The 72,089-nt window shown below is 43.7% G+C and overlaps 1 protein-coding gene and 1 long non-coding RNA gene across 5 annotated transcripts; one reads left to right on the top strand and one right to left on the bottom strand.

Annotated features, from left to right (window-relative positions):
- Positions 1-34,353: 34,353 nt before the first annotated feature.
- On the bottom strand, positions 34,354-67,022 carry FKTN (fukutin). 4 transcript variants are annotated; one of them, XM_068234438.1, is made up of 10 exons: positions 66,957-67,022; positions 59,072-59,258; positions 54,776-54,835; positions 52,445-52,648; positions 51,438-51,715; positions 47,113-47,245; positions 45,194-45,323; positions 42,289-42,422; positions 40,234-40,361; positions 34,354-36,885 (listed from the first exon to the last, which is right to left on the bottom strand). In XM_068234438.1, exons 2-10 carry the CDS (start codon positions 59,198-59,200, stop codon positions 36,672-36,674), a joined length of 1,410 nt encoding a protein of 469 aa, XP_068090539.1. In that variant the 5' UTR covers positions 59,201-59,258; positions 66,957-67,022; the 3' UTR covers positions 34,354-36,671. The 4 variants fall into 4 exon arrangements, with proteins under 4 accessions (XP_068090539.1, XP_068090538.1, XP_068090537.1 ...); XM_068234437.1 differs by having other exon boundaries at positions 66,911-67,010; XM_068234436.1 differs by having other exon boundaries at positions 66,869-67,008.
- LOC137517414 (uncharacterized) lies at positions 44,709-52,636 on the top strand. Its single transcript, XR_011020544.1, has 3 exons — positions 44,709-44,831; positions 44,986-45,096; positions 52,469-52,636. It is a non-coding gene; the product is annotated as an uncharacterized lncRNA (long non-coding RNA).
- Positions 67,023-72,089: the final 5,067 nt, after the last annotated feature.

Genomic DNA, 72,089 nt, shown 5'->3' with positions numbered 1-72,089 from the left:
CTGAGTGAGCCAATTTCATCGGCTCCTGACTTTGTCATCACTGTGAGCCAATCCCATTGATGGACAGGGTCAGGAGCCAATGAAAAAAGCTCCTGACTGACTCAAACAGCTCTGGCGTCATATCGACAGCACAGAGAGGAGACTGCAGCGATGGGAGAGTGGCGGGTATGTGCGGCAATTCGTCAGGAGGCACCGTTCTTTGATACCAGCAGTCTCTGGTCCTTAAGGGGCCAGAGACTGCTGCTACAGAAGTGGATAAACAAGGATATTTTTATTTACTTGATACTTGAAAGAACCTTCCAAGAAAAAAAAAAGTCTGAATATGGCATAGTTAGTCTCACAGATGACTGCAGCAGGAGGAAGAGTAAATTACAGCATTGTACTAATCTCCCTCATCCATTGATTGTTACTATTGTTCCAATAAGGACAGGAAATGAAAAATGTTCTTTATGGCCAATAAATCTGTTTAAAAAGAGCATTTGTGTTGCCTATGACCATATAGTAAAAATAACTATTGTGCAGAACCAGCACTTTTAAATCACCAGCAAGCCAGAAGATACTTAAAATAATTTTGACTGTACTCTTTAACCTACTTTTTGGTACTTTTTCAATTGCAGAGTGCAAAGTGCTCAAGTCTTATTTAAAAAAAAAAAAGTTAAAACATTGCCTCCTAGGAAAAAAACTCAGTAGAAACCGTTAATTGCATGTGGGCCCTAGTGTCCTTTCCTAGCTTAACAGTTATTGAAGTCATAGAAAGATCTTACAAATTCTAAGATTCTACAGACAAAGATATCGTATTTAAATAATGGATGTAACACAATGCATGACATCAAATTCACAATAAAAGTACTAAACTGTCAGGAACCGGCCCGCGGCACGCCTGCGTATACGGTTCCCGACTGCGGGTTTGACCAGATCAAGCGGGGAGCAGCCTTATTCAAGCTAAAAACAAGGCTGGGACCCCTCAAACACCTCTCACTGCCACCACTAGCTGTTGCTAGACACGTCCACTCTGCGGTCGGGTGCTCAGCACGCAACTCGGGTCAGCTTTGCGCTTTAGGCCGAATACAAGAACGCCACGCACACACACGCACAATTGCAATCTTACACTGTAGTGAAGTAAAACTGCTAACAGTCGTTCCCCTTAGCATCCTCAGGAGGGTTCCCCACCTGTCAGTTAGCTCCAAGCTACACGACCGGAAAGCTAGGTCAGGTTGCTGCAATGTGTCGTTGCCCCTGGCAACCTGACGTAACCACCCAGGGGAATGAGGGTCAGGGACGACCGTGAGTTCGCGACCATAGAGACAGTGCTGCAGCTGGGGAAGGGTTCCAACCGTCGCTGTACGCACTCTCTCTATAGTGACAGGGGCCATTTCTCGGTCCCTTTGGGGAACAATTATCTGCCGGTCTGCCTCCTCTACTCCGGACAGCTCTGAGGGAATAACTTCCCAGAACCCTCTCAGCCTGCCCCCCCCAGCCGGTGACCTGCTGGCCAGACCCCTGAGCTCTTCCAGGCTGCTGTCAAATCGAACAGCCCCAGAGAGCTCAGTGCTGCCTGTCACACATTCCAGGAAGGCTGCAGACGGAGAGGCTCCTGGGCCCTCAGGGCCAGGTTCCGAAGTGGATGTTACTGACCCAACAACATTTGCCACTTCAGAAGACAGTCCCTCTGCTGTAGACCCGCTCGCGCTGCTGGTTACCACTGCAGTGGAGGGAGTGTCCGCATCACACATATCATTGCTCATACATTTGATCTCAATAACATCTGAAGGGGAAAGATCTGGCCTGGTGCAGTCTGCTCCTTCAGTGGGCAGTCCACCTGCTGCAGCCCAGCGACCACTGCCGGTTACTCCTGCAGCCGACGGAGTGTCCACATGACAAGCATCATTATGTAGCACAACACATATGATATCAACATTATCCGCCTTACACATATTGACATTTAGAACATCACAATCAACATCAACATTATCTGCAGCATTATACACAGTGCTACTCAGCACTTTACAAGTAGCATCAACAGTTCCTGCATCGATTACCTCGATAGTCCATGCGTCACAAATGACATCATCAGTTTCTGCATTCGCTGTATTAACATGTCTCACTCCAGGCCTAGGCACGGGAGACTCACTAGGGCTGGCTCCTAGTATACAGTCTGTAGCCCCTGGAGGCTCACCCGCACCCCCACTTGCACAGAGTACAAGAGTCCTGAACTTCTGCTGGGGAGGCAGGCTCCATGGGGGTTGGATTAGGCTCATACCGGGCCACTAACCGTCCCAGGTCCATATCCAACAAAACATTTGTGGGGATGGCATCAGTTACCCCCACTTTTCTCATTCCACTGCCAGCACCCCAGTCCATGTGAACCCATGCAGTGGGTATGGCTGGGCTGACACCCCCAACTCCTCTGACAGCAATCATTTTCCCAGGTATGTACTGCTCCGGGTTCACAAGCTGGGGATGTATGAGAGTCACTTCTGCTCCAGAGTCTCTCAGCCCAGTGGCAACTGTACCCCAACCGTGACAAGCTGCAGATTCTTTGCATAGCCAGTGGCCTTTCTGGTAGTACACAAAGCAGTTGGGACTTCACTGGGGTTTGAGCCCTCACTGGATTTTGGGGCCTCCCTCTTCATCTCTGGGCAAGTCATGCTGATATGACCCACCCTGTCTCATACAAAGCATTTCCGGGTGTTAGTGGTTTGTTGCTTGAATCCAGGAGACAGCGGTGCTTGCCTCCTCTGGGTGATGGGTGAAACAGGTTTAGCGATCTGTTCTCCCTTCCAGCTGGGAGTAGTAGTCCTCCGGGACTCGGGTGCTCTATGGGCTGTGTAGGAATCGGCAATCTCCGCAGCCTCATCCACTGTCTCTGGTTCTCGATCCAGCACAAACAGCCGGACCTTAACAGTACAAGTGTGTAGGAACTGGTCCTTTATCATCAGTTCCTGCAGGGCATCCAAGGTTTTGACTGACAGTCCTTTTAGCCACTGCTGGAAGGCAGTGCGCAGGTTGCAAGCATGATCCAGGTAACTGTCATTAGGACCCCGCTACACTGTCCTGAAGCGTTTGCTATACACCTCTGGCGTGAGGTGGTATCGCGTAATGATGGCTTTCTTAATTGCCTCAAAGTCTGTTTCTTCCTCCTGGGGGAGACTCACAAACGCCTCCAGGGCCTTGCCTCTCAGCCCTGGTGTGAGGTATCTTGCCCACTGCTCACGGGGCACCCCATACTGACAAGTCCTTTTAAACCCCTGTAATAAAATGCCTATGTCAGAGTCCTTGTCCATAGCGGGGAACTTATCCAGGAGGATTCTGTGGACTCGCTCACCTTCGCGTTCTGCGGGTCCAGCATGTCGGTTCTGCTGCTGAAGTTTAGCCAGCTCTAGCTGGTGTTGCCGTTCAGCACTTCCCTCCTCTGCCTGGAGTCTCTGTGCAGCTTGTTCCTTCTCTGCCTGTCAGTGCAGTAGGATCAGCTTTAGGCACAGTTCAGGATCAGCCGAGTTCAGTAGCTGTAGATCAGCTTCCAGAGATGTCATCTCCGTGTTCGGTGGATCATCCAGGACATCGTCTACACTCGCATCCTGCGGCGGGAGCGATTCCTCCTCTGGCGTGTCGTGAGCTGCATCTGCTGGCGTTGGAGCACCGGCTTTCTCTGCCTCATCATACTCCTCGAGGGCACGAACTAACTGCTCCTTAGTCTGGCCGCTTGCCGTCTCGATGCCTTTGTGCTCACACAGGTTGAGTAGTAATTCTTTGCTTTGCCTTGCATAGCTGGTTGCTTTCTGAGCCATCGTTTTGCAAAATAAAAAGAAAAAAGGGGGAGGGAAAGCAAAATACCAAGTGTGTATCCTTGAAAAAAAGTATATCGATTCTGCACTGAGAAGACTTCTGTAGGCTAGTCGCTTCTAACAGCTTCCAGCCTTTAGTACTCAGAACAGCAAGCTAAACTGCGTACTAATGTACTAAACGTTCCCACCACTGCCAGCCAATTATGTCAGGAACCGGCCCGCGGCACGCCTGCGTATACGGTTCCCGACTGCGGGTTTGACCAGTTCAAGGGGGGAGCAGCCTTATTCAAGCTAAAAACAAGGCTGGGACCCCTCAAACACTTCTCACTGCCACCACTACCTGTTGCTAGACACGTCCACTCTGCTGTCGAGTGCTCAGCACGCAATCCGCCTTTTCGTACTCGGGTCAGCTTTGCGCTTTAGGCCGAATACGAGAACGCCACGCACACACACGCACAATTGCAATCTTACACTGTAGTGAAGCAAAACTACTAACAGTCGTTCCAAACGATACTGTTAGACTTCCCGCTCTGCTGTCGAGTGCAGAAGTGCCCCATACACACAATGCAATTACAATCTTATACGGTAGTGTTGCTCAGTCATACAATCAGGCATGGACTTATACACTGTTACACTTTAGTCTCTTCTAGGGTATGAGTGTTAGTTTAGTACAGCAGAAGTCAAACTTATTAAATAACTATTTAATATTCCAGGAAAAAAGTGGAACAATGCAGAAAATAATATATACAAAATATTTACAAAAAAACAAAGTAACAGTTACAAGATAAAAGTTACAAGGATACAAGTTACAAAGATACACACAAGGCTATTTGCTTACCAAAATAAACAGGGATCAAGATAGAAGAACCTTGGACTTGGTTTTTGTGGACGGACACAGTTCTGGTTGGACCAGGAGCCACTTAGCTTGGACCGGGAGTCCACCCAGCTTCAGCTACCATCAGGAGTGGACTGATTTTAGGTATTTGCCCCTGCTTTTTTATGCTGGGAGATTTGGCTTGAGGCTGCAAGCCCGTTTGGAAGGGGGGTGGGGGACTAGTTTTAATTAAATCTCCAGGCATAATTTAATTCCCAGAGATCTAACTTCCACATGTAAAAGTGTATTATAGCACACACACAACAAAATACTTCCCTACTACAGGTTACAGGTGACAACACATTGGTGACAGTATTTCCTAGCATATCAAAGGTAAGGATCTGACTGGCTATTGACTAATTAGCCATCTCCTTGCCAGAGGCTAGCAAATCCATTTAGCATTCCTTGCTCTTAAGTGTTTCCTAATTAGAAGCAGACAATGATAGAGTTAATTTACATGTACATACAGGAACTCCATTAAGCCAACTGCCAGCCTGGCATATCTACACTTTTGACCTAATACACAGCACATAGAAAAATGAAAATATACTCCTGTATTATCCCAACATCATAAATAGCTGCTATATTCCTGACATAAACCACGATCCTTTGCTCTCAAACTCCCCCTTTCTTTAAAGCAACTTTTTATTATTATATTGAACTGGGGTCTATGAGGTATAACAAGACAAAGACGCTTTAAAGGACAACTGTAGTAAAAGGTATGTGGAGGCTGCCATATTTATTTTCTTTTAAGCAATAACATGTATCTGGCTGTCCTGCTGATCCTCTGCCTCTAATACTTTTAGCCATAGACCTTGAACAAACATGCAGCAGATCAGGTGTTTCTGACATTATTGTAAGATCTGACAAGACTAGCTGCATGTTTGTTTCTGGTCTGATTCAGAGACTACTGCCGCCAAATAGATCAGCAGGGCTGCCAAGCAACTGGTACTGCTTAAGCTGAGAAAATATGGCAGCCTCCATATCCTTCTCACTACAGTTGTCCTCTAGGGCTGATTGACACTACACGAGCTTTTTAAACGCTAGTGATTTGAAAAGCTCTTGCTAATGCAATGCTATGGGGGATTTATACAAAATCACATAGCTCCAGCGAGATCACACATAGGATAACATTAGCAAGAGCTTTTAAAATCACAAAGCGCTTAGAAAAACTCTTGTAGTGTGAATTAGCTCTTGACTCCACTCTTAGTTACATGTGGAGGGGCGTGTTAGGCTGAGCAACACATTCTAAGGTGAGTTACCAATACCCTTTAGAGTGATAGGTCAGCAAAAAGAAGAGAGAGTTCTGACAGAGCACCCTGGTGGTTACCAAGACAAGATAAATAACATTTATATTGCACTTTAGCTGCAGCCACTAGGATGCGCTCAATAGGCAGCTGCAGTGTTAGGGAGTCTAGTCCAAGAACTCCTTACTGAATAGGTGCTGACTTACTGAACAGAAAGAGCTGAGATCCAAACCCAGGTCACCTATGTCAGAGGCAGAGCTCTTAAAGGATACCTTAGCCCATAAAAGAAATTAAAAATGGGAGCGCAGGCATGTGTGGTGGGCTCTCCTCATGCCCAGCAGCGCCTGCACAGTCTTCATTGACCCTCACGACCAGGAAGTAGCTTTTGAGGGCGACCGAGAATGGGGGGGGGGAGCAGTGGGCGTGAGGTGAGACCACACCACATGCCTGCACTCCCGATTTTAATTTATTTTATAGGCTAAGGTATCCTTAACCATCACACTATCCAGCCACTAGGACTACACTTGTAGGATAGTCTACGATGTTAGTAAAATGTGCATCAAGTTTGGTGGTGGAAGAGATATTACCATATGGTAGCACACAGAGGCAAAATGTCTTCTGGAACTGGATGTGGTCATAAGCCAAGGAGTAGACAACACTCTCGGGAATTACACAGATTAAAATTGTGGTTCCTGGTCTTTCAGGTTGGGAGTTGGTTGCAGAGCCATTAGGCCTTGCATCATAAAAAAATCATTTTGCTATGAAGACAAAGACAAAATCATGCAGATGTTATAGCACATACCAAGGGAAACTTAAAAGGCGTTATTATACTGGAAATGGTATAAACAGACTGCCAGACAGTAATTGCACCTTTGAAGGACGTGTGATGTAGAGGAAGGCCCCCATTCAATTCACTTTTTATCCTGACATTTCCTCTAGGTGATATTTTTTCAAGTTCTCTTTAAAATAATTTTTCAAAACTTTTAAATTGAAATAGTGACAAAAAGTAGGTGAAAAAGAACTATCAAAATTATTTTGAGTATTTTCTTGCTTACTGGTGGTTTAAAAATGCATTACATTGACAATCTGTGAAAATATCAACTTGGAAAAAAATTAGGAATAAAAATGTAATTGCATATGTGGCCGAAGAGGAGAAAAAAGGAACAAGAACAGGTCCATTCTGTGTCATAGATAGAGGTGGTCAATGGGATGCAAATAATTCCAACTTATATGCCAATGAAATGCAAATTTGAGACTGGGCCAATAAAATGCACTTCCTGACACATTTGATAGGCTGAACTTCTAGCTTCATACAACTTACATTAAATTTGCATGCAAAATAAAATTGTTAGCATTGCATTGATCATGTCTAACCACAGACGTGAACAGTATGGAACGAGGTATATAGTGTAAAACCAAACAAAGCCAGTTTGTATATACAGTAAGAATCCTGCGCTACAGTGCGATCAGACCAAATAGTTCAGGGTTGAACACCCTAAATACAATATTACACTTACTAGATATAAAAGAATAGGAAGCTTGTAAAAAAAACAAAACAAAAAAACAAGGATCTCCATTCTGTGGTACCTTAATCCCATTTTTCCTCTTCAAGTCATGGCCAGCAGGGTGGATGTAACAGTGGAGTACTCAGGTCAGGGGAGGACTGGGACCTTTTGGCCTGGGGGGACAACACAAACTAGAGGCCCGTTTCACGACATCCCCAGCCCAAAGCCATATCTTTCTTGTGTGCAAATCTTCAAATTGTGATGACTAACAGCCCCAGCCACACACACGCACACACACACACACACACACACACACACACACACACACACTATGTACCTGATGCCTAACCCCATTTCTCCGCACAATCTTTCTGTCTGTGTCTGATGCCTAACTTTAAAGGAGTTATCAGGCTTTTTTTTTTTTAGAAAATAAGTGCTACTTACCCCAGGGCTTGTCCAGCCCCAAGCTTCCAGCATGTCCCTTGCCGCAGCTCTGCAGTCAGCTGTTCGCTACCGCTGCCTCCCAGCCCCTGGCGATGACATCAGGCCGACTGCGCCTGTGCGAGCGGCGCTGTCAATCACCGCCACATGGACCAGAGCGTACTGTGCAGACGCAGAACTACTGCGCCTGCGCAGTACACTCCGGTCCACGTGGCGGTGATTGACAGTGCTGCTCGCAAAGGCGCAGTACAGGCCGACATCCAGGTCGGACTGGTGCCATCGCCGGGGACTGGGAGGCAGCGGCAGCGAATGGCTGACTGCAGAGCTGCGGCAAGGGACATGCTGGGAGCATGGGGCTGGAGGAAGCCCCGGGTAAGTAGCACTTATTTCATTAAACCTGATAACTCCTTTAAACAACCCTCCCCCCCCACACACACACACACAGTGCCTAACTGCCTGCCTCCCCCCTCCCCTGTCGCCAATCACACCACAAGAAGAAAAAACGTTCTCCCTCAGGCCAGGGTCAGAATAGGGATGATTATCACACAAAAAAAAACTCAGAGGGCACTGGCCTGGGCAGAGAATTGAATTTGACAGCAGTAGCAGGCAGGCAGCAAAGTGTGAGTAACTCAGTGACAAGAAGGGAGAAGAAGTACAGAAACAAAATTTATAAAAACCACCTTCTCCTCTGGCAACCTGGACCCGACCTCCTCTATCCTCCTGTTTCCTCAGTCCTACACCTCCTCCTCCACAGCAGCAAGCAGCTATAGGTGGCATCTCCGACTCCCAGCCCCCAGAGTGTCCGACTCCTCCAGCCAGGACAGCCAGCCAGTCACTCATAGCCGCAGCTCCAGGCCCCCAGCCCCCCTAGCACAGAAAGGTGAAGAATGAGAAGGCTCACTCCGACGACACCTCAGGCACAGCAGCACAGGGGAGGACTGTGTCCGACTCCTCCAGCCAGCCACTCATAGCCACAGCTCCAGGCCCCCAGCCCCCCCAGCACAGAAAGCTGAGGAGTGAGACAGCTCACTCCGATGAAACCTCAGGCACAGCAGCACAGGGGAGGACTGTGTCCGACTCCTCCAGCCAGCCACTCGTAGCCACAGCTCCAGGCCCCCAGCACAGAAAGCTGAAGAGTGAGACAGCTCACTCCGATGACACCGCAGGCACAGCAGCATGTTGCAGGCGGCAATGGCTCCAGGCGGGGGGCGGAGTCAAGCGGGGTCAACCCACCGGGCCGGAGAGGACCTAAGCTATTTGTGTCCTTGTGCCGCTCACATCCACCGCAGGCGCAGCCACGCACAAGGGCACACCACGGCCGGCCGCCTCAACCCCTGCTCTGATTGGATACTTCAACTTGCCGGGAAATATCGCGCGAGGTTGCGATCCCCACTGCGAACCTGTCACCTGTGGTATGTCTGCGGCCGCTGCGTATAGCAGCGGCTGGCCCTAATTACTTAAGATTTGGGCGGCCCGGGGGGCAATTGCCCCCCGTCCCCCTGGGCCAGTCCTCCCCTGACTCTGGTATGGGGGGAGGAGACCAGTTGGCTGGATGATCCTTTAATCAATGTGCTATTAGCGTCATGATGTGTTTCGGCAGAACTCCACCTTTCCCGGATTTGAGGAAGACAGAGTTCTGCTTGCCTCCACTAGGGGTGGAACCATGAGATGGCTCCGCCTGCCTAGGGGACAGGAAGCACAAGATACAATTAAATAGCCACATCCTACCTATCCTCAGTGCTTTCCTGTCCCCTGGACAGACAGGATACAATTGCTGGGCTCTCCAGGGAGTCCAAGGGTAAGGCCAGCCCTCTGGCCTGTCGGCCAGAGTATACTAATGCTGGGACTCTGAGCAGGCCGTTCGCCACGTGGGGCTGGTGAAGCAGGACCTGATAAGTGCTCTGCACCTCTGCGGCCCTGCTCGTATTCTCACGTCCGGCTTTCCACATAGGCGCTGAGCAGGGCCGGCCCGCTCATGAGGCGGGGTGAAACATTTGCCTCAGGCGGCAAACTTCAAAGGGCGGCACCCGCCTGGGGGGGCCGGCCGCCGAGCCGGAGGGGTAGCGGGCAGGTCGGGGGTATTGTGCCTAGCGGTGGGGAGGGGGGTCGGACCCCCCCCTGCCTCGCCTGGGTCCCCCGATCTGCGCTCCCCTCCAGCCTGTAATTAGTAAGCTGCTGCCAGAAGAGGCACAGGCGGGGAGGACTCACCTTTTCCGCGTTCCAGCGAGCGCTCCACTGACGTCACTTCCTGCATCGCCGCCCACTGTATTGTAAGTGGACGGCGATGCAGGAAGTGACGTCAATGGAGCGCACGATGGAACGCGGAAAAGGTGAGTCCTCCCCGCCCGTGCCTCTTACGATCTGGCAGCAGCTTACTAATTACAGGCTGGAGGGGAGCGCAGATCGGGGGACCCAGGCGAGGGAGGGGGGGGGTCCGTCCCCCCTCCCCACCGCTAGGCACAATACCCCCGACCTGCCCGCTACCCCTCCGGCTCGGCGGCCGGCCCCCCCCGGACGGGGGGGGGGGGGCGGCGGCAGCAGCTCTGCCAAATTTGCCTCAGGCGGCAAAAAGTGACGGGCCGGCCCTGGCGCTGAGTGAGGAGGCGGTGCTTTCCACTAGAGGAGGCAGAAGTTTGTTCGCGTGGCACTCGGAACTTCCGCCTGCAGGGAGCGGACTTTAAAACCTCATGGAAACGCTGCCGGCGTCTGTTGTTACACAGACGCTGCTGAGCATAGTGTGCTGTACACAGCTTTGCCTCTGCCATCCACCATGGAGGACTCCTCTAAGGGCAGGGACACTTGCTCAGCCTGATACTGACCAGGTAAGGTCTTTTTATAAGCATATGGGGGCAATATCCTTTCTTTTTGTACTTTAACACTCAGTCCTTTTCTTTCTGTTTATATCTTTCAGAACCCCTCGTCTTTTAAAGTTACCAAAGAGTGTGGTATTTGTCAGAAAAGGCTGGTCCCCTCTTATCCCAAGCCCCTGTGTAATGCCTGTATCTTACAGGTGGTAAAGCATGAAAATGATGACATGTTTAACAATATGTTATCTGAGTTTCAGGAGCGCTTAGCAGAAAAATGTTTAGCTGCAAAGGAAGCTCCCACTTTACCACCCACTACTGAGGTTGTCACTCCTATTTCGGATATGGACTTACCTGGTGTGTTTGGTGCACAGAGGGCTGCGGATTCCTCCTCGGAGGATATACAGCATGTGGGGGAATCTTCTGCCCAGGAAGAGGAATCATCCAGAAGCTCTAATAGAGGAACATTTTAACTGCTACCTGATCAGTCTAATGAATTGTTAGAGTACATTTGCACAGCTTTAAATATTCCTATTGAAAAGCCTAAACCTGCTTCTATTGAGGATATGTACTGTATTCAGAACAGATAGTTCAGAAACAGGTGTTTTTTCCAGTACACAAAACAATTATTGATTTAATTGTGGATGAGTGGAAAGAACCTGATAAGAGAATGCATATTGGTAGATCATTTAAAAGGAGTTATCCTTTTAATGAAGAGGACATAATCTAATGGTCTAAATGTCCTAGAATTGACGCTGCCATTTCAAGACTATCCAGAGATTCAACCATCCCTTTTGAGGATACGAGTTTGCTTAAAGTTTTGTTCAGATAGGAAAATGGAGACTCTACTCAAGAAAGCTTGGGAGGCTACTTCTGCCTCATTATCTCCTAATTTAGCAGCTACTTGTACTGCTCGTTGTTTAATCTGTTTGCTGCAGGAGATGCAGGCTCGCTTGAAAGGTGGTGCTCCCCTTGAGAGTATTTCCACCTTCAGTCACCACCTTAAAATTAGCCGCCAAATTTTTGGCGGATGCCTCGAGTGAGACTGTCAGAATTTCTGCTAGGAGTCTAGCTTTAATTAATACTGTGCGCTAAAAAATTGGGTAGGTGACATGGCAACCAAAGTGAAATTTTGTGGTCTTCCCTTTGAAGGAGACCTGTTGTTTGGTTCAGCCCTGGAGCATGTGTTTGAAAGGGCAGCCGAAAAGAAAAAAAATCTTTTCCTCCTCTAAAGAAGAAACAGGACCCTAGAAAAAGGTTTTGGGGCCCTAGAAAAGCTTATAGAGGTAAGGAACCGAATAAGAAATGGCAGACGAAAAAAGGCCTTAAAGCCAAAGGCTTCTTCTTTAATCCACAATCCTCAAACACCCCCAAACAATCCAATAAGGAACAATGACTATGTTCAGGTGGGGGGCAGGTTAAAAGCATTTTTCCCAGCCTGGCAAAAAAATTCAAAAAACAAATATATTTGCCAGACTATCAGGGAAGGGTACAGAATCCAATTTTCCAGGAAACCTCCAATTCACTTTCGTGTAACAAGTTGTTTGCAGTCCCCAGTGAAGCAGTCTGCAGTGGAAAAAGCTGTGACGGACCTTTTCCTGAAGGGAGTTGTGGAAGAGGTTCCAGTTCAGGAGAGAGGAAGGGGTTTTTACTCCACTCTCTTCCTGGTTCCAAAACTGAATGCCGATTTTCGCCTTATCATAAATCTTCGGTTTTTGAACCGCTTTGTAAAACAGAAAAAGTTTTGCTTGGAATCGATTCTTTTCCACAATTCAACTTCTGGGGAAGGATTACTTCATTGCGTCCATAGATCTTATGGACGCTTATTATCATGTACCCATTCTGCTAGCTCACTGGAAATACCTGAGAGCAGCAGTTCACATTCAATCCCAGGTCCTTCATCTCCGATTCAAAGCACTTCCCTTCGGGATCTCAAGTGCTCCCAGGATCTTTTTATAAAGATTATGATAGAAGTTGCAGCACATCTGAGAATGCGGAAGATCATTCTAGTACCATACCTAGACGATCTGCTGATAGCTGCAAAATTCAAAGATATTCTCTAAGCGCATATTCAGATGGTTCTGACAGTTCTGAAGGACCTGGGATGGATTCTGAATTTAAAGAAATCCGATCTTACACCAGATCAGAAGAAAGAATTTCCTGTAGTATCACTGGACACAATGAACCAGATCTCTTGTCTGCCACAAAAGAAAGTGGATCAAGTGATCTCTTGTACTGAGGAACTTCTGAGAGCAAAGTTTGTCACAGTAAGACAGGCTATGTCTCTCCTGGGCCAGTATTCAGTCTGTATTCCAGTCGTAGGTTGGGCTCAGGCAAATTACAGAATCTTTCAACTGACAATTCTATGTCAGTGGTCAGGCAGACAAGAGGATCGGTTAAAAAAAATCGATCTATCAGATCCAGTGATTCAGTCTCTGATCTGGTAGACTTCCAGTCAAAACCTGCAAAAAGGTGCAAGTTGGATCTTGCAAAATCCAGTAATTATTACAACAGACGCGAGCCTCTAGGGATAGGGAGCAAATCTGGGTCGAGAATACATCCAAAGCAGGTGGTCTCTAACAGAGAGGACCTTCTCATCCAATCACGAAGAGTTATCGGCGATCTGGAAGTCTCTACAGTGATGGGAAAGTCTGCTCATAAACAAAAACGTAGTTGTCCAATCAGACAATCAGACGGCAGTAACTCACATAAACAAGCAAGGAGGGACTCACAGTCCTCCACTAATATCTCTATCTCTGTGGATCTTCTGTTGGGCAGAGAAAAAGTTTCTTTCCTTAAAGTCAGTTCCTCTCAAAGGAAAGGACAATGTTCTAGCAGATTGGTTAAGCCGCCAGGAGCTAAATTAGAGCAACTAGTGTCTGAACAAAGATGTCTTTCTGATGATTTGCAGCAAGTGGGGTCTTCCATCCATAGACCTGTTTGCCGCATGGAACAATGCACTTCTGCCAAGATTTTGCTCACTCTATCCCAAAGGCTCTCCGATATGTCTGGACGCATTTCTGCTTCACTGGGGTCTGGAAAGACCATTTGTAAACCCTCCCTTGAAATTAATTGGCAGGGTACTTCAAAAAGTGATCAAAGACCAGGCCTCGATAATTCTCATTACCCCAGACTGGCCAAGAAGGCATTGGTATCCTCTGTTACTCTCCCTAGCAGTAGAGGAACCCATGGAGGATCTGCTGTATCAGGGACAAGTGTACCATCTCTCAGTGGCCAGTCTGAAACTGAAGGCGTGGCTTTTGAGTGCCGCCTATTAGTGAATCAAGGCCCATCTGAAAAAGTGGTGTCTACCCTGCTTTATGCAAGGATACCTGTCACTTCCACTATTTATCTCAGGATTTGAAAAGTATTTTGTGAATTCAACAAAGACAATCCAGAAAATCTAGAGCAATTCTCTATCCCCAACATTCTAGAGTTCCTGCAAAAAGGGCTAGATATGGGTCTAAAATTAAACACCCTTAAGGTGCAGTTAGCAGCCCTGGGTGCATACTTTGATTTTCCTTTCACTTCAAATTCTTTGATTAAAAGGTTTATCAAGGCGGTCAAAAGGAAAACAGTGGTGAAGAAACCGACTGTTCCGCCTTGGGACTTGAATTTAGTCCTACATTCTCTTATTGCATTCCCCTTTAAGCCAATGGACCAGATCTCCATTAGGGGACTTAACGCTTAAAACATGTTTGCTAGTAGCAGTGACTACAGCCAGGCGTATAGAGGAAATACAAGCCTTATGCACTAAGCCACGGTTCATGACTATAAAGCCGGATAGAATCATTTTTAAGTTACCTCCCAATTTTTCTCCAAAAGTTGTTACAGATTTCCAGAGTGAACAGGAAATCTTTATCCCTTCTTTTTGTCTGAATCCTTCTAACCGAAAAGAGGAAAAGGTCAGTTCCCTAGATCTCAGGAAAATGATTTTGCTTTATTTAAACAAAACCGCTGAGTGGAGAAAGGAGGATAATTTATTTGTTCAGTTTCAGGGTGCTCGTAAAGGTTTAAAGGACACGGTCCCCGGCGATGACGTCAGAGCGACCTGGAGGTCGCTCTGTACTGCGCCTGCGCGATCGGCGCTGTCAATCACTACCACGTGGGCCGGAGCGGACTGCGCAGGCTGCTAGAGGAAGCCCCGGTAAGTACCACTCAGTTTACTTTATATGCCCTGATAACTCCTTTAAGAGCATCCAAGAGTCCTTTAACCACTTGAGGACCTAGGGCTTTCTACCCCTTAAGGACAGGCCACTTTTTTTCCATTCAGACCACTGCAGCTTTCACGGTTTATTGCTCGCTCATACAACCTACCACCTAAATGAATTTTGGCTCCTTTTCTTGTCACTAATAAAGCTTTCTTTTGGTGCTATTTGATTGCTCCTGCGATTTTTACTTTTTATTATATTCATCAAAAAAGACATGAATTTTGGCAAAAAAATGATTTTTTTAACTTTCTGTGCTGACATTTTTCAAATAAAGTAAAATTTCTGTATACATGCAGCACGAAAAATGTGGACAAACATGTTTTTGATAAAAAAAAACCCATTCAGTGTATATTTATTGGTTTGGGTAAAAGTTATAGCGTTTACAAACTATGGTGCAAAAAGTGAATTTTCTCATTTTCAAGCATCTATGACTTTTCTGACCCCCTGTCATGTTTCATGAGGGGCTAGAATTCCAGGATAGTATAAATAACCCCCAAATTACCCCATTTTGGAAAGAAGACATCCCAAAGTATTCACTGAGAGGCATAGTGAGTTCATAGAAGATATTATTTTTTGTCACAAGTAAGCGGAAAATGACACTTTGTGAGAAAAAAAAAAAAAAAAAGTTTCCATTTCTTCTAACTTGTGACAAAAAAAAAATGAAATCTGCCATGGACTCACCATGCCCCTCTCTGAATACCTTGAAGAGTCTACTTTCCAAAATGGGGTCATTTGTGGGGTGTGTTTACTGTCCGGACATTTTGGGGGGTGCTAAATTGTAAGCACCCCTGTAAAGCCTAAAGGTGCTCATTGGACTTTGGCCCCTTAGCGCAGTTAGGCTGCAAAAAAGTGCCACACATGTGGTATTGCCGTACTCAGGAGAAGTAGTATAATGTGTTTTGGGGTGTATTTTTACACATACCCATGCTGGGTGGGAGAAATATCTCTGTAAATGACAATTTGTTAATTTTTTTTACACACAATTGTCCATTTACAGAGATCTTTCTCCCACTCAGCATGGGTATGTGTAAAAATACACCACAAAACACATTATACTACTTCTCCTGAGTACAGCGATACCACATGTGTGGCACTTTTTTGCACCCTAACTGCGCTAAAGGGCCCAAAGTCCAATGAGTACCTTTAGGATTTCACAGGTCATTTTGAGAAATTTCGTTTCAAGACTACTCCTCACGGTTTAGGGCCCCTAAAATGCCAGGGCAGTATAGGAACCCCACAAATGACCCCATTTTAGAAAGAAGACACCCCAAGGTATTCCGTTAGGAGTATGGTGAGTTCATAGAAGATTTTATTTTTTGTCAAAAGTTAGCGGAAAATGACACTTTGTGAAAAAACACAATTAAAATCAATTTCCGCTAACTTGTGACAAAAAATAAAATCTTCTATGAACTCGCCATACTACTAACGGAATACCTTGGGGTGTCTTCTTTCTAAAATGGGGTCATTTGTGGGGTTCCTATACTGCCCTGGCATTTTAGGGGCCCTAAACCGTGAGGAGTAGTCTTGAAACGAAATTTCTCAAAATGACCGGTGAAATCCTAAAGGTACTCATTGGACTTTGGGCCCTTTAGCGCAGTTAGGGTGCAAAAAAGTGCCACACATGTGGTATCGCCATACTCGGGAGAAGTAGTACAATGTGTTTTGGGGTGTATTTTTACACATACCCATGCTGGGGGGGAGAAATACCTCTGTAAATGGACAATTGTGTGTAAAAAAATCAAAAGATTGTCATTTACAGAAGTATTTCTCCCACCCAGCATGGGTATGTGTAAAAATACACCCCAAAACACATTATACTACTTCTCCCGAGTACGGCGATACCACATGTGTGGCACTTTTTTGCACCCTAACTGCACTAAGGGGCCCAAAGTCCAATGAGTACCTTTAGGATTTCACAGGTCATTTTTGTTTCAAGACTACTCCTCACGGTTTAGGGCCCCTAAAATGCCAGGGCAGTATAGGAACCCCACTAATGACCCCATTTTAGAAAGAAGACACCCCAAGGTATTCCGTTAGGAGTATGGTGAGTTCATAGAAGTTTTTATTTTTTTGTCACAAGTTAGCGGAAATTGATTTTAATGGTTTTTTTTTCACAAAGTGTCATTTTCCGCTAACTTGTGACAAAAAATAAAATCTTCTATGAACTCACCATACTCCGTACGGAATACCTTTGGGTGTCTTCTTTCTAGAATGGGGTCATTTGTGGGGTTCCTATACTGCCCTGGCATTTTAGGGGCCCTAAACCGTGAGGAGTAGTCTTGAAACCAAATGTCGCAAAATGACCTGCGAAATCCTAAAGGTACTCATTGGACTTTGGGCCCCTTAGCGTACTTAGGGTGTAAAAAAAAGTGCCACACATGTGGTACCGCCGTACTCAGGAGAAGTAGTATAATGCGTTTTGGGGTGTATTTTTACACATACCCATGCTAAGTGGGAGAAATATCTCTGTAAATGACAATTGTTTGATTTTTTTACACACAATTGTCCATTTACATAGAAATTTCTCCCACCCAGCATGGGTATGTGTAAAAATACACCCCAAAACACATTATACTACTTTTCCTGAGTACGGCGGTACCACATGTGTGACACTTTTTTGCAGCCTAGGTGCGCTAAGGGGCCCAACGTCCTATTCACAGGTCATTTTGAGGCATTTGTTTTCTAGACTACTCCTCGCGGTTTAGGGCCCCTAAAATGCAAGGGCAGTATAGGAACCCCACAAGTGACCCCATTTTAGAAAGAAGACACCCCAAGGTATTCCGTTAGGTGTATGGCGAGTTCATAGAAGATTTTATTTTTTGTCACAAGTTAGTGAAAAATGACACTTTGTGAAAAAAACCAATAAAAATCAATTTCCGCTAACTTTTGACAAAAATAAAATCTTTTATGAACTCGTCATACACCTAACAGAATACCTTGGGGTGTCTTTTTTTTCTAAAATGGGGTCACTTGTGGGGTTCCTATACCGCCCTGGCATTTTACAGGCCCAAAACCGTGAGTAGTCTGGAAACCAAATGTCTCAAAATGACTGTTCAGGGGTATAAGCATCTGCAAATTTTGATGACAGGTGGTCTATGAGGGGGCGAATTTTGTGGAACCGGTCATAAGCAGGGTGGCCTTTTAGATGACAGGTTGTATTGGGCCTGATCTGATGGATAGGAGTGTTAGGGGGGTGACAGGAGGTGATTGATGGGTGTCTCAGGGGGTGGTTAGAGGGGAAAATAGATGCAATCAATGCACTGGGGAGGTGATCGGAAGGAGGTCTGAGGGGGATCTGAGGGTTTGGCCGAGTGATCAGGAGCCCACACGGGGCAAATTGGGGCCTGATCTGATGGGTAGGTGTGCTAGGAGGTGACAGGAGGTGATTGATGGGTGTCTCAAGGTGTGATTAGAGGGGGGAATAGATGCAAGCAATGCACTGGCGAGGTGATCAGGGCTGGGGTCTGAGGGCATTCTGAGGGTGTGGGCGGGCGATTGAGTACCCTAGAGGCAGATAGGGGTCTAATCTGATAGGTAGCAGTGACAGGGGGTGATTGATGGGTAATTAGTGGGTGTTTAGGGTAGAGAACAGATGTAAACACTGCACTTGGGAGGTGATCGGACGTCGGATCTGCGGGCGATCTATTGGTGTGGGTGGGTGATCAGATTGCCCGCAAGGGGCAGGTTAGGGGCTGATTGATGGGTGGCAGTGACAGCGGGTGATTGATGGGCGGCAGTGACAGGGGGTGATTGATGGGTGGCAGTGACAGGGGGTGATTGATGGGTGGCAGTGACAGGGGGTGATTGATGGGTGATTGATAGGTGATTGACAGGTAATCAGTGGGTTATTACAGGGGAGAACAGATGTAAATATTGCACTGGCGAATTGATAAGGGGGGGGGGGGGGTCTGAGGGCAATCTGAGCGTGTAGGCGGGCGATTGGGTGCCCGCAAGGGGCAGATTAGGGTCTGATCTGATGGGTAACAGTGACAGGTGGTGATAGGGGGTGATTGATGGGTGATTGATGGGTAATTAGTGGGTGTTTAGAGGAGAGAATAGATGGAAACACTGCGCTTGGGTGGTGATCTGATGTCGGATCTGCGGGCGATCTATTGGTGTGGGTGGGTGATCAGTTTGCCCGCAAGGGGCAGGTTAGGGGCTGATTGTTTGGTGGCAGTGACAGGGGGTGATTGATGGGTGATAGGTGATTGGCAGGGGATTGACAGGTGATCAGTGGGTTATTACAGGGAAGGCCAGATGTAATTAATGCACTGGCGAATTTATAAGGGGGGGGGGGTCTGAGGGCAATCTGAGCGTGTGGGCGGGTGATTGGGTGCCCGCAAGGGGCAGATTAGGGTCTAATCTGATAGGTAACAGTGACGGTTGGTGATAGGGGGTGATTGATGGGTGATTGATGGGTAATTAGTGGGTGTTTAGAGAAGATAACAGATGTAAACAATACATTTGGGAGGTAATCTGACGGCGGGTTTGCGGGCGATCTAATGGTGTGGGTGGGTGATCAGATTGCCCGCAAGGGGCAGGTTAGGGGCTGATTGATGGGTGGCAGTGACAGGGGGTGACAGGGGGTGATTGATGGGTGATAGGTGATTGGCAGGTGATTGACAGGTGATCAGTGGGTTATTACAGGGAAGAACAGATGTAATTAATGCACTGGTGAATTGATAAGGGGGGGTCAGAGGGCAATCTGAGCGTGTGGGCGGGTGATTGGGTGCCCGCAAGGGGCAGATTAGGGTCTGATCTGATAGGTAAAAGTGACAGGTGGTGATAGGGGGTGATTGATGGGTAATTAGTGGGTGTTTAGAGGAGAGAATAGATGTAAACAATGGATTTGGGAGGTGATCTGATGTCGGATCTGCGGGCGATCTATTGGTGTGGGGGGGTGATCAGATTGCCCGCAAGGGCAGGTTAGGGGCTGATTGATGGGTGGCAGTGACAGGGGGTGATTGATGGGTGATTGACAGGTGATTGACAGGTGATCAGGGGGGATAGATGCATACAGTACATGGGGGGGGGGGGGGGTCTGGGGAGAATCTGAGGGGTGGGGGGGTGATCAGGAGGGAGCGGGGGGCAGGATACAAAAAAAAAAATAGCGTTGACAGATAGTGACAGGGAGTGATTGATGGGTGATTAGGGGGGTGATTGGGTGCAAACAGGGGTCTGGGGGGTGGGCAGGGGGGGGTCTGATGGGTGCTGTGGGCGATCTGGGGCAGGGGGGGGGGGGGGGAAAATCAGTGTGCTTGGTGCAGACTAGGGTGGCTGCAGCCTGCCCTGGTGGTCCCTCGGACATTGGGACCACCAGGGCAGGAGGCAGCCTGTATAATACACTTTGTAAACATTACAAAGGCGTGACCGCGGCGGCAGCCCCAAGACCGCCTAATGCCAATTGGCGTCAAGTCCTGGGGCCGGATACTGCAGGAGATCGCGCGGGTGCTCCGCCCCACCTTCAGTCTCTGAGCGGCGACTGTTAGACGGCGAAACCACCATCTATAAACCTTGTACAGCGCTGCGATCTGCAGTAGCGCTGTACTGGGGACAGCCGTGTGACACAGCTGTCCCCCTGTGGGGCACAGGAGCGATCGACAGTGATTGGCTGAAGCCTATATCAGCCAATCGCTGTGATAGGCTGGCCGGGGGAGGGAGGGTGGGAAATATTAAAGGATAAAATTACACCTTTTTATAAAAAAAAAAAGAAAATAAATATTTGTCAAAAAATAAACATCTGGGGGGAGATCAGACCCCACCAACAGAAAAGCTCTGTTGGTGGGGAGAAAAGGGGGGGAGGGGGGAAGGAATCACTTGTGTGCTGTGTTGTACGGCCCTGCAGCGAGCCCTTAAAGCTGCAGTGGCCGTTTTAGTAAAAAATGGCCGAATCTTTAGGGGGGTTTAGCATTTTGGTCCTCAAGTGGTTAAAGGAGAAAAGCTGGGATTAAGGCACCAAAGAAGGGAGAGCCCCCCCCCCCCCCCCTTTTTTTTTAATGACATGCCTCATATTCTTTTATATTTATTAAGTGCAATATTGTTTTTACGGTTTTCAATAAAACAGATTAATCCACGATAGCGTGCACCTTCATATCTTCTTCTGGAGTTTGAACTTATGAATGGGAAGATCTGCAAATCAAATTAAAAGTAAAGGCTGTTTTTTTTTTTTTATTAACTTTCATCAATGGGTATGCAATGTGGAAGCAAACTGGAGAGGATACATGGCAGAATATGATGCATTGAGGATTCTCAGTAATTTTAATGACAAGGTAGGAAGAGTAAAGAAAGGCAATATAAGAATGCAGCATGCAGATTTGGTCTACATGAAAAAGTGTACCTGAGGTGGATTTTACTTAATAAATGGGACACAGAGACATGTTCCTTTCACAATCACATACCTCTGTATACTTTCTGCACCACTCTCTGTTCCCTCTGGTCTCCCGCCAAAAAGATAGACAAGCAGCTTGTCAGTATCCTGAAGCAGGAATGGGAATCCTTTTGCAGGCATGGCACACCTGAATTATGCCCACTACTATGTTAGGAATGTCCCTTCCCCGCCTTTCTGTTCTCGCTCCAGAAACTCTGTGCATCTCAGCTCAGAGGCAAACAGATGAGATACGCTGCCACTGGACGTGCTGTGACCTGGAAGTACTACACCTCTGGTCCCTACTCCACCAGAGCCACTTTAGCAGCCTAAGAGGAAAATGCAAGCTGTTGATTCGGATTATTTGTGAGGTAAATATCTCATCTCTTGTGTTTCTAATACTTTTAGCCACAGCCCCTCAACAAGCATGCAGATCAGGTGCTCTGACTGAAGTCAGACTGGATTAGCTGCTTGCTTGTTTCAGGTGTGTAATTCAGCCACTACTGCAGCCAACGTGATCAGCAGGACTGCCAAGCAACTGGCATTGTTTAAAAGGAAACATCCATATTCCTCTCAGTTAAGGTTCCCTTTAAGGAAATTATCAAGAAAGAATGGCTCTGGTTACAGAAAGTCGTATGGGTAAAGACTTGGCAAGGTGACACTTCATCTAAGTCCAAGTTATTTGGCATTCTTTTAGAAGGGGAACTTCTTTTCAGTTCTAAGTTGGATGAGATACTGGATAGATCAGCTGATACTAAAAATAATTTATCTCCAAAGAAAAAGTTTTCATTTCGCGTGGCCTTTTCATGACTCTAGAAAATCCAAGACATAGGCAAAAGTAGGTGCCAAAAGGAGAATGGTTACGAAAAAAATCTCAGCATGGAAAATCCAACTTCTTGCTCACTCCTTCAGGCTATAGTTTTCCAAAACAACTGGTTGCTAAACACAGCAGCGTAGCATTACACTTCACCTACTTCCTGGGAAAATACAGGTCCTCTTCACTCCCCTTCATCATACAAGTGCCGTGCAGCCAGCCAATCACTGTGACTTTTGTCCCATATCATGACAGATATGGAAGCCGAATAGAGATCGACTGGCTGCACTGCACTTGCACCCTGAAGGGGAGTGAAGAGGACCTGTATTGACGCCAGGAGCAGGAAACATAAAATGCCGAGCTGCATATGCAGAGGACCGGGTCCCTAAGCTGCTAAACGCCACTCCAGTTAAATTAGTGTGTAATCTGGCAGCACAAGATCTCCACACCTCACTTGCAACTCAAAGAATCTTATTGAGGGACTTCTAACTTCTTTTTTTATGACAATACCCACTATCACAGCCCTGTGTCTGTGTTATTCAGGTACACAGTGAATCTACAGGGTGGGCCATTTATATGGATACACCTTAATAAAATGGGAATGGTTGGTGATATTAACTTCCAAGTTTGTGGCACATTAATATATGTGCAGGGGGAAACTTTTCAAGATGGGTGGTGACCATTGTAGCCATTTTGAAGTCGGCCATTTTGAATCCATTTTGTTTTTTCGATAGGAAGAGGGTCATGTGACTACTTATTGGGAATGTCACAAGAAAAACAATGGTGTGCTTGGTTTTAACATAACTATTATTTCATGAGTTATTTACAAGTTTCTGAGCACTTATAAAATGTGTTCAATGTGCTGCCCATTCTGTTGGATTGTCAATGCAACCCTCTTCTTCCACTCTGCTCACACACTGATAGCAACACCGCAGGAGAAATGCTAGCACAGGCTTCCAGTATCCATAGTTTCAGGTGCTGAACATCTTGTATCTTCACAGCATAGCCAATTGCCGTCAGATGACCCCAAAGATAAGAGTCTAAGGGGGTCAGATCAGGAGACCTTGGGGGCCATTCAACTGGCCCACGACGACCAATCCACTTTCCAGGAAACTGTTCATCTAGGAATGCTCGGACCGGACACCCATAACGTAGTGGTGCACCATCTTGCTGGAAAAACTCAGGGAACGTGCCAGCTTCAGTGCATAGAGGGAAACACATCATCACGTAGCAATTTCGCATATCCAGTGGTCTTGAGGTTTCCATTGATGAAGAATGGCCCAACTATCTTTGTACCCCATATACCACACCATACCATCAATCTTTTTGTTCCAATAGTCTTGGAGGGGTCTATCCAATGTGGGTTAGTGTCACACCAATAGCGGAGGTTTTGTTTGTAAACTTCACCATTCACATAAAAGTTTGCCTCATCACTGGACAAAATCTTCTGCGTAAATTGAGGGTCCTGTTCCAATTTATGTTTTGCCCATTCTGCAAATTCAGTGCACCGATCTGGGTCATCCTCGATGAGATGCTGCTGTAGCTGGAGATTGTAAGGGTGCCATTTGTGAGTAGCTAATATCCGCCGAAGGGATGTTCGACTAATGCCACTCTCCAGTGACATGCGACGAGTGCTACGCTGTAGGCTCTTGCTGAATGAAGCTTGGACAGCCACTAATGTTTCTTCATTAGTGACAGATTTCATGCGTCCATATTTTGGCAAATCCAACAACACTGAACCAGTTTCACAAAACTTAGCAAGCACTTTGCTAACTGTAGCATGGGAGATGGGTGGTCTCGTAGGGTGTCTTGCATTGACATCTGCTGCAATGACCCAGTTACTGCGTTCACCAGACATCAACACAATTTCTATCTGCTCCTCACGTGTTAATCTCGGCGACATGTCAATGGCTGTAAACAAAGAGAAACTTGTAAATAACTCATGAAAGAATAAAGTTAAGTTAAAACCAAGCACACCATTGTTTTTCTTGTGAAATTCCCAATAAGTTTGATGTGTCACATGACCCTCCTCCTATTGAAAAAAACTAAAGTTGGATTCAAAATGGCCAACTTCAAAATGTCCGTCATGGTCACCACCCATCTTGAAAACTTTCTCCCCTCACATATACTAATGTGCCACAAACAGGAAGTTAATATCACCAACCATTCCCATTTTATTAAGGTGTATCCATATAAATGGCCCACCTTGTATTGTTGCAAGATACTGTGGCCACCAACAGACTATCATCTAAGCGCATTACAGCAGGACCAGTCTACTATATATAGCTAATTGCAGACTGGGAACAGGTTCTTAGCGTTCCAGTTCTGCATCTGAATGTGTGTAGGCTGGACATCTGTGAGTGTGTTGGTTGTTTTATACTGGTCTTAAACATATGTTCTGACATATTAAGTTTTAAACTTTTGTTCTTATATGAGCAGGAGTTGTTTATTGTTTTATCTAAAGACCAAAATTAATTAGGATATTGTTATAAGGAGTCAAAAGGAAACAACCTTTACTACGCATCCGAAAGTTATGTTGCAATTAAAATTATTCATCTTGCATGGTGTTTTTTTTTTCCTTTTCTTCCTGGAGGTAATCTCCATATGCCGTATGCTGCCGTATATGTGAACCTAAGGGTGACCATACATGGTACAATTTTTCATTTTTTTCCGACTAGATAATTCCGTTTGATTATTTCGTTAGATCAAATATATAGATTTTTCCAGCATGTCCGATCTGATTTTTCTCGAAAAAAAAAAACGGGATAATCGTTTGAATTTCTTGATAGAAAAAAAATATTTTCAACTTTCATTCGATTTGATCATTTAGATCAAATAAACGGGATAATCAAACGTTTTTATCGTACCATGTATGGCCACAATAAGGAAGATGCAAATCTTCATTCTATTCTAGCTTCCTGTCCAGTGAATTTGGGATAGATACAAGTTGCAAGGGTGTTGTCCTTTCGAATCCTTGAAAAAATGTTACTGTAACTAATTTTAGTGTTTCTCATTTCAAACAAGTCAAGTGGCAGCATATGCTGAAGATTTCAAAATTATACCCAGACGTGAGCAGAGACTGATAAAGGGCACTAAGCAAGGTAGCAGTGTTAGATCCTTCCTGATTAACACTCAGCCTTTTTGGTAAGATGAGGATTAGTGAAAGAATTAAAACCTAGCTCACACAGTGCTCAGTTGCGCTGCATAATAATTCTGCATGTTAACTCACTGCCCATATAATACTATGGGCCTGTTCACAGTACTGCCTTGTAACTGATTGCATTATTCTAACTCACTGCATGTAGTCTATGTCCAGTCTCCATTGCGGTTCACAGTCATAACATGTGCGTTATGCAACTGACCACTGTAAACCTAGCCTAAAACTAGTATACAATACCCAGTGTATAGTCCAGCAGGGGAGTGCACCACAATGTACCAGCTCACACTGTACACAAAGTGGGAACCTACTAATTATCATGCGTAAGATAAACAAGACCTAGTCCAGATACATGGACAGGAACCATGCAATGCTCTTTCATGCCATTCTTCCTGTATACAGTATTTTTTTTTATTAGATCCCACCAGATTGAGTAGGTTTTGAACCAAAACCTGGGACACGTGTGTGCACTGCCGGTGGAGAGGGAAGTCCCACACTTTAGAAAACAATGATAAAGCAAACTAGTATTACTAGTTCCATTTACAGAGATTATAAGTAGCTTTTTCTTGTTACATGTGTCTGTCTAGGTCAAAGGTTAAAGTAATAGCCAGTTGCTATGCATTTAATGGATACTAGTAAAACCACACCTGCTATATCTTTCACTCTCACATCCAGACACATAAGGATTTATTGTCATGACTTCTAGCTAGAAGGTCATTGCATTGTCCTGCCATTTCTGGCTCCAAATGAGATTACACTTCAGACTTTTAATGAAGGCAACGGAAAAAATGAAAAGGAATGATATCTTTTAGGATTGTGTGGATATGGTGCTGAAGATAATTCTGTGAAACTGGTAACCACAATATGCATCTAAACTGACAGCACAATGTTTATTACTTCAATCCTGTTCCAAAAATGCACCTTTTGTGTAAAACGAAACACCCAATGAGGGCAATGTAACGAGAGATGTTGTGCTAGAATCTGTCACTGACCCAAAGCAAGTCAAGCTGATCCATAGGGGTCTGCTGATTTGTGGTGAGTTTTTGTCCCTTTTTAATTTAGTTGCCAGCAGCCCACACTACTGAGAGTGCAAACTTCACAAAGGGACTTCCGATTGCTTGAAAGGATAAAAGAGGGGTACTTGTCAGAAACAGATAGACAGAACTGTCCAGTTTAGTTCAACTACCTTTTTACAAAAAAAAATAAAAAAAAATTAAAAATGAAACATTGGTGAAAACATGATTTTGCATTTCACTAGATTTTAATGTCAGCATGGAAAGTGAAAAACACAAAAAATCCCACCTACGCTCTTAAAGAACTCACCACCAGTGTGAAGATGATGGCAAAGAAGACTCGGAGGGGGAAAAGTCTGGCAGCCAATGGAAATCCATCTGAAAAGTTTAAATGCCTCCTACCTAGGTCTAGTGCACACCAAAAACCGCTAAGCATAATCGCAAAGGCTTATCGGTTTTTAAGTAATTTTCTAAAGCAATTCCCGGCATTGCCTAGCAATTTTGACAGATATGGAAGCTGCATAGACAAAACGCTAGGAAAATTGCTCTGTTTATCGCTTTTTAGAGCGATTTTCCACTTTTCCTATACTTTACATTGAGGCTGCAGAACCCGTATTTGCGTTTGGGATAAAAAAAAATTACATAGCTCTGGAGTCATCAATCCCATGTAAACACATTAGCCAAGCACTTTTCGAAAGCAGTAGCGATTTTAAAAACTGCTCAGGAGCCCTTAGGGCTGGTTCACAATGCAAGGGCTTTTTCTAAGCACTTGTGATTTTAAAAGCTTTTTCTAATGTAATGTTATGAGTTTGTTCTCACTTGAGCAATGCGATTTTATAAAAATCACCCATCGCAATCTCTAGCACTAAAAAAGCTCTTGCAATGTGAACCAGGCCTTAGTGACATTAGTCCTAGGTCTAATTAAAATTTAACCTTGGATGCACAGCGCTGTGGGTAATGACATAACATGCAGCTACTTCCTGATTTGCATAATAGATGCTGCTGATATTTACGCTCTGATATCTCGCAGTCATACCTCCTACACAATCCATTTTGAGGGTAGGGAGGGACTCTCAGAACTACTTCTGTACAAAATTGCAGCACCCAAGCCCCACTGGGGCACAGTCCCAGAGAACAGGAGTAAAGTGCAGAATTCTGTACGCAAGAATGAAAAGTAGTGGCTAGAGAATGTAAGCTACATACACACTTAATTTTTCTCAACCAAATCAATTTTTGTGATAGTCTTGGCTAAAATTATGAGCGTGTATACAGATGCCCATTAAATTAACTGGCAATGTCATAAGTGATAGAGAATGTTGGTTTATTAACCACTTAAGCACGCAGACGTTTTCACCTTCAGGACGGAAGCAATTTTCCCGTCAGCGCTCCTCCCTCTCATTCGCTAATAACTTTATGAATACGCATCACACGTAAATGATGTATTTTTTTTTCACCACAAATTATGCTTTTCAAAGGTGATACTTGTTTTCAGTAATTACTTTATTTTCTATGCATTTTATAGGCAAAGGCAAAAAATGAAAAGAAAAAATACATTATTTCTCCAATTTCATCCACTAGTTTTAAAATAAGCAATGCTATTATAAAATAAAACCCATCCATTTTATTTGCCCATTAGACCCAGCTATCACATTTAAATTATGTTCCTAGTACAATGCATGGCGTTAATATATTATGTGGAAATAAAGCTATATTTTTTCTTCTGTTTTGGCTTCTTTGTGTCCCATCAATTGTAAACCCTTATGTACTAAAATAACAGTAATATACCCTCATCACATACATATTAAAAAAAGCTGAGTCCCTACGGCAAATATTTATGGATTTTTTTCCTTCCCCCACACCGCCCCCCCCCCCCCCCCAAATTGTGTGTGTGTGTGTGTGTGTGTGTGTGTGTGTGTGTGTGTTTTGGAAGAGATTATATTAATTTTTTTAATAAAAAAAAAAAAAATCTCATCGCTCACAATGGCGTTCTTGGCGGGCTTTAAAACTGGACGATTACTCTTTCAGTTTACCTTTAGCGGCACCTATCTGGACAATACTTGTCCAGATAGGCTTAAGTGGTTAACTACTCATGACCCAGCTCCTGCCAGTGAGACAGCTAATTTTAGCTCAGAACTGCTCCTATGATTTGGGCACCACCATAGGCCGTAATGTGAATTACGGCTACAGCAGCACTCAGTAACTAATTTGGGTGCAGGCGGATTGCTGGAACTCAAGTTAGAAAAAAAACAAAGTAATTCGGCAGCCAGCAATAGCAGGTGCTTGAACTACACCCCCCCCCCAAATTGTTACAACTCAGAATTGCATCAACACCACCCAGACTTTCCGCACATGTAGGGCGAGCCGCCTTTCGGCATCACCCTGCGCCGAAATTTGGCCATGTCGATTTTAAATGTATGCCCTGCCAAGGCTTGACTCTACGTTAAGCACTTGAAACTTGCTAAACTTAAGCCTAAAACACACATTCGATTTTGATTGGCCAGTTATGGGACAATTTAAAGCACTTCCATGTAGTAGGAGAGCTTACCTACAATCTGTTCATAGTATTCTGTTGGTTCTCATATTACATGTACCAGGGTAAAGGCTCACATCACTGACCACCAAAGGAGAGATACTAGGGAAGTATAGGCGAGGAAGATGAATACTGTTTTTGAAAGAAACATCCAAAGTGTACTCCCAGCTCCAATGCAGCAACAGAGAATCAACTGAACACTACTGCAAGGACATATGGGAAAAAGAGAGGACAGAACGCCAGTGCAAAGCAGTTGTAGTACCCAAAGACAGGCCACAGCAATCTTCCAGAACAGAACACCAAACCCAAACACCAAACAACAATGGCATGAAGAGCTGGATAAGATCTGGCCAGGGCATAATCAACATTTACTGGCTAAAGATATGAATGGGAGTGCATTAACACCTGATGGCACAGATGTAATAGCTGCTCCCCAAATGCACCTCACTGTTTGCTTGCTGTAGCACTTCAAGATTTTCATGAAAGATTTTTCCAAATTTAAAGCGTATCTGACCTGACAAAAAACAAACAAGCTAGATAATTACCTCAGTAGAAGGAAGCCTCTGGATAGTCCAGAAGCTTCCCCAATCTTTTTTACGCCTACGTTCCCTCTGAGGATATTTCAAAAAAGTGTTGAATGTGGTTTTGGTGGCCGCACTCCCCTCAGCGTACGAGCGACGCCACACTGTACAGGCACAAAGTATGGCCACTCATGCACAGCTTTTTCCTTCATGCATGAGCAGCCTCCAGAGCCTTCCCTCTAGAGCTGTAGCTAGTAAAAAAATCTTGCAGCATTTTCCCAGAACACTTGTGCACTCCATAGAGTGAAATACAACACACACATATTTTACATCTGGCTGTGTGTGTAGTCCAGAATGCCACATCGGACCCAGAACATTCGCCCCTAATGAAAAAGTAACCTAAATCGGTCATGACATGTATGAAGTGGCTCCACTCACTGCGACAGGATGCTGAAGAATGTGGTAGACCTGAAGCCTGCATGAGGAGTCCCAAAAAGAGATCTAGCTGGTTGAATAACTTCAATGGGAAGTGGCGCTGGAACAACGGGATGGAGAGAGGACCAAGAAGGCTCTATGGTATCCAGAGCTTTCCCTCTACATAGGCAAGTATCTAACCTGAAGGGTTTCTTCAATTCAGGTGCACTTTAAAAAAACAAAACATGGAATATCACTTTGCTAGGTCCCTGCAGTCCAACACAAATCCTTCTTAGGATAACTAGAAGGACAGCCATTTTAGTTGTGCTTTTAAACTGCTTGTTTCCTGGGTACCATGCAGATTTTGCGGCTGTAGTCCTGAAACAATGCCTGATCTGCATACACATTATGGATCAATGACCCACACGTGAATTGGAGCAAACATGCAAGAAAGTCTGTAATGACAGCCTCCAGTTCTCTATCAGTACGACTGACCTTTTAAAATAAGACCTTACCAGAATACATTTATTCTAATTCTGTTTTAGTCATGTGACCCATCTGTCCTCTTTCTCTGGCAACTATGGTTCCTCTAAGTCGCAGGACATGCCACAATAAATAATCCTAACAGAGCATTCATGAAGGCCAAGTGCCAAGTCACAATCAAAAGAATTCATCTAATTTCAGAGGACTGGGTTTTTTTTTAAACTCAGCCCAGGAACACTAGTATGCAGTGGCTGTGCCCCTGCCTGGCCAAATATAGATGCTACTGCAGTACAGATTGAAAGAATAATCCTTCTTGCCTCTTGTATCAACTCAAAACTTCGAAATAGTTTCAAGTGAGATTATTATCTTATATCATAACATGAAAACCCCCTTATACGAGAAAACATTCTGATAATACATGCATAAAATACAGCAGCACGCATTCTATGAAGCCAGTGGTGCTCTGTAGGAAGTTTCAAGCTGATTTCAAGATGAAAAGGTTTAACCCCACATCTCTAATACAATAATGGTTCTGTAACAAATTCTAAACGGACAAAAACAGAAGAAAAAAAAAACCTCAGAAGTGAGAATGCTTTAGTAAAAGAATTTGCATTTTAGTCTGGGTTTAATACAAGCCCATACTATGGATGGTCAATAAGATGCAAATAATTCCGAGTTGATAGAGGATTATGCAAATCTTGTATCAAAATAGATGCATCTTGAAACGGAACTTTAACCAAGGCTTGAACTTCATTTCATTTCAATAAGTAGCCGATACCCCCCTTTCCCATGAGAGATATTTACCTTTTCTCGAACAGATAATCGGGGGCTCTGTATGGCTGATATTGTGGTGAAACCCCTCCCACAGTGTGATGTAATGACCATGGTCCTGACTGTTTGCTGTCTTTAAACCTTATTGCATTGTGGGAAATAACGGCTTTTTCCAACTGCCAAGCAAGCAATATCTCTATCTGTGCATAGAACTCTCAGCAAAGGAACATTCTTTACAGATCACCTGGCAGAACTGTAGATGTCACCACCAGTGATACATTTCAGAATGTAAATCAGGGGGAGGATAGATTGGCAAACACTGACTAAACAATCTATAAATGAATATTGTAAATAATAAGCAATTTTATTACGGTAATTATGTTATTTTTACTAAAGTTCCTCCTGAAAAATTGTTCAATCAAATCTTGCCAAGGTGGGTTTCGATTGATCCTCAATTCAAGCTGCATACATTTGCATATCCCTGCATCAACTTAAGATTAGTGTACTTGCATCTGCCTGGCCATCCCGAACCCTTACAAGCTCTCTGTTGAAATTACTGCAATTAGTTTATTTTACCCCAAAACCAGTAATGCACGTGACACAGCAAGTAAATTAAAATAATCCATTTAATTAACCAGTTTAATAACATGGTAATTCACAATGATGTGTTATAGAAAGGTCTAGAGCATGTATTCTAATAAGTGTTTAGTAATCACTGTCTTGGCAACGCAGCACAAATATGCAAGTACAGGTCCCACTCACATCAATGTCTTTGAAAAAATAATTTCTTTACATCATAGATATTTAACCTCCCTGGCGGTATGATTATTTCCAGATTTTATTGTCCAAAAGCAGTGCAATTTTTTTCACAGGCTTTTAGACACTAAAAATTATACCGCTAAATAGATCTGCGGCACCCCTGCACATTCCACACCTGCAACGGATGCAACTCGGATAAAGTTTGTGGCTCCACCCCCTTTTCTGAATTTGAACTCCAGTCACCCAATAACCAACATTAACAATGCAAGAATGGCAGCAATGAAATATTCCCCTTGAAAATCAAAAGGTGAATTTTGATTGGCTTTTGTAGGCTCCACCCACTTCTGAATATTAATCCCAGTAACCAACTGTACAATGTTTGAGAACCCTACCATTAACAGTGTAAGAATAGCTGAAGTTTACATTTGTATTCATCTCCGCCCACTTTTGGTTATGGGGATAAAAAGTATCCTATATTTTATTCCAGGTAATGTACGGTACTATGTGTGTGCCAAATGTCATTCAAATCTGTTCAGCCATTTTTGCGTGAAAACTTGCCTCTGATATGCTGCTTATGTGTTCCTGGTTGTAACCAAGCTTTTACTGCTGTGCCAGAATAGTTTTGTTTACACATATACATCCAATAAACCGTGCTTTGCATGTGACATTTTTAAAAATTAACACTAACAAATGTTTACAAAAGTATGGTCAAGGTCTTACTTTTACTTGACGTGTTGAAAGCAATAAATTAAACAGGTTCCCTTTATTTCCTGCTCTACAGTAGTTTACTAATATCTTAAGGAAAACTTATCTTTTTTTCTGTCTGTGGCAACAGTTTATAATTCTAAGGTTATTAAACTTCAAAGGGAACTGTGCAGAAAAAACAGCCGTTACCCTAGCTTCCCATCCATCTGGAAGCCACCATCTTCAGGATGAGAACTTGCACTTTTTCAAATTTTGTAGTCCCCAGTGAAGATATGCGCTCGCGGCCATGCAATGCATGTTGGGAGATATCGTCTGTGTTTACAATCCACGGACAGCATCCCCCGGCAAGCATTGCGCATTCGCGAGCGCACATCTTCACCGGGAACTACAAAATCGGCACAGTGCAGGCTCTCTTGTGGAAGCTTTTTTTTTTTTTTTTTGTTTTTGCTGCAGGTCCCTTTAATCTTTTCAAAATAAAGGCTGAGAGCTAAAGCCCAGCTCAAAACAAAATTTATACTGTGAACTTTATATCTACTCTTGTCAACATCAAGAGTCTTTGGTTTGTTAAGTTACAAAATATACTGTAATATTATCACGGGTCTCCAATGCCTCAACAGTTGTCTGGTCCAGATCTCCAAATGTTTGACACCAATAATTAATGGCTGCTGAATTGACACAAAGGTGTCATACTTGCTGCTGTTACTTTGCAAAGTATAATGGGAGTGGCATACCTGGAGACCACTGACTTGTTCCTTATGAGCACTGGCTCAGCAATTTCTCTCATAGTCCATTACAGAAACCAACATCATGCTTCAGCCTGAAGACCCCATGCGATTCCATTCCCAAACTAAAAGGATTCAGGAACTGCCTCAGGGCAGCTTACACACATCCACATCCTAAATGGAATTAGTACAATAATATAGGCATGTGGCTGCTTTGCTACAAATGAAATGAGTTGTAGTCGGGAATATTACCTTTTTTCTTTTTTGACTACAGCACAAGAATAACTTATTAGCTTATAAAACCTTTCTACTGAATAATAGTTAATCCATAGTCAGAAATACAAACACTCAAGGGAAACTTCCATTTAGTTAAAAAACAAACAAACAAACAAAAAAACATGTGCACGCACTCACGCACACACACCTCCCCAGTTAATTTCATGGACTGTAAAGGTTTTTCCACTTATTGTCCAAGGTCCTTCCTTAGCTTGTTCTGACGTGCAGAGAATGCAGAAACTGCAGTGTCTTTCCAACACAAATGCTAGCTGTGAGTATTAGTCTGCCGTATTGCCTTGATCAGCTACAGAGGATACATAAAAGAAAATGGGCAAAACCCAAGATTTCCAAGATGACCTCAGGTAAAGCAAAGCTGTGCTAGGGCAATGTGCAATCATAACGATAGTATACTGTTTGGTAAGAAAAGCTCCTTTTGCTGCATAGAAGTAAAATGTAAAGTTTCAGACAATTTTAGAAGCTCATAGCTGGCTGCATACTGAAATAGGAAGAACTTTTAAAAGAGAACCCGGGTGTGTTTGAAGAATGTTATCTGCATACAGAGACTGGATCTGCCTATACAGCCCAGCCTCTGTTGCTGTCCCAAACCCCCCAAAGGTCCCCCTGCACTCTGCAATCAGACATAAATCACAGCCGTGCTGTGCAGGCTGTGTTTACATCTGTAGTGTCAGTCTCGGCTGCTCCCCGCCTCCTGCAGAGCTCCGGCCCCTGCCCCGTCCCTTCCCTTCAATCAGCGGGGAGGGAAGGGACGCAGGCGGGGACTGGAGTTCTGCAGGAGGCGGTGAGAGCAGCAGACTGACACTATAGAGATAAACCGTTGTGTCGACAGCAAGGCTGTGATTTATGAGGGATTGCAGAGTGCAGGGGACCTTAGGGGGGTTTGGGATAGCAACAGAGGCTGGGCTGTGTAGGCAGATCCATCCTCTGTATGCAGATAACATTCTTCAAACCCACCTCGGATTCTCTTTAAACATCATCAAATTACTAAAACCTGTGTGTACTGCGATATCTAACAATTTAAGATGAAGTTCCATTCTAAAGTACCTGGGAGTTTGAAGAAGGAAAATATAAAATGTATTCCCAGTGCAACCTGCCAATTCACTAGTTAGATAAGGTTATTATAATGCAAATAATTCTGACTTACATGCAAAGTTAATGCAGATTGTATGTAGTGAGGAACTAGGCTAAAATCAACATTTGGCTGACCCAATTCCAAGCTGCATTCAATTTGCATGCAAATCAAAATTATTCACCTCACATTGAACAACTCTATTAACCAGTGCTGGCTTCAGACAGAACAGACAGAAGATTCCAGGGTTAAAGGACAACTGAAGTGATAGGTGTATGGAAGCTGCCATATTTATTTGCTTTTAAGCAATACTAGTTGCCTGGCTGTCCTGCTGATCCTCTGCCTCTAATACGTTTAGCCACAGACCCCGAACAAGCATGCAGCAGATCCGGTGTTTCTGGCATTATTGTCAGATCTGACAAGATTAGCTGCATGCTTGTTTCTTGTGTTTTTCAGTCACTAATGCAGCAAAAATCAGCAGGGCTGCTGGGCAACTGGTATTGTTTAAAAGGAAATACAGTAATTATGGCAGCCTCCATATCCCTTTCACTACAGAAGTCCTTTAAAGGAAAAACTAATGAGAGGTCTACTGAGGTTGCCACCCTTCACTCCTTTCAGGCCCCTTTCACACCGTGCGGTACATCACTCCACGGTACTCTCCCCACTGCAGCAATGAAGACTTGCACAGTTCACGCGAAGCGACACGGCGCGATGGAAAATTCCAAACCACTGCAATGCCGATGCAAAGGCTGCACCATGTTAGTGCATGAGCTGCGCTTACCGCATGGATCATGCAGTAATGCAAGTCAATGGGCGATGCAGGCAGTGTGCAGGACAGGAGTTGGGTGAGGCACACATGCACAGACCAATGGGAATCCCAGTGGCATACTTCCTGCCCAGTAGGAGGTACGTCACTAGTGGGGGGTGAGCAGGCATATGCATATGACCCTGTCGCCGCACTGTTGCCCAGGGTCATATGAAGCCTAATATCTGTGGTGCGATGCTCGCATCGCATCACACAAATCCAGTGTAAGACCAGCCTAAAAGTATGCTTCTTGTCTACATCTTTTTGTTCAGCATTGTTTAAAGTGTACCTGAGCCGAAGGCTCGGGTACAAAATGTGATACTTGCCTAAAGAGAGGGAAGCCTTGAGGCTTCCCTTGCTGCTCTGATGTCCCTTGTCTAAGTGTACCCCCCCCCCCCCCAAAGATTAGCATCAAGGCATTGTTGTTAATCACAAAAGTGCCGTGCAGCATCTCTTTCAGCATCTTGGCCACACAGTAGCCGCACAAGCCCACCCGAGCGTGCACAGTAAGACGGAGTCGCTGACTCTGTGCTACTGCGCGACCTCAGTGCAGGAAAAAAAACTGCACGACCCTGATGGAGGTGGGCCGCGCTCAGCAATGGGGGCTTCGGACCACAGAGGGAAGCCTCAATAGGATCCGGAGGCTTCCCACTCTTCAGGTGAGTATCTTATTTTGATCCAAAGCTTCGGCTTGGGATTACTTTTAAGCCACACTCTTGGAACATGTAGCTGTGTGTTGTGGTTGATTGAAGTCTGATCTGCATACTTGTTCTAGGTGAGTGACCTAGGAGAAGCAGAAATTAAACACCCCAGACATGCAAGTCATTTTTACAAGGAAATAAATATGTAAGTTTCCATATTCCTCTTACTACAGGCTACCATCAAATAGAGGAACATGAGTCGAGCTGATCTGTAAGCGACTCTGCAGGACAGCTATAGTGAGAAGATATTCTTACTCACGTCCTTCATATTTTCTAAAAAAGTAAAAAAATAAAATACTTCATACTTTGTTAATAGTTAATAGCTACTAGAAGGGGTGATAAAGGTAACTATAACTTTTGAACTCTAACAACACCACAACGTTTAAAGTCATATTAGTGATTAGTAAACATATTGCACTCAGTAGAACAAGTTATGGATCAGCACAATGGGTGTCAAGTCTTCATAGTACCATAAAATGTTTAGGTCTTGTACGGCAGCAAGTGGTTATTTGTCCAGTATAGTGTGAAATTTGAAGCATCTGACTGGACACGAGTTGCAACGCCTCCACTTTTGGCTTCAGGTGCCCCCGAGTTTTATCCAACACCATTTCATTACGAAAGGAAAATGTTCTATAGAACGTGATAGGACATGACCACGTTAAGTCCAGTTTAGACATAGTCTTTAAAAGAGTTGAATGACCTCATCCCACTCATCCAGAGGCCACATTCCATTTGGCTGCACATTGGATGGGGAGTGTTTCCAGTCCCACACTTTAAGGGGAACATCCCAGTTCTTGCCATAATTGGCCTCAATATAATCTAGTGTTTCACAGGGTACTCGAACCTTCAGCTCTAAAAATTCTGTCCAGCAAAGTGTAAACTTTGAGAATAAATATCTGAAATATATGAAAGAACCCAAAAAAATTAATGTGTAGACCAAAGATCAGCAAATTCAAAACAAAATGTTCCAATACCCAGCACACAGCATGTAGAAAAACATGCACATGGCAGTACAGAGCAGTGCTAAAATCAAGAACATTTTGTGCATTGTAGCAAGCTTTTTAATAAACAGCAAAGTTCCTATGGATATAAAATAATACACACACATACACACACATACACACACACACACACACACAATATACTGTACATACATATACTGATCTGCGGAATAATTTTTTTTTGAGCTCACCTTCTCTTTAACTGCCAACAAATGAACAATATCTGCATGAAAGCTGGTTGGCCTTGCTCAACAATACTGCATGAATACACAAATGAGGAAGCGCTACACAAAATCAATGATGCGCGGGAACCTCCCACACCGAAACCACATTCACAGTAAGATAAAAGTCCTTTTGGACAGTTCATAAAACTGGTACGGTGGATACACTGGAATTCAAGCTTGCTTGCACCAGGATATTAACCACTTTACCACTGAGGGGTTTTACCCCTGGAGCATTAGAGCAATTTTCACCTTTCAGCGCTCCTTCCATTCATTAGTCTGAAACTTTATTATTACTTATCGCAATGAAATGAACTATATCTTGTTTCTTTCGCAACCAATTAGGCTTTCTTTAGGTGGGACATTATGCCAAGAATTATTTTATTCTAAATATGTTTTAATGGGAAAATAGGAAAACATTTGGGAAAAAAAATCATTTTTCAGTTTTCGGCCGTTATAGTTTTTAAATAATGCATGCTAATGTAATTAAAACTCATGAAATGTATTTGCCCATTTGTCCCGGTTATTACACCATTTAAATTAAGTCCCTATCACAATGTTTGGCGCCAATATTTTATTTGGAAATAAAGGTGCATTTTTTTCAGTTTTGCGTTCATCCCTAATTACAAGCCCATAGTTTATAAAGTAACAGTGTTATACCCTCTTGACATAAATATTTAAAGAGTTCAGTCCCTAAGGTAACTATTTATGTATTTTTTTATTGTAATTTTTTTTTTATTACAAAAAAAAAAAAAAAAAAAAAGTGGGGAGTGTGGAAGGTAGAGTTAATTTATAATGTAAAACTATGTATATGAAAAATGCTTTTGGGTGTAGTTTTACTATTTGGCCACAGTAACTTTTTGTGAATGCGTCCTGCAAGCGTAGGAAGTATGCTTGCAGGAAGTTCAGGGAGGCTGGGAAACTTTTTTTTTTCTTCACAATGATCGCGCTGCTTCTCATAGAAGCAGTCGATCATTGCTGGGGGGCTTAGATCAATGAACGGGAATGGTTAGTCCCGTTCATTGATCTCCGGGCGAGCGGGCAGCAGTGCGCACGAGTGAGCGGGAGCGTGCGTAACGGCAGGAGGTGCGTATATCTCTGTCTCTGGTGGTTAAAGGTTGTGCAAAGGGACGGAGATATACACACTAAGATGTTAATATATATATGATAAAAAGCAGTTTGAATAAAATGCAATGGCAGTTTCAGGGTACGATAAACTACACTTTTTTGTTTAATGTTATGTCGGAGTTTCAGACCACTTTAAGACAAATCTTGAAACACAGTTTTCTTCAATCACCACCAGACTAGGGGCCCCTGATGAGTCAATGCTGAGAAAATATGTCGGGCGGAGCTAATTTGCAGAAGTGCAACACGCAGCAGAGGCGATAGAAGTGATTCAACACGTGGCACCCGAATGGGAGTGGAGAGGGGACGGGGTTGTATGCAGCAGCAGCTACAGAGCCCTTGACCGTGTCTTTGCACGCTGAGGGGAGCCCACCTGTGGCCCACTAGCGGGGAGAGCACGTGGTGAAATTATTCTATGCTTTATCTACGCCAGATGCATGTGTGTGTAATAACTTTTTATATACAATAAAAACTTAATGGTTTTACACTATGCAAGTTTTTAAATGTTCTTGAGGTATACGGCTGATTGTACATTCTAAAGTATAATTCTAAACTGCGCCAATGTAATTGGGCACATAATTCTTCTGTAGTCTATAACAGCAAATGGGTGCTGCAGCAGAAAGTTCCCAGAAGGATTCAGTAACAATTTAAAATTTCCAGCTGTGCTCACCATCAGTGACTATTCCTAAAACAAACACACTTTCCATAGCATGACTCCGTTTCAACAGAAGCATAACATGCAAGGGAAAAGACCACCGTGAGGGACACTCCAGATTCTCATCCACAACACCTCTCATGTGCAGTAAGACAAGGACCCCCCCCCCCCCCATCAATAGAGATGGGGCTCACCGAATCGTTGCCACCTCACAGACCAGGTGGATCATCATCTAACGCATGTGTAAATATATATCACAGCAGTCTTCCAACAACATCAGAGAAAGCACCTTTTCCTTTTGTTAAAAGTATGTTTTAATCCAGACACATGTATTAAAAAAAACCATAAGAACAATACCATTGCGTAATACAGTCATATAACGCTCCTTGCGCCAGTAATAGAAGTACACTTACACCTCCAGGTGTTTCTCAGCGTATGTAGTGTTAATCAGCCATCCAACCGGGCACTAGTAAGGGAATTCTGACATGCGGCGTCCTGCTCCAATTACGTCCCCACTCCCAAAGTAAGATAAAAGTCCCTTTGGAAAGTTCATAAAACTGGTACGGTGGATAAATTGGAATTCAAGCTTGCTTGCACCAGGATATTAAGACAAATCGTGAAACAGTTTTCTTCAATCACCATCACACTAGTGGCCCCTGATGAGCCAATGATGACGAAACATTTTGGGCGGAGCTAATCTGCGGAAGTGCAACATGCAACAGAGGCGATAAAAGTGATTCAACACGCCTCAGACAGCGGCGTTCATTTACACGGGGACTTAGATCAATGAATGGTAACACAGTGTTCCCATTCATTGATCTCCAGGCTAATGATCGGCGGCAGTGGGGGTGGGGGGGGAGCAGGGTAGCGGGAGCGTTGAATTTCAATTTATCCACTGTACCAGTTTTATGAACTTTGCAAGGGGACTTTTATCTTATTGTGAATGTGGTTTCGGTGTGGGAGGTTCCCAGACATTATTGATTTTGTGTAGCGCTTCCTCATTTGTGTATATATTTTATTTTAGAGGCAGCTAACCAAATCTTAGTGCTGTGCGCATTTGTGTTTGTTGTGAAATACTGCATGAATGAATGTTTAGGTTTATCTGAAAGCCAGCCAATGTAAGTTTTCTATTCATTTTCTACACTGCATATCTACAGTACTGTAATAAATCAGGCCCAATGTGACTCATGGTACACATGGCATTTAGAAAGTAGTGGAAGTAAAAAATATAAATATTCTTACTTAAATTTCTTGCCACTTTTGGCTTGTGTGCCTCCGTTCCACATATGATCAGCTTCTTCATAGAAGAAAAAGATATCAAGTTTCACTTCATCACTCCCAATAAAGGAGAGTTCCAAGCTATCCTTCACCTAAAAGCAAAATGAAACACCGAATCACAAAGGTATCTGAAACAAATGTTGCTCTATAGTCTGCCTGGAAGGGAAGTAAAATATGAATTCGTGAAAGCATAAAGAAAATGCAAAATGTCACTCACATTATCAATGCAGGTGGGCGCATGCTGCGCTGCAGCACAGCATTGTGGCCTGCATTGTTGTGCAACGTAATACATGCCCTATTCACTACAGAGAGTGGTGATGTAAATTATACAGCACAAAAATAGGTCCTGAGTCAATTGATCACCATATTGCGCTCCATACCATGTGTATGGAAATACATTGGATGTGCTGGCATCTGTTTTAACGTACACCTTGCCAAATAATGTAAACAGTGCCTAAAAACAATGAAACCCGGAACAAGACAACAGCCCTGGAGCAAACCGGTTTAATCATACTAGTTCCCATATTTTTGTTTCCTAACAGGTTCACTTTAAGGGCTATGGTGTTCACCACTTGGCAGCAATTGAAAAAAAGTCCCAGGTTAAAGGTGCCTATTAAAAAGGTACAATTTATCAAAAATAAGATTACTCGGACTAAACTATGAAACAGATGACAGCTATATTCCCCCATAATTCCTCCTATAGATCACTTGTACACCCTTGATCCACATCATGCTTTAGGGAGAACATGGATACCCTTTTTCCTCCTCCTCCTGCTCCCCCCCCCCCCCTTACCTCTTTCTCCTCAGCTGTCCTGATACCTTATTTGACTCTATCTTGAAGGTATTATACAAAGTTTTTGACCATCGTGACATTGTCACTTTATTCCTTGAACTTGTCTTATTCGTTCCTCTTCTTTCTTTTCCCTGTGGACTTTTTGTTTTCCCTCTATTCTCTCCCAGCCTAACACCTTTCTTACCTTAATCTGCTACCTGATAATATGCATTACTCCTCATTCTCCTGCTACAGTAGATTGATGTCCGAGCCAGATAAGATTGGCTGAAGATCCTGTTTTCTTACCATGTAGTAATGCATCGAATTCTACTTACTGTTTGTTAATAGTTATTGTCTTTATACATTCTTTTTTTGTTCCTTTAGCGATACTTTATAACCCATTGTAAAAACATTGTACACTTTTGCATACTTTCAATTTAAAAAAAAAAAAGTGTTACAAAAGGTACAATTTTATCAACCATTCTAAAATATAATCAATTAGTTAAATTGGAAATAAATCAATTGAAAATGATTCATTGTGATTAACAATTAACAATGGGATATCTTTTTCCAATGTCTACAAAAAAAATATATCTGCCACATAAAGAAGAACCAATCTTACTTCATGAGCTCGGAATTAGGATATTTCAACAATTATTATTTATTCAGACCAGGGTAAATTACTATTGAGAAAAAATTAATATTGACAAATTGACAAACTTTTTTTTTATTTAACACGAAATAATTTGGTAATTGGTGATCGGTGAAAAATTATACTGCAAAGTAAAATGTTGGAAACTTATTAAACAGGACTACATCATACTGGGAATAAAATTACCTGGTAGTGCCACCTACTGGTCTAACTACATGTGACAAGCTAGCAGCATCAACATTTCTCCAGACAAAATGAATACTTCAGAATTATATGTAGTTCAAATGTGCTCTGTAGCTAAAAGAGATAAAGAGACAATTTTTTTTCATACTCCTCCAAAGAAAAAAGGTCATTCTGGCCCCCGAAAATAAAAACTGCTAGGAAAGTAAGACCAGAGATTATGAGTTATGCTATTTCCATTACTTGTCTGCAGAGGAAGAAATAGCACTAAAGGAATGCAATTGGTTCTTATGAGTCACAGAGAACCTTTTCTTCAGCTTTTATAAAGGAGGCCCCTACTGACATCTGGGATTAACATTTTCAGTAATACAGTAGTCAGTACAGTAACAATCCGTAAAAAGAACAAAATACCAACCTTTCCAAACTTGTGCTTTAGAGGGAGGCCGGCTTTTTGAAATGCTGGAATTAAGTCTGGCTTGTAGTCCTTGATGAATATGCCTAAATCTACATCTTTACTGTAAGGTATAATATTACACTGTCTGTACCACCCTGAAAAAAACAAAACAAAAAAAACAAAATTAATGTGAACATTGTGTGCCCAAATACTTATGGAGACTTAGGTCATTGTTTCAAATCACAGCATATGCAGAGAGTGCAACAATCATCAGATTTACAGTGCTAGAATCTGCTGATACATCTATAACCTATAAAAAAGAAAAAAAGGAGGTAGAAGGTTCTGAATTCCATATTGACCAAATGTTTAGAAAGGAATGGGTATTGGTCCAACAAATGAAAATGGATCATGAGCAGAAAGACACAGGCTGGTATGCATGAAAGCAGGAGGAAGTGGCAGCGCTTTCAGACAGAGGTTGTACCCAAATTAGCTCTTTGCAAACATGTGCAGAGCTCCACAATATGGACAACATTACACAACATGCATTCAAAACAGGTACAGCAAAGGAGGGCGGTAGCTTCAGTATAAATAATATGTGCACAAATTATTCCCTACTAGACTCCCCCACGGCGTTGACAGCCCTGAGGGGGGGGGGGGGGGGGTAAGATCAACCACTAGTCTAACAATAAAAACATATTTTTTTAACTTGTGCTGCTAATCATAAATGGTATACACAGTTCTTCAAAAAGACATCAAACAAGTGACAGCGCTCCAGGTTGCAAACTGAAATGTAAAACCAACAGAGGCATACAGAGCCCCACAGGGGCTAAATACATGCCTTGAATGCAAATCAGATGCAAATTATGTATTAATCCCTAATCTAAAAATTTGAATGCAGGTTGAAGCACATGAATGCAGCTAGCCAAATAGTGTACTTACATTAAATTTTGTACAGCAGGAGGAAGTGGCAGCGCTTCTCAGACAGAGGCTGTACCCAAATTAGCCATTTGCAAAGATGTGCAGAGCTCCACAATATGGACAACATTACACAACATGCATTCATGTTGTGTAATGTGTATACTATTTGACTAGCTGCATTCATGTGCTTCAACCTGCATTCAAATTTTTAGATTAGGAATAAGTACATCATTTGCATCAGATTTGCATTCAAGGCAGAGCCCCTGAGGCGCTCTGCATGCCTTTGTGGCTTACATTTCAGTTTGCCTTTTTCACCATCTTCGGTAGAAACAAGCAAGAACAAGTTACCAAAGCAGGTGTGTTAATGCGGTGAGGGACTAACACGTGTTTATGGGGCTGGAGGAAGCCCCGGGTAAGTATCGATTCTTTAGATCTTTTGATCTCTGGTACACTTTAAAGAGAATCTAAAGCCAGATTAAAAATGGCTTTTTAGCTTATATTCAGCAGGGGCACGTTTGCCCCTGCTAAAACACCGCTATCCCGTGGCATAACAAGGGGTCTTTACCCCCCAAATCCCCTCCGTGGTGCCCAGGGAGCGCTTCCGTGTGAGGCAGGGCTATGAGCTGCAGCCCTGCCTCACACGCGTCTGTCAGCGGCGCATCTCCGCCTCTCCCCCGCTGACAGACGCGTGTGAGGCAGGGCTGCAGCTCATAGCCCTGCCTCACACTGAAGCGCACAGGGGCAGCAAAATCCACGACCAAGAAAGTCGTGGATTTTGCATGGGGGATTTGGGGGTAAAGACCCCTCGTTCTGCCGCGGGATAGCAGCGTTTTAGCAGGGGCAAACATGCCCCTGCTGAATATAAGCTAAAGAGCCATTTTTAATGTGGCTTTAGAATCTCTTTAAGAGTCCCTTTAAAGACTATTATTCCGAGACATTGTAAAAGTGTGTGTGTGTGTGTGTAGATTTTGGAGTAGTCATGCCAGATTCTCAGGGCTTTCTCTATTTAGGAAAAAAAAAACGGTTACTCTCTCACGCACTAGTGCATGCGTAGTATGGAGCCACCAGTCTTCAGGAACCGCTCCCAAAGACTTCTAAAGCCTCCCACAGCGGGATATTTCAAACGGGGGAGCCAGCGCTGGTACGTCGGGACCGTGAGAGGAATGAGAAGGCTCAACAGGACCCAGAGCCTTCCCCCTACTTAAGTATCTGTTTTTTTTTTATTTAAAAATCACTTCAGGTTTGCTTTAAAGGGGCACTATGGCGAAAAAATTGTGAAATTAAAATATGTGCAAACATATACAAATAAGAAGTACATTTTTTTCCAGAGAAAAATGAGCCATAAATTACTTTTCTCCCATGTGGCTGTCACTTACAGTAGGTAGTAGAAATCTGACAGAAGCGACAGGTTTTGGACTAGTCCATCTCTTCATAGGAATTCTCATGGATTTATTTATTTTCAAAAGCACTTAGTGAATGGCAGTTGCTGTGTCCAACTGCCAAAAAACTGTGTAGGGAGCAGGGAAGCTGGCCAGCATCATTGTTCAATCCTTTTCAGGCAATATCTTCATAAAGAATAAAAGCCTTGCTGAGAATCCCCTATGAAGAGATGGACTGTCGCGTCTGTCAGATTTCTACTACCTACTGTAAGTGACAGCAACATACCGTAGGTGAAAAGTAGTCTATGGCTCATTTTACTCTGGAAGAAACATTTTTCTTATTTGTCTATGTTTGCACATATTTTACATTTTAAAATTTTTCGCCATAATACCCCTTTAACTCTACAATTCTTCTATGCAGGAAATGTCACTGAGAGGGGTCTGACCACATATTTAAGAAAAAAAAAAGTCATTTATTCATCATCCTCTAATCAAGTTTCTTGGACAAAGAAAAAACCCACTACAGATCTAGGTAAACATCTGCACCTGGAGTTGGGCTTTAACATCTAAACCAATTTCATTAGAAGAACATACGTGCCTTCATGCAAGATCACAAGCCTGCACATTACCTAAACATGTACCACTGCTTATCCAGAAGTCCACACCCAATGCTTCCAAAGTGGAAGATGCCAGACGTAGCAGTGATTTGGCTTTCTTTCTGAATTCAATCCCCTCCGGTGATAAATCATCAGGATATAGCTAGGAAGAAAATGTGGGCAATTCATTACAGAACAATAGAAAGAAACAACATCTTCTGAGTGTTTGTACACAAGGGGCCGCTTTGATGAAGCATTGAAGGAAGAATAATGGTCTGCATTTTGCCACCATCAGGCTCTGTCTCTACAGGGATTTCGCAAATACAGTACAGCCCAATTCCTTCAGCTGATGTGTGCTGGATGAGCAGCTGCAGCCTGACCCAAGAGCACAGATAGGTGCCAAGCATGGGGTTAGGGATATGGACATTCAGATGTTGCATTCATCCAAAAGATGCAGCACAATGTAGCCTTTGCAGCTTCTCTGTTAATAAGCCCCAAATTTCAGTACCAAATTGTTACATGGAGATGCAAGGATAACACAAGAAATGTCTTTAAAAAGTCAGAGTGTGCAAAAACTATTACATCAACACAAAAGCATTTGTGCAGTGCAATTTCTGTGCACAGTCTCTTTAGGCAAAGGCATGGGGCACCCTCTACTGTACAAGGCACAATACTGCACTCTGTATTATTGTCATTCAGTTTCAAGCAATGCATGTGATAGCATATGCCATATTCCAGCCTTTGCAGTACCCCTTGATGTCTTACAGCTTTCTAGTGTCCCTTGTAGTATAACCATTGGCTGATGTTACCTTATCCAACCTTTGTCTTCCTACTCAAAGAGTGTGCACAGAAAGAAGGTATCTGGGGCACTCAATAGGATAAAAAAAATGGCCTGGATTAGAGCTACAGTAGAATCTCGTTATAGTAAACTCTGATATAGTGAACCTCTGGCTATAGCACTCAGTCCTCATGTCTTGACCATGTGTCTGCATGAAGAAAGAACGTATGACCAATTCTGATACACAAAGCTTCTGATATAGTAAACTACTTGGCTAGGTAATAACTTGAAGTTTACTATAAAAGTGATTTTACTGTTTTAATATGTTGGTAGATTTCCTTTTGGGAATGAACTGTGTGCCTCTATTAAGAGACAGCACCATTACCTATTGCAGCTAGGACATAGTCAGGGCCGGCCCGCCCATGAGGCGGGGTGAAACTTTTGCCTCAGGCGGCACCTCTTGGGGGGCGCACCCGCCCGTGGGTGTGGGGGGCCGCCCGAGCTGGAGGGGATAGCGGGCAGGGAGGGGGTATTGGGCCTAGCGGCGGGGGGGGGGGGGGAAGGAGTCGGACCCCCCCTCCCTCGCCTGGGCTCCCCGTCCTCCGCTCCCCTCCAGCTTTAAAAAGTTATGTCGCTGGCTGCAGCTATTGTAAGAGGCAACGGGCGGGGATCACTCACCACTTCCTCGTTCCAGCGTGCGCTCCACTGACATCACTTCCTGCCGCAGGGGCGATTTCTTTAAAGATTGCCTCAGGCGGCAAAAAGTCTAGGGCCGGGCCTGGACATAGTAAGTCATTAGAACATAAACTACAGTATGTGAACATTAATACTGATGTATGAAGCACCAACAAACTCCCTGGTGCTGTGTAGAGAAAGAAAAATAACATTGGGTACATAAGAACAAAAGACAATAGAATACACAAAATATAGAAAACGGGTACCTAATTGGTAGACATAGTAATTACAGTGACATCTAACATGATGAATAAAATGTATAGCAAATTCTAAGACACCAAAGGAAGAGAGAGCTCTGCCTTTGCAAGCATACAAGCTGAAGTAACGGGGGAGGTGGGTGGACAAGAGGTGGGGGTAACATGCATTATGTATACCTGCAGGCAGAGCATTTTTATGTTATAGTTAGTAAGGACATAACTTGTTTGTGTTTGTAACCAACCTGAAAGAATGACCGTGCTTCTCTGTATCTGCATTCCAGAAATCTTGAATGTGGCAGTTCTGCTAAAAACTGAACTGGGTCTTTTGGGATCTGTACTTTCAGCCCATCAAAAGTAAGCCCAATGAGGTCAGCTCTAAGCAAAATGAAAGGGAAACAATGCAAGCTGTCAGTTTAACTGTCCATTTACATTCAAACGTCTAGTGGAAGAAATATGATGGATTCCCATACTAGCGCACATGTAAAATGAGCATCATCTAGTTACAGAATCCTGTCAGTGACCTGAAACAAATATGCAGATCAGTATTGCAGATGAGTGATGTAGAAACTACTACATCCAGATGAACAAGATTACAATGTGTAAACTAACTTTTTCTAAAAAAAAAAAAAAAAAAAAAAAAAAAAAATCACCTTCAATATAGGAAACTGTGTTTTACTCATCAATCTGCTTTTTATGATCATTAATGTTAAGAATTGTACCTGAGATAACAGAAAGACATGCATTTACTTACCTGGGGCTTACTCCAGCCCCCTGTAGGCCTTTGGGCTCACTCACCCTCCTCCTGGGCCACTCCATTGTTCTGCAGTCAGCTCAGGTAAATTCCTCAGTCACGCATGCACGTTCCTGGCCATGCTCTCCCCCGCCCCCATCGCATTCACATGGCCACGTGCATTAAGCAAATGTGCAGTTGGCTAAGACTGTAACTGCGCAGGCACAGAATGTTACCGACCGCGGGAGTGCAATCGGGGTCTGTGCCAACCAGGACTGCACATACACATTGGAGAGTACTGGAGATAACTGTGGGACAACAGAGCCTAAATTAAATTAATTAAATCTGGTACACACTTTCAATAATGATTGGCCAATCACTGACTAATTTACTACCTCTATGTAGTATGAGGGCCAACAGATATTAACGGCTATTGAATACTATAAGCAGATTGTGTAGGTAACGCTCTACTACATGGACATGGTAAAATTGATCAGTGATTGGCCAATCATAATTTAAAAAGTGTGTAACAGTCTTCAGGGTGCGTACACAGATCCAATTATAATTGGCCACATTTACCACTTCCATGTAGCATGAGAGCTTACCAATACAATTCGTTTATAGTAATCAAAATCTATTGGCTCTCATAACATGGAGATGGCAAAAATCCCCCAGGTGTATCTAGTCCCTGGTGGTCTCATCTTCTGGTGCGTGACACTTTATTCGGTGTGGTGGAGGCCCTCCATCTACAATTACTGCACAGAGAATGGAGTGGAGAGTTGCTAGAACTGACACAGTGGACTATAATTTTAATAGCAGGGAGCACAACCAAGAGAACTCTGTTTATATATAAGGTGCGGTGCATGGTAATATATGACAGATTCTACTATATGTCACGAGAGAGAGAGAGAGAGAGAGAGAGAGAGAGAGAGAGAAAAAAAATAAAATCTTCTATGAACTCACCATACACCTAACGGAATACCTTGGGGTGTCTTCTTTCTAAAATGGGGTCACTTGTGGGGTTCCTATACTGCCCTGGCATTTTAGGGGCCCTAAACCGTGAGGAGTAGTCTAGAAAACAAATGCCTCAAAATGACCTGTGATTAGGACGTTGGGCCCCTTAGCGCACCTAGGCTGCAAAAAAGTGTCACACATGTGGTATCACCGTACTCAGGAGAAGTAGTATAATGTGTTTTGGGGTGTATTTTTACACATACCCATGCTGGGTAGGAGAAATCTCTCTGTAAATGGACAATTGTGTGCAAAAAAAATAAAAAAAAAAATAAAAAAATTGTCATTTACACAGATATTTCTCCCACCCAGCATGGGTATGTGTAAAAATACACCACAAAACACATTATACTGCTTCTCCTGAGTACAGCGGTACCACATGTGTGGCACTTTTTTGCACCCTAACTGCGCTAAGGGGCCCAAAGTCCAATGAGTACCTTTAGGATTTCACAGGTCATTTTGCGACATTTGGTTTCAAGACTACTCCTCGCGGTTTAGGGCCCCTAAAATGCCAGGGCAGTATAGGAACCCCACAAATGACCCCATTTTAGAAAGAAGACACCCCAAGGTATTCCATTAGGAGTATGGTGAGTCCATAGAAGATTTTATTTTTTGTCACAAGTTAGCGGAAAATGACACTTTGTGAAAAAAAAAAACAATTAAAATCAATTTCCGCTTACTTGTGACAAAAAATAAAATCTTCTATGAACTCACCATAATCCTAACGGAATACCTTGGGGTGCCTTCTTTCTAAAATGGGGTAATTTGTGGGGTTCCTATACTGCCCTGGCATTTTAGGGGCCCTAAACCGTGAGGAGTAGTCTTGAAACCAAATGTCGCAAAATGACCTGTGAAATCCTAAAAGGTACTCATAGGACTTTGGGCCCCTTAGCGCAGTTAGGCTGCAAAAAAGTGCCACACATGTGGTATCGCCGTACTCAGGAGAAGTAGTTTAATGTGTTTTGGGGTGTATTTTTTACACATACCCATGCTGAGTGGGAGAAATAGCTCTGTAAATGGACAAATTGTGTGAAAAAAAAAAAATAATTGTCATTTACAGAGATATTTCTCCCACCCAGCTTGGGTATGTGTAAAAATACACCCCAAAACACATTATACTACTTCTCCTGAGTATGGCAATACCACGTGTGGCACTTTTTTGCAGCCTAACTGTGCTAAGGGGCCCTAAGTCCAATGAGCACCTTTAGGCTTTACAGGGGTGCTTACAATTTAGCACCCCCAAAATGCCAGGATAGTAAACACACCCCACAAATGACCCCATTTTGTAAAGTAGACACTTCAAGGTATTCAGAGAGGAGCATAGTGAGTCCGTGGCAGATTTCATTTTTTTTTTTGTCGCAAGTTAGAAGAAATGGAAACTTTTTTTTTTCCTTTTTTTTTTGTCACAAAGTGTCATTTTCCGCTAACTTGTGACAAAAAATAAAATCTATGAACTCACCATGCCTCTCAGTGAATACTTTGGGATGTCTTCTTTCCAAAATTGGGTCATTTGGGGGGTATTTATACTATCCTGGAATTTTAGCACCTCATGAAACATGACAGGTGCTCAGAAAAGTCGGAGATGCTTCAAAATGGGAAAATTCACTTTTTGCACCATAGTTTGTAAACGCTATAACTTTTACCCAAACCAATAAATATACACTGAATGGTTTTTTTTTTTTTTTTATCAAAGACATGTAGCAGAATAACTTTCGCGCTCAAATGCATAGGAAATGTTACTTTATTTGAAAAATGTCAGCACAGAAAGTAAAAAAAAGTGTCATTTTTTTGACAAAATTCATGTCTTTTTTGATGAATATAATAAAAAGTAAAAATCGCAGCAGCAATCAAATAGCACCAAAAGAAAGATGTATTAGTGACAAGAAAAGGAGGTAAAATTCATTTAGATGGTAGGTTGTATGACTGAGCAATAAACCGTTAAAGCTGCAGTGGTCTGAATGGAAAAAGAGGCTCTGGTCCTTAAGGGGTTTTATGACTGCAGTCCTTAAGTGGTTAAAATGGAAAATGCCAAGGAGGATTTTCTCTTTTTTTAACTGTAGAAAAATCACAAAAATGTAATGTGGACAGTGCAATACTTATGTAAATAGAGCAAGTATTTATCTACTTATATATGTGTTGTTGTTTTTTTATTCTGAGATAGTATGGCTGACAGCTCCTCTTTAAGGAGATCACTTAACCACCCTGGCGTTCTGATAAGATCGCCAGGGAGGCTTCGGGAGGATTTTTTTTTAATAAAAAAAAAACTATTTCATGCAGCCAACTGAAAGTTGGCTGCATGAAAGCCCACTAGAGGGCGCTCCGGAGGCGTTCTTCCGATCGCCTCCGGCGCCCAGAATAAACAAGGAAGGCCGCAATGAGCGGCCTTCCTTGTTTTGCTTAGATCGTCGCCATAGCGACGAGCGGAGTGACGTCATGGACGTCAGCCGACATCCTGACGTCAGCCGCCTCCGATCCAGCCCTTAGCGCTGGCCGGAACTTTTTGTTCCGGCTACGCTGGGCTCAGGCGGCTGGGGGGCCCTCTTTCGCCGCTGCTCGCGGCGGATCGCCGCAGAGCGGCGGCGATCAGGCAGCACACGCGGCTGGCAAAGTGCCGGCTGCGTGTGCTGCTCTTTATTTGAAGCAAATCGGCCCAGCAGGGCCTGAACGGCAGCCTCCGGCGGTACTGGACGAGCTGAGCTCGTCCATACCGCCAGGCTGGTTAAAGACCACCCATTGCAGCACAGAGTTCAACTGTGACATACTGTATACAACAAAACAACACCAAATATCTACCAGAGGAAAAATCCAGACGGCAAAACTCATTACCTGCTATATGCTCCAGCGTGTCTGCCAAACTGAAGCTTCCGGAAAGGTGCAAACTTTCTATCCATGTTTCTCTTGAGCCGTAGAGGCCCGTGCCACAGGTAGTTCCCACTCCTTTCATAGAACACTACTAAATGTATTGAATGAGAGGCCATTTTTAATATATAATGAAGAGGAATTTGCACACCAGACAAGTCCTCCATGCCTTCCAGTCGTGGATCTCTCCCCTCATATTTAAGATACTGAAATCCCATCTTCTCTGCAGCTCGAAAAAAACTTCCCTAAAGTACAAAGAACAAAGGTTGGATACATCTTCTTAAAAGGACAGGTACATATAATGTAAATGTAAAACATGCAAATGGGTCATCTGTGGGCATCATAAGTTATTTAATTGTAGTAATTCAAAGTTGTAGTTAGAAATATGAAAGCAGATTGGTTTCCTTTTAAAGCAAAGTTGAAAATAGCTTAAAGGACAGGTCCGGGGGTGAAAAAATAAATAAATAAATAAATAAATACAAATTAAACATTTACTTACTTGTGGCTTCCTCCAGCCCCCGGCAGCCTATCTCTCCCTTGCCGCAGCTCCGCTTCCAGCCGGTGTCCCCTCCATTACAGATGCAGACCTCGCTGCCCGCGATCACGCTCACATGGCCTGGAGCGTTCTGCGCAGGTGCAGAAGTAGTGCGCCTGTGCAGAATGCTCCTGGCCTCAGGAGTGCGACCACCACCGGCGCGGACCTGGTGAGGTCAGCATCTGCAACCCCGGATCTGTCTTTTAGGTAAGTATGTCTTTTTGTTCTTGAGGTTTGCCTTGGGTACATTTTAAGTCAAGAAAAAAGAACTATAATAAATACTGAGTCGTTAAATTATCTACCAACGAAAACTTTTTTTTCTATTTCATTTAGATTAGGCCTTTAAAGGATCGATACGAATGCAGGAAATAAAAAGTAATGTTGAACAATAAATGCCTAATTTGTAACAAAAAAAAAAAGTTTATTTCATTGATCTTACTTTATGTTCCCACATCTTATACAGAAGTCCAAAGGTGGTGACATCCCTTGGCTTGCAGAAGTACTGACATTCAGAGGGGGTGCTGCCTGCAGAGCTTTTCAGCTGTTCAACATCCTTAGCTAGCAGCTCCAAGATCTCACTATCCACCAGAAACACTGGCACATTGTGATGGGAAACCAGGCTTACAAAATTCTTCACCACTCTCTGTTTGATATTAATAAAGAAAAAGTATTATTATTCAAGTGTCTTCACAATAATATATCACAACTGTCTAGATCTGTCGTGGCATACGCTGCCATAAGTTTTATCTCAACCCCTTCTGTACCAGTAGTCTGGCCCCTCAAGGGCCAGAGACTGCAGGTACCACAAAATGGCGCTTACCGTCGAATCCCCGCACATACCCTCCGCTCTTGCTGAACATGCCATCTCCCATCGGGACCCACAGGTCCCTCTCTCTGCCATTACTATGACGGCAGAGCTCCGTGCACCGGTCAGGAGCTGCTTTAATGGGCTCCTGACCCTGTCCATCAATGCGAGCCAATGGGATTAGCTCCCAGTGATCACATGGTCAGGAGCCAATGAAATTGGCTCCTGACCGGCTCACTGAGCTCTGCCTTCATACTCAGCAGGGTGAGTGAACTGGGAGGGGGGCAGAGCGGCGGTAGCGATGTTGAAATCTATGTCCTGCCAGAGCCTTACAGCCAACTGCAAGATGTAGATTTCAACTAGTGTGGTACTGGAGTGGTTAATTTGTCCTCTTCTAAAGCTGAAGTAGTTGGTTAAATGCCCATTCAGAAGACTATCTTCTCTATAGTAAGTATCTTCTCAATGGCAAGTATAGTAAATTTCCCCACGTAGAACTTGCACTGTAACACTTTGTATCCTTGATATTTGTATCCCTTTTTCCATGGGGATGAAACCTGTTGGATTTTTTCAGGGTGGTCAATGTATATCTGCAGGCAAGAGTAGGGAACCCCAACCTACCAGTTAACTGCTGGGGTGTTAGGTTAAATATTATGTGAGCTCTCACTACCTACTAATTCGTTAGAGTCCCGATCACCATGAGTGATGAGCCTAGTAATGTTTTATAAGGTGCAATAAAAGTTAAGCTTTAGTAGGATGCGCTGTGCCAGAAGCTTCCGATCTGATTCAAAGACTACCACATAAACCACGCTTACTGCACAGATCATGCAGTAATGCAAGTCAATGGGTGACACAGGGAGCGAGCATGACGAGAGCGCGGTGAGATGTAGATCAGATCGACTGGAACCCCAGTGATATACTTTCTGGCCAGCAGGGAGTATGTCACTAGTCGAGGGGCAGACCTATGCATATGACTTTGTCACTGTGGCGCAGGGTCATATGAAGCCTCATTTCTGCAGTGCGTGCAACGGATCTCACACATCCAGTGTAAAACCGGCCTTACTCAGAGAGAAGCACAGTTTGTATAGAGGCTGAAAGTGTAATCTCCTAGGTTAGATACTAGTGTAGTATGAAACAATGTTTAGATGCCCTTTGAGAATTAAGCAAACCAGGTTTAAATTGCTAAACTTCAAATAGCAAATGTTTGCATGATTAATAAGTCAGTTGGTTCCATCAATTTTTCTTCATTTCAGTATTATTAGGCATTTCTATGGACTGGAGGTAGGAAGGGATGTTTTGTTTAAGCTACAGCGACATTATATAAATATAGAAGTTGTGAACATGTTATTTTGAATCTGGTAGCTCCCTGGATACAGATGCTCATGCTTTTACTTCATTACTAATCAAATGACTTGTAACAAGTATGCAGATCATGTATGTGTGTATCAAGTAGTGGCAGTAGAGTGTTGTACTGTGTTAGCCATCAGTAAAAGCAATGGGCCTGATTCACAAAGCGGTGCTAACCGTTAGCACGCAAGCCCTTTATCACGCCTAAACTCAGGCATGATAAAAAGAAACGCGCGTGAAATTCCGATGCGCGTGATGCGCCCATTAAACCCTATGGGCATTGCGCGAGCAAAACTTTGCGCGCAGGACTTTGCATGCGATCGGCAGCACAAAGCGGTGCTAACTCAGGGGTGCAAAGGTTAGCATGCCTAAAAGTTTACACTGGGTTAGCACCGCTTTGTGAATCAGGCCCAATATGTTTTGAATAAGGATGATACCATTTATTGGCAGACTCAGAAGAAAGAGTAAGCGCTGCGTATACAGGAATAGAGTCTGAAGAAGGCTTATTAGCACAAAACTTTCTCTTTTTCTTCTGAGTTGGCCAATAAATTTCTCTCATCCTCATTCAAAACTCCTTGTGTTTATCAACAAAGGCTCAACATTTTTATGAATGGTGCTTACCCAGTTTGTTCTATCTTGTCCAGATAAACTTCCTTTAAGCTTTGAAAAAGAAGGGGCATGCTGGGGTGGAGAGAAAAAAAAAAAATCCTGAAAAATCCCATTTTTTTTTTTATAATACAGTTCACACATTTGCATGGCAACTAATAATCAGTTTCACAGTGGTAGTTTTATTTACCACAAACTCAGTCAGAGACTGGAATACCTCAAATACAGTGCTAATGTCACTTGCATACCCATTAACCTTCTTAGCGGTAATCCTGAGTCAGGCTCGGGACAGAAATCTGCAGTTTAGAGTGGTAATCCCATGCCTGAGTGAGTTACAGTGGTTTGCAAAAGTATTCGGCGCCCTTGAACTTTTCCACATTTTGTCATATTACTGCCACAAACATAAATCAATTTTATTGGAATACCATGTGAAAGACCAATACAAAGTGGTGTACACGTGAGAAGTGGAGCGAAAAATCATACATGATTTGAAACATTTTTTTTTACAAATAACTGCAAAGTGGGGTGTGCGTAATTATTCAGCCCCCTTTGGTCTGAGTGCAGTCAGTTGCCCATAGACATTGCCTGATGAGTGCTAATGACTAAATAGAGTGCACCTGTGTGTAATCTAATGTCAGTACAAATACAGCTGCTCTGTGATGGCCTCAGAGGTTGTCTAAGAGAATATTGGGAGCAACAACACCATGAAGTCCAAAGAACACCCCAGACAGGTCAGGGATAAAGGTATTGATATATTTAAAGCAAGCTTAGGCTACAAAAAGATTTCCAAAGCCTTGAACATCCCAAGGAGCACTGTTCAAGCAATCATTCAGAAATGGAAGGAGTATGGCACAACTGTAAACCTACCAAGACAAGGCTGTCCACCTAAACTCACAGGCAGAACAAGGACAGCGCTGATCAGAAATGCAGTCAAGAGGCCCATGGTGACTCTGGACGAGCTGCAGAGATCTACAGCTCAGGTTGGGGAATCTGTCCATAGGACAACTATTAGTTGTGCACTGCACACAGTTGGCCTTTATGGAAGAGTGGCAAGAAGAAAGCCATTGTTAACAGAAAAGCATAAGAAGTTTGCCACAAGCCATGTGGGGGACACAGCACACATGTGGAAGAAGGTGCTCTGGTCAGATGAGACCAAAATGGAACTTTTTGGCCAAAATGCAAAACGCTATGTGTGGCGGGAAACTAACACTGCACATCACTCTAAACACACTATCCCCACTGTCAAATATGGTGGTGGCAGCATCATGCTCTGGGGGTGCATCTCTTCAGCAGGGACAGGGAAGCTGGTCAGAGTTGATGGGAAGATGGATGGAGCCAAATACAGGGCAATTTTGGAAGAACACCTCTTGGAGTCTGCAAAAGACTTGAGACTGGGACGGAGGTTCAACTTCCAGCAGGACAACAACCCTAAACATAAAGCCAGGGCAACAATGGAATGGTTTAAAACAAAACATATCCATGTGTCAGAATGGCCCATTCAAAGTCCAGATCTAAATCCAATCGAGAATCTGTGACAAGATCTGAAAACTGTTGTTCACAAACGCTGTCCATCTAATCTGACCGAGCTGGAGCTGTTTTGCAAAGAAGAATGGGCAAGGATTTCAGTCTCTAGATGTGCAAAGCTGGTAGAAACATACCCTAAAAGACTGGCAGCTGTAATTACAGCAAAAGGTGGTTCTACAAAGTATTGACTGAGGGGGCTGAATAATTACGCACACCCCACTTTGCAGTTATTTTTTTGTAAAAAATGTTTGGAATCATGTACGATTTTCATCAGGGCTGTGGAGTCGGAGTTGGAGTCGGGCAATTTTGGGTGCCTGGAGTCGGAGTCGGGAAAAAATGCACCGACTCCTAATGAATTTGTAACTGTAATTAAAATAGAAAAAATATGATAAAATGTTCTATTTCTCAGATAATAGTCATTAAAAATAATGTGTATATATACAGTAATAGCTGTGCTTTGTCCACAAAAATGAAATAAACCAATCAAAATTAGTTACTTGTGCTGCTTCAATAAAGCAGTCCCCGTATTTTTAAGGTCAGATATACATATCTGATTGTGACTGTATATATGATGTGTACACAGGAATCTCTTATATATACTAAATAACATCTATGCTGTAAGAATAAAGCCTGATGTGTAGATGTGTCACTAATAGAGATGGTCAACGAGATGGAAATAATTCCGCATTGATGCTGATTTATGCAAATGTATGCACTCCCTTTGCTGATGAAATCAAATAATTTGATATGTTATTAAAATTTGGTTTGGTGACTACAAATTAAAGGGTAACTGAGACGGATGAAAAGTAAAGTTTTATACATATCTGGGGCTTCCTCCAGCCCCCTTCAGGCTAATCAGTCCCTCGCTGTCCTCCACTACCCGGATCTTCTGCTATGAGTCCTGGTAATTCAGCCAGTCAGCGCAGTCCGGCCGCATGCCGCTCCCACAGCCAGGAACATTCTGCACCTGCGCAATAGTTCTGCACAGGTGTAGTATGCTCCTGGCGGCGGAGTGTGTGCATGCGCACTACGCCTGACTGGCTCAAGTACCTGGACTCATAGCAGAAGATCCAGGTGGTGGAGGAGGACAACGAGGGACTGATTATCCTGAAGGCGGCTGGAGGAAGCCCCAGGTATGTATAAAACTTTAATTTCATCTGTCTCAGGTTTACTTTGTTACACAGTAGTACTATACTCTACATATGCACTCCCCACAGAGCTGCAGGGAATCCACTGAGAATGCTGTGCACATTGAACACAGAGGTGTTGTCTGTTTACAATCTCCTCATTCCCCTGCAGAGTACATGCACATCATTCTTACATGTACCCACACTTACATTGCCTAGGGCCTGATAGATGTTCTTTGTTCCGGCCTGTACCTTTTACAAGTACTCTTACCAAGGACTAGTTTTAGTCTAAAGGGAATAAATATAGTAGTCTACATATCCTTCTCTCTTCAGTTGTCTTGTAAAATTCCTAAGCGTTGGCAGTTAAGAGACGAATTTCATGTTACATACTTTTAACCACCCTGGCGTTCTGATTAAATCGCCAGGGTGGCTGCGGGAGGGTTTTTTTCAAATAAAAAAAAAACTATTTCATGCAGCCAACTGAAAGTTGGCTGCATGAAAGCCCACTAGAGGGCGCTCCGGAGGCGATCTTCCGATCGCCTCCGGCGCCCAGAATAAACAAGGAAGGCCGCAATGAGCGGCCTTCCTTGTTTTGCTTATATCGTCGCCATAGCGACGAGCGGAGTGACGTCATCGACGTCAGCCGACGTCCTGACGTCAGCCGCCTCCGATCCAGCCCTTAGCGCTGGCCGGAACTTTTTGTTCCGGCTGCGCAGGGCTCAGGCGGCTAGGGGGGCCCTCTTTCGCCGCTGCTCGCGGCGAATCGCCGCAGAGCGGCGGCGATCAGGCAGCACACGCGGCTGGCAAAGTGCCGGCTGCGTGTGCTGCTTTTTATTTGATTAAAATCGGCCCAGCAGGGCCTGAGCGGCGACCTCCGGCGGTGTTGGACGAGCTCAGCTCGTCCAGACCGCTCAGGTGGTTAATCAACAAAATTGTAATATGCAAATTAGAGGAGTCGGAGTCGGTGGAATCCTAAACTGAGGAGTCGGAGTCGGTGGATTTTTGGACCGACTCCACAGCCCTGATTTTCGTTCCACTTCTCACGTGTACACCACTTTGTATTGGTCTTTCACGTGGAATTCCAATAAAATTGATTTACGTTTGTGGCAGTAATATGACAAAATGTGGAAAACTTCAAGGGGGCCGAATACTTTTGCAAACCACTGTATATGCAGGAGCTGCTGCAGATCTCTCTGTGGCATGTTTTTTTTTCTTCTCGTTTTTAGGGTCTAAAAGCTCGTGCAAAAAAATTGCACAAAAAAAAAAAAAAAATATATATATATGGCAGCTTCCATAGCCCTCTCCATTCAGGTGGAACAGCACCACCGCGCAAAATGGCTGTTAGGCTACCCTCTTTTCGCCCTGCACCCACCGTCGACCATCTAGAATATGGTAGGACTTCTACTTCATAGTGTCACCATAAATAATGTCACTCCAGCACGGAGCCACTGTTTGTGACCACTGAACCTACCAATAGCATTGAAATACCTGAAGTTTGATGAGTGAATAAACCACAATTCACTGCAGTGCCTGAAAAGTCTCTTTCTCCTCCTTTTTGATGCACTGTTATTTTGCCTGAACATCACAAAGCATCTAAATGCTTGCCTGTATATACACTTTATACTAATAATGATATAACATCTTGTGGGAAAAAAAATACCTTTGAAGATATGTAGTATCTGTAGTAATAGAGTTGAAACAGCAGAAACAGTGTACTTGCAGCTGTTAGCACAGCCAAAACCACATTCTTGTTGATACGCTGCATCATCCAGGACTTGTGGGTATACATTTGTAATTCATATTACCTCTGGTCATCTTGCACTACCTACATGGAGAATGAGACTCATCTGCAAAACACGTAAGAATCACTAAATATTTAAAAGTACAAACACCAGTAGCTCCAAAAAGGCCATTTTAGGAACAACAAAATCAAATATGGACTTCTTGTACAAGAAAACCTGTTACAATAATATAGATGAACTTATGGATACCAAAATTGCACCATATTAGTCACATTCCTTTCAGGCAGTACTGGAAAACTGGCAAACAAGAGGGACTGCAATCTTTATTTCCCTTGTAAAATCCCCTGTCAGATGAGAAAACAAACCTCTGCTTCTAGGTGATTGGAGTGGATGAGAAGAAAATAAAAGGGGTTGCATTTACATTGGAAACTATGGACCTGGTGGACACATCTATGGTAATATTAACAAGAGCAGGCAGCACACAGCTTAATTACAGGTACTAATGCCAATATTGCATTGTGTGTTGCGCAATTAGCATGCCACATAACACACACAAAATATATAAGTAATGTGACGAATTGAGTAACTTAAAGAGGAACTCTAGTGAAAATAATGTAATAAAAAAGGTGCTTTATTTTTACAATAATTATGTATAAATAATTTAGTCAGCGTTTGCCCATTGTAAAAGCTTTCTTCTCCCCGATTTACATTCTGACATCTACCACATGGTGCCATTTTTACTGCTGGCAGGTGATATCAGTGGAAGGAGATGCTGCTTCCTTTTTTGCCAGCTGGACCCAGCTGTTATTTCCCATAATGCAATGAGGTTCACAGACAGGAAACTGTCAGGACCATGGTCCTGACATCACACTGTAGGAGGGGTTTCACCACAATATCAGCCATACAGAGCCCCCTAATGATCGGTTTGTGAAAAGGAAAATATTTCTAATGGGAAAAAGGGTATCAGCTACTGATTGGGAGGAAGTTCAATTCGTGGTCACGGTTTCTCTTTAACATGCGGTGCATTATCAACAAATGTAGTAACCAGGTACTGCAGGTCACGTTTGTTGCGCAGCACACAGTATTCTGCTGGCATTAGTACCTGCAATATTAATGGCATTCTGTGAATCAGGCCTTGTATGTTTGCACCAGCTTTACTCCAGGTGACCCAGCATCATCTCACAGTCCAAAGAATAGAGAGTGGTTGGTTAACTCAAAACAGGCTTTTAAAGTACCTATGGAGTCAGAGGCATATGGTAGTGGCCATATTTATTTCCTTTTAAACAATACCAGTTGCCTGGCAGTCCTGCTTATCTCTTTGGCTGCAGTAATGTCTGAATCACACAGCTGAAACAAGCATGTGGCTACTTTGGAGAATCGGGGGGGGGGGGCTGGCAGGCGTATAATCTATCGCCTTATGCCCACCGCTCCCCCAGTCTCCTCTCTGCCCCTCCCCCCCGTAGCTCAGCTAAAAGCCCCCCCCGGGGATCCTCTTCTGGTTGGCACAGTCGGGACTTACTGTGTAGGAGCTGGGCCGCACGCATCCTAACAGTGCGCTCCTGGGAGCGGTGGGCATAAGGAGAGGTGGTAGTATATGCCTGCCCCCCCCCCCCCCCATTTCTCCAAAGTTTTTGAGCTCTGATATCCTTTATCAAGGAAATAAAAATGCCAGCCTCCAAACCCCTCTCCCTTCAGGTGTGCTTTAGCAGTGTTCCCCAACCCTGTCCTCCAGGCCCACCAACAGTGCATGTTTTGTGGAAATCCACACAGTTAGGTAGCTAATCTGCTCTGCTGAGACACTAATTACCTCACCTGTGCATGTTTGTGGTTTCCTGCAAAACATGCACTGTTGGTGGGCCTTGAGGACAGGGTTGGGGAACTAATTAAGTGAGAGGGATATGGAGGCTGCCATATTTATTTCCTTTTAAACAACACCAGATGCCTGGCAACCCTGCTGATCTTCTGCCTCTAATACTTTTAGCCACAGACCGCGAACAAGCATGCAGCACATCAGGTGTTTCTGACATGGTCAGATGTGGAATGATTAGCTGCATGCTTGTTTCTTATTTAATTCAGACACTACTGCAGCCAATGAGATCAGCAGTGCTGCCAGGCAACTTGTGTTGTTTAAAAGGAAATAAATATGTCAGCATCTATATTCTTCTCATTTAAGTTGTCCTTTAACCAGTTCACCCCCAAGGGTTTTTATCCTAACGGACCAGAGCAATTTTCACCTGCCAGTGCTCCTCCCTTTTATTCCCTAATAACTTTATTACTACTTATCACAAGAAAATGATCTATACCTCGTTTTTTTCGCCACCAATTAGGCTTTCTGTGGATAGTACATTTTGCTAAGAAATTTTTTATTCTAAATGAGTTTTAATTAGAAAAACAGAAAAAAAAAAGAAAAAAAATCATTATTTCTCAGTTTTAAGCCATTATAGTTTTAAAATTAAACATTCTCCTGTGGATAAAACAAACACGTTTTATTTGCCCAGTTTTCCCGATTATTAAACCGTTTAAATTATGTCCCTATCACAATGTATGGCGACAGTATATAAGTGTTATTTTTCTGTTCTGTTTTTTTTTTGTTCTGGCCATAATTACAAGCCCCTATGTAATAAATTAAAATTATTTTCTCCCCATAAAATATAGATTAAAAAAGCTGAGTCCCTAAGGTAAGTATGTTTTTTTTTTTTAAGCTGATTTTTTTTTCTACAAGTGTTTTTTTTGGGGGGGGGGGGGGGGGGGGGGGGGTTGGAAGTGTAATTTTATTAATGAAGTGTATGTACTTGAAAATGTATTTTGTAGATGTAATATACTTTTTGGCCACCAGATGGCGCTAGTGAACACTTGTTATAGGAAGTGTTCCTTTTTTTTTTTTTTTTACACACTTAATTGTTACATTTCCTGTTTATGTGAATGGACGTAGCCGCTGTTCGCGGTCACGTCCATTCACTCCAGGCACTGCGATTGGGTAGAGGACCGTTCGGTCCTCTTCCCCAATCACTCGGCACGGGATGCCGAAGGAAACAGCGGCGGTAGCGGCGCGCACACGGCGGTAGCAGCGGCGGGAATGCGCGACGTATTAAAACGTCATGTTGCCGTTAATAGAGGTAAGCATGACGTTTTAATACGTTAGGATGGCGGTAAATGGTTAAGGGTTACAAATCTCTAGGTAAGAAATACTGGAAGCCATTATTGTTCTTTGTGTTTCATCATCTCCCATACAGAGTAATAATGACCTACTGACATTTTTAACTCTTGCCTGCTATCAGGAATGTTTTTCACAGCTACACACACGTTTTAAGACCTCTCATTAGTTATCACAGAGAACCATCTGGAGTCACAACTGTGCTGTTTTATAGCACTGGTTTATTAACCCTTCCAGTGAAAAACTGGGAACACAGGAAGATTCAGTACTTATGTATTAGGCCATCGACCAGCAGCCAGTCTGTATTTCCCCAGCAGAAAAGTCTGGTGTCAGGAAGGATAGTATCTGATTAATCACAAAATGGAGAGCTAATCTAATCCACAGACGGCAAGTCAGTGGTCTAACTGCACTCTTTGGCTATCACCTCCACTCAGGCAACATTACTAAACCTATTTAGTTGGTGGCAGCACTGAGCAGCCCTCTGTGGAATAGATCAACTGTTCGTTTTTTGACAAATCAGCTGCTATCCTACCTGACATTAGGCTTTTCGGCACTAGTCTATTTTAGGGCACTAATTCCCCTGTGCAGAATGAAGCGTTGTGATTGGCTGAATAGTGTGGGCGTAGTTTACTACAACTTATCTGAAACCTAGCAGTTCGACAGCATGCTGTCCACCCAGTCATGTTACTTAGGGTGACCATATTTTGATTTCCAAAAAAGAGGACGATCACAACAGCATGTGGGCGTGGTCATGGGAGGGGCCAAATATACAAGACCTTAGCAGTGTGCTGTCAAACTTCACAGGCATGGAGGGCCGTTTTTTTTTTCCAGACCACATGGTGGAGGGCTGGCCGACCACAAAATGCAATCAGATTCGCACACGATTTCCCCACAAAATGCAATGAGACTGTCAACAGATTTCCCCACAAATGGAATCAGATTGGCAGCATATTTCCCCACAAATGAAATCTTATTGGCAGAAGATTTCCCCACAAATGAAATCTTATTGGCAGCACATTTCCCCACAAATGAAATCTTATTGGCAGCACATTTCCCCACAAATGCAATCTTATTGGCAGCAGATTTCCCCACAAATGCAATCTTACTGGCAGCACATTTCCCCACAAATGCAATGAGATTGACAGCATATTCCCCACAAATGCAATGAGGTTGGCAGCACATTTCCCCACAAAATGCTCTTCCTGCCGCCCTCAGCACAGTTGCACTCACTCATGTCTGCTCGGTGTGTATAGCTCACCGCATGGCAGCTCCTGCTACACATACATCCTCTCCTCTTCCATCAGCCCCAGCGGCACGCACTGACTTGAGGCCCCCCTCCCCGGAATTTGTGGCACGCAAAGCACACTTCGTCAAAAAATCAACACCAAAGAAAGCACAAAACGCTGAAAAATTGGGTGTGGCCAAGATGTGCTGTGGGTGGATCCAAATACTAGCAAAATGCAGGTAGTCCCCGGTAACCATACGAGATAGCGTACACAAGGTGCCCTCAGTTTAGGTAGCGAGCTATAGGTGCTGGAGTATAGGTAGCCAAAAATTCAAACTGATCACATGCTTCTCCGTGAGTTCCCCTAGACAGGGCCTTCCCTGACATTTAGTGACATGACTATGTACCCTGTAAAGCACCAGAGAAGAAATCTGTGCTATATAAATTAATAACATTAAGGTAGTTAAAGAGAGTCTGAAGCGTACAAAATTACCTTTTTAGGCAGTCCTCTTCAGCATTGATGGCATAACTGAAACGCCGCTATCCTTTGAGGCAGAGCTACAGTGCTAAGCTCTGCCTCCCCGGGCAGCAAAATCCACAGCCTGGAAAGTCGTGGATTTTTGCCCTGGTATTTGGGGTGATTAAGGCCTCGTTTTGCCACAGGATAGCAGCGTTTCAGTTATGCCATTAATGCTGAAGAGGACTGCCTAAAAGAAGATGTCATTTTGTAGGCTTCACTCTTAAGGTCAGACATTGCTGATTATACACCCTGAGGAAGGTGTATAAAACAGAGTAATAAACAGAATAGGAAGGAGATGGTAGGAAAGAGAGAAAGAAAAAGAGCCAGGGAAGAGAATACAGAGTAGGGAGTGTGGGGGAAAGAGGACACATGCATAAAAGGAAGAGAAATGTGGGAAAGAGAAAAGGGGGATATAAGAAGTGGAGGCATTGCAGAGGGGATAAAGACAGTCACACACAGTATGGGATAAAAGAGGAACAGCAGGGAGATCTCACCAGGTCTGCAGCCTTCACTTTTGACAGGAGCATGTCCCGTTTGACAGGAGCATGCTGATAAATGCTGATAAGGAGGGGGGCTGGGAAGGGACACTGGAAGAGGAGAGCTCAGAGGCAGTCAAGCTAATCTAAACTGTCCCAGCTTACACAGTGCTGCTCCCAGTACTACATATGTCTGCTGTCAGCATTACCTGTATCACTGGCCACTGCAACACCAGACTGACCTGCACTATTGATCCATTGTTCTGATCAGAATAATGAATCAATAGTCCAGGGCACTCTGTGTCACAGGCAGCAGCCAGTGATACAGGCAATAATGACAGCTGACTTCTGTAAACTGCAGAGTGAAGCACTGTGCACTGCTGCTACCACTCCCTGCTAGCCTGCCAGTCAGAAAGTTTGCCAGAAATCCTTTCCCCTCACTCACCGTGCTGCTGCTGCACTGATCTCCCCTGGCCAGGGGGAAATCACAACACCCATAGTGTAACCAGATTGTGTCTCTGTCTCAGAGACACATTGAAAGTGCCGCTGTGTGGCCGGGACAGGAAGGGGGCGGGGCCCCACATCCAATACAGGAAGAAGCAGAAGGCTCAGGCTGTTAGAGATGCGAAGTTCGGATCTTTTCAATGATCCGGATGATTTGAATCGGATCATTGAAAAGATCTGGATCTTTGATCTGAATCTCGGATCATTTTACAAGGGCAGCATTCGGGGGTGAAATGACTAGCAGGACAGGAGAAGGGGAGGGGGGTGGACACACAGAGAAGGGGAGAAGATGGACAGAGGGCAGGGAGTGGACAGAGAAGGGAGGAGGGACGAGCAGAGAGCAGAAATGTTTGTTTGCACGCAATACCCACATGCTGCAATCATATGCTTTACATATATTTCACCTATATGTTCATCTGTATACTCCCAACTCCCATTCCCCAAAGCATTCCCAGAAGTAAAGTGCAGCTGTTTAGAGCAGTGCATGAGGATCATATTGCACAGCAATTACAGTGCCTGCCCTGTCCTAGCCCAGCACGCTGCCTGTAATGTTACTGAGCTGTGCCAAAAGTTTCCAATGTGTTCACCGTGCACAACTACAGAACAGACAGCCTATAATGAGCAGCACATTTCAGCCAGTATGTGTGCTCTACACATATCTGGCAGTGGCACCGATGTCTCCTCTCTCTCATATACCTGTGGCTGTGCAAGGCTGCCTCCCCTTCAACAGAGCGATCCATCTCTGCTCTGCTTCCAGGACCCCGCTGCCCGCTGAGAGGGGGGCGTGTCGCACCTGGCCCCACCTCCTTTGCAATCCGAATCACTCATTTTGATGATTCGACTCACAAATTAGATTCGGATCAAAGATCCGAATCGTTCATGATCCGGACAACACTACAGGCTGTGGACTGTTGGAAATCTGTGTGACGCTGCCTGCTCGGCTGCTGCTATCATTTCACAGCAGGCAGCGCTCTTACAACAGCGCTGAGCCTCTGCATCAGTCAGTGACATTAGTGTATGCTAGCTTGCCGCCCCTGTACCCAGACATTTCAAAAAACCCACCGGACGCCCCGGACAGGTCAGAAGAAGTGGACCTGTCCGGGGAAAAGAGGACGCCTGGTCAGCCTAATGTTACTGGAATATGAGATTTCCCGCTGTGTCCCCTAAACTAGACTAGCACCAACTTTTCTGCAGGGGAAATACAGTGCTGGCACTGGTTGTCAACCTAATATGTAAGAACCAAAAATTATTTGTAGGACTGGAAACACATACAGAGATGTTTATGTCATAACGCTATATATACACCTTCAGTTATAGAATTAACAAAATGATAAACACAAATTTACTTTTGTTAAATAAATGTTCTGTTGCCAGACATAAAACCATTGTCAATTATGCCTGGTGGTTATTTATCAATCAAGTGTGCTTCATCTGTGCAATTTATAATGCACATTACAGAATGCACACTGCGTGCACTATTTAACAGCCTGGTCAATTATAATGGTACACATGCTTTAAACAGAAATGCACTGTAGACAATACAGTAAAATACTGCAATCCATATATATCCATATAAGCAGATATGAACTAGCCTATACAACTGTATGGGCAGTGAGCTCACATGCACTGATGCACAATTAGCAAACTGACTATCTAATTTTAAATGCTCTGTTAGGTGCACTTTTAATTCAATGGGTTGCATTAATATACTCATAACTAAGCAAGACTTAATCTGAAATAATATATTCACAATAACTATACACAAACTGAATTCAGAAAATCTCGATAGCTCATACACAGTGTGTGACAAATCAGGAAACTCCTGAGATTACTCACCACCCTAAATAATGAACAAACAGACAAAGAATGTTTATTTACAGCTGAGGCAGTCGCCGAGTCAAGGATGATGAAGACAGAGTCCTACCACAGTACATGCTTTATCCATCCACTGCGCCTGCGCTTTCTTCGCCTTGCTTTCTCCTTCCTGGTCAGGTGTCAGGAAGAGGTCACATGTTTTGTATCACATGATCAGTTGCTAGGAAACTGTATAGCTCTTTATTGAATGGTAAACTTTATTCACAAAAATGACAAGCAGACATTATTCTCACTGTGACGGAGACTTCAGATTTTCTGCTTTGTAGTGATGACACGCTGCTGGCTGTAAACCTCCATTCTATGAAGTAGTGAACTGAGAGCTGAGCTTCATTTCGAGAAAAGCGGTTCTATAAATTGTACACTGTCACTGACATGCATTCATTTCACTCCAACGTGTTTCAGAGCAGCGCAGAATCTTTCTCACCCATGACTAATTTAAGAAGTCTTGTATTATGTATGATCTGATATATATGCACATACAGTCAGTGGAGGTTCACTTACATACTGTTTTCCACAGACACATCATTGCATTAAGTATATATTTTTTGTTATAAAGATAATACATTTATTTAGCAAATTATTTCAGTTTATTGTATTTAAAAGTGACCTTTCAAAGTGGAACTCTGGACATTTGAAATATTCTTCATTAGGGAGTATCTAGGCTAAATAGCTCAGTAAAAATCCCATCCACAAACATTGGGCACACTGTTGAGATGGGGTATAATCTGGAATATTGGATCGGTACTTATGTATTATACCGTCTGAAGAGTTTGGCAGTTTCTTGTTTAAGTTTTGTTTGCTCCACTACCAAGATTTAACCCTTTTTGAAAAGCTGAAAGTCTTGGCTTTCCATTACACCAGGTCCCGTGTCAGTGTAATGCTCCATTGCCAAGTTAAAGGGTTTTGAAGGAGGGGTGTCCCCTGCATCTTGAGAGGTGAAGAGGGTGTATAGCTGGGCTGCTCCATCGTCTTAATAGAGTCTCCAGCCCCAGCTAGTAACACACATAGAGAAGTCTCAGGAGGGTGTATAGCTTGTCTGCTCTGTAATGAGACCCCTGCAACAGAAGACGACCTCCCGGGGGTACTGCTGATCATCAATGTTGGGTTTGTCCGGTACTTCTGCAATCACGCTTTGTGCAGCCAAGATGCAGGGAACACCCCTCCTTCAAAACCCTTTAACTTGGCAATGGAGCATAACAGTGACACGGGACCTGGTGTAATGGAAAGCCAGGACTTTCAGCTTTTCAAAAAGGGTTAAATCTTGGTAGTGGAGCAAACAAAACTTAAACAAGGAACTGCCAAACTCTTCAGACAGTATAATACGTAAGTACCGTTGGATCTCTCGCCGGTGCATCAGGCAGGGTCGAAGGCACTGTACGCACAAGACTTTTAGCAGAGACCATCTTTAACAGCCACTTCTGCCAAGTTTACTTACCCAGGACCAGGCCAAGGCAGAGGTTCGAAAGACACTAGCCTCTGGGCGCAGAGCTAGAGGGCTCAGCACAAGCCCCCTCGTGTTTGCTGTGATTGGCAGTTACACTGAGCACCTGCAAAACCCTGAGAATTTCCCATGAGGAGATGGAATAGTCCAAAACTTGTTAGATTTTTGCAGGGGTCACACTTGTCTTTCAGTTTTCTACATGCATTTTTCTACATGAAATTTCTGACAGTGCTGCATTGCTGTCAGTTTTTTTTTTTTTCTGCATGTGAAAAACACGTTCAATCGTGAGCTAGCCCATTAACATTGGTTTTCAGTTTTTCTATGCAGAAAAGGCACATAAAAACAAACAAGTATTACCCCTGACTCACTACCTGCTGCAAGTGACACCAATATAGAAAAAAAAGTATAGTGCATTTTACTCTCATACACATGTACACCTTATATTTATGTATTAAATTTTACAGGACACTTAGGCTAGGTTCACAGTGGGAGGTTGCATTTTGTTCCTGTTTTAAGTTGCATAGACTTATTAGGGCAGTATCTGCATTGCAATGTCTTCCTTAAGGTGGTCACTAACAGTCCAATTTCTAGTGAAAAATCGTTAGAGCGATCAGAAATTCTGATCGGATTGGTTGTAAGTAATCTCCATTGATGGGCACAATCAGTGATGAACGATTATAAAAATACACAACGCAATGGACCGTGGACTGTGAAAGGGCCCTTGGAAGAAATTATTTATATTGCAAGAAGGTAGGGCAAGGTGCCAGGAGCCACATGGGCTTTTAAAACAACACTGTGGTGGAATGGGTTAAATGTTTCACTACACATTGAGCAGGGAAAATCTGGATAAAGATGCCCATTGACAGTACATTTAAATTTTTTAATCAGATACAATCTGATTAATGATCAAGTAGTGCAGAAAACTGCAGTCCCTGGCAAAAATCTATGTAAAACAATTCCATGGTTAATCGGAACTGAAAATTTAATTGATCATAATGTTGGTTTTTATGATCGAATTGTAAGAGAGAAAATGCCATAATCAACCTGTTTATGGGAAAAATCGATAATTACCTTCCAATTACTTTTAAAAGATCGCTTCTGATGAAAAAAATGTACCGTTAATAGGCACCTTAACTTTACTGAGTTGCAGTGCTGGCCAGTGGCCACAAACTGGCAGAGGGACAAGGTTATAGAGAGAATGCACACCTTTCTCATGTGGTTCCCCCAAGTTAATGCGCATGTAGCGGAACGCAATGGACGTTAAGGTAAGTGCCTGTTTTTAATATTGGGAGGTTGGAGCGGACGGCTCGCGCTGGCCATGCTTGGGGGGGTCGCCTGCGCCACCCAGCCTCCCCCTCCGCGGTGCTGCTGTGGTTCCCAGGCGGTGACAGTGCCTGGGACCCTGTGGTCCCCCGGTTGTATGGGGGCATTGGAAAGCCTCCCCGTGGCGCTCCTGGATAGTGATAATGTGGCATGAACTAATTCCCGCAGGGGGACCGCTTCGCGGTATTCGTTTTTTGACCCTGCATAGTTTGGCGTGCGAAAGCAAATGCATATTTGCATGAGCATTGCCTCATGAATAGCCAATTGAGCCAGATTTGCAAGGGTTAAAACTTGGTGTTAGAGCACGCATAAATTTTCCTCAGGAATGGCAAAAAGTTGTGGTGTGACCTAAGAAAAAATAATTAACACGTGACTTCTGGTGCACTTCCGGGAGTCGCATGTAAAGCAGCAGTTTGTGCATTATTTCTGCGGCACTTGGTGCACTCATTGACTTTAATGGCCACTGCGACGAGCTGCGGCAGGGGTGTGATGAGGTAATTGTAAAAGGGGCCTAAAGTACACCTGAAGTGTACATTAGGCCTGGAACCCACTAAAGCATTTTTTGAGCGTTTAGGAAGCGCTTTCAACGGCTAGCATTTTCCCTAAACGGCATTTCCCCATTGGCTTTAGCGTTTTTCCTAAAACCAATGTAAATGGATTTGACAGATTCCACTAGAGCAATTTCGATTAACCTTCCTGGCGGTAACCCCGAACGTAGTTCGGGGTAAGCCGCGCAGGAGGTTTTCTCAGGCCCTGCTGGGCCGATTTGAGTAATTTTTTTTTTTGCTGAACAACGCAGCTAGCACTTTGCTAGCTGCGTCAGCACTTCGATCGCCGCCGCCCCGCGCTCGATCGCCGCTATCCGTGTCGCAACACAGCCCCCCCCCTAGACCCCTGCGCTGCCTGGCCTATCAGCGCCAGGCAGCGGCAAGGGGTGGATCGGGGCTCCCTTAGACGTCATGACGTCGGTGACGTCATCCCGCCCCGTCGCCATGGCGGCGGGGGAAGCCCTCCAGGAAATCCAGTTCTTTGAACGGGATTTCCTGATCGCCTATCTCCGGAGGCGATCGGCGGGGCTTTAGGGATGCCGCTGAGCAGCGGCTATCATGTAGCGAGCCCTAGGCTCGCTACATGATTTAAAAAAATAAATAAATAAAAAAAACGGCTGCGCTGCCCCCTGGCGGTTTTTAATAGACCGCCAGGAGGGTTAAGGAAATCGCAGGACATGCAGCATTTTGGGAGCGTTTCCATTCTAATGAATTGTATAGGAGCAGGGAAATCGCTCCCAAAATGCTATCATAAATAGCTAGCGATTGCAATAGCGTTTTGCTCTTTCTAGTGGGTTCCAGGTCTCACTGATATCAGGAATATCGCAGCACCAGTACCTGGTGGCTGTGTTTTGAAAGGGGCTATGGGAAGCCACTATGTAACATGGGGAATTGCCCCCCTTTTAGTTTAATGTGGTTCCGGCCCTGAGCTAAGTACACACATCCAATTTTTATAGCCCAATTTTACTACTTCCATGTAGTGTCAGGGCTAACAGATTTTTGATACAGTACTATCAACAGATTGCATAGGTAATCAACATTGGATGTGTGTATGCACCCTAAAGCCTTGTGATTGGGCAATTTTGCTACCTCCATGTAATATGAGGGCTTATCTGCACAATCTGTTCATAGCATTCAAAATATATTGGCACTCATACTACAAAGAGGTGATAACATTGGCCAGTCATTGGACAATCAGAATTGGGTGTGTATATGCAACTTAAGCCCCCCTTTCATTTACTGATACGAAACTTTACTCATTTAACAACCCAAGGCTTAGTTCACAGATTGTGATTTTGCAAAGCGATTTTTGTATGAATGTGCGTTTTTGTACATTCATTCATTCAAATTCAATTTTGATTGAATAGTGGTTGGAATATTTTACCACTTCTATGTAATATGAGGGCCAACAGTTTGTGAATACTGTGAACAGATTGTGTAGGAAAGCTTTCATACTACATGGAAGTGGTAACATTGGCTAATCAAAATTGGATGTGTGTATGCACTGTAACACTAGAGTCTTTACTGACTACTGAGTTTCAAGCATTCAGGATAGGTTCATGATGAGCACTGTGTTGCGTTCTCTTTGACAGCAGGAACGCAACCGAAAAAGCCGTGCCATGCGCTACCCGCGTGTTGCTTTGCAGTAAGTGAAGCATACAGTCAATGAAAAGCATGCTTCACTGTACTGTTATCACCAGTGTTATGTGTTAAATGCCCTGCATGTAGTGGATTGAGGTACCACACTCTGTCAGACTGCATTGCAATGGCCGCACAGCAAGTCTACACCGTGAACCTAGCTTAAATAAGTTATGTCACTTACAGAAAAGGAAGGATAAAGATTTAACACCAGAAACTTTGATACCTTGTC

The sequence above is a fragment of the Hyperolius riggenbachi genome, chromosome 1 (assembly GCF_040937935.1).
Source record: "Hyperolius riggenbachi isolate aHypRig1 chromosome 1, aHypRig1.pri, whole genome shotgun sequence".
In the NCBI taxonomy this organism is placed as follows: Eukaryota; Metazoa; Chordata; class Amphibia; order Anura; family Hyperoliidae; genus Hyperolius; species Hyperolius riggenbachi.
The sequence above is the reverse complement of the archived record's forward strand: the minus strand, read 5'-3'. Positions and strand labels throughout refer to the sequence as shown.

Coding starts and splice junctions, on each gene's coding strand:
- FKTN (XM_068234438.1), bottom strand. CDS start 59,200: ATGTATACCCACAAGTCCTGGATGATGCAGCGTATCAACAAGAATGTG. Junction 54,836..59,071: donor GATACTACATATCTTCAAAG/GTATTTTTTTTC, acceptor TCTCCACCCCAG/CATGCCCCTTCTTTTTCAAA. Junction 45,324..47,112: donor AAGCACGGTCATTCTTTCAG/GTTGGTTACAAA, acceptor TTTTCTTCCTAG/CTATATCCTGATGATTTATC.